The sequence below is a fragment of the Candoia aspera genome, chromosome 2 (genome assembly GCF_035149785.1).
Source record: "Candoia aspera isolate rCanAsp1 chromosome 2, rCanAsp1.hap2, whole genome shotgun sequence".
In the NCBI taxonomy this organism is placed as follows: domain Eukaryota; kingdom Metazoa; phylum Chordata; class Lepidosauria; order Squamata; family Boidae; genus Candoia; species Candoia aspera.
Window position 1 is genome coordinate 71,495,596 of NC_086154.1, and position 72,089 is coordinate 71,567,684.

Here is a 72,089-nt window from a genome sequence, read left to right on the forward strand (position 1 = left end):
TGCCCAGCCAAGCACTTTGTCAATTCCCTCCCAGTTGCAACAAAAGTTTCTGAAAGAACTGAAAACGGATACTTGGTTGCTAGCAAATAAAGACAGTGTTACTTTTGACAGAGGCTTCGCTTGGAAATCTGACCGCCTCTATGTTCCTGAAAGCCTCAGAAAAGATGTGTTACTACGTTCACACGATGACAAGCTCGCCGGTCACTTTGGGTTTGTAAAAACCTTGCACCTGGTTCGGAGGCAGTTTTGGTGGCCCACATTGCGTAAAGATGTCAAGGACTACATTGCCTCCTGCACTGTGTGTGCAATGTCTAAACGCAAGGTGGGCAAGCCCCAGGGGCTTCTACAGCCGGTGGCTACCCCTTCTTCCCCTTGGGAGGAAATCTCCATGGACTTCATTGTAGAACTGCCACCCAGCCAGCGCAAAACAGTCATTTGGGTGGTCAAAGATTATTTCTCTAAACAAGCTCACTTCATCCCTTGCGTGTCCATTCCGTCAGCACGGCAATTGGCCCGCCTGTTCCTGGTACACGTGTACAGGCTACACGGATGCCCCTCCCGCTTAATTTCGGACAGGGGCACACAATTTACCTCCCAATTTTGGCGGGCGTTCCTCAAGCTGTTAGGCACGAAGCAAGCCCTCTCCACGGCTTGGCATCCGCAAACGGACGGGGCCACTGAGGCTCTTAACTCTACTTTGGAGCAGTACCTTCGAGCTTTTGTAAATTATCAGCAGGACAATTGGGTAGACCTCCTACCGTTTGCTGAAGTGGCTTACAACAATGCAGTGCACCAAAGCACTGGCCAAACCCCGTTTCGGGTAGCACAGGGTAAAGACTTTGTACCTATCCCTGATCTACCACAACCTCCGGCAGGATCAACTACTCCAGATGATTGGACAACACAACTGGCTGACTCCTGGCCAATGATTCAACAGGCATTAGCTGATGCACAAGCGGATTATAAACTGTATGCTGATCGAAAGCGGGCCCCCCACCCTCCATTCCAAGTCGGGGACTCGGTTTACCTTTCCACTAAGTTTCTCAAGTCCTCACAACCTTCAAAGAAACTTGCGCCTAAATTTGTTGGTCCTTTCCCGATTATAGCTCAAATTAACCCTGTGACTTTTAAACTTGACTTGCCTCATAACCTCAAACGCTTACACCCTGTTTTTCATTGCAGTTTGCTCAAACCGACTACTCCTTCTGACCGCTGGCATCGCCAACCTCCACCTCCAACCCCCATCATGATTGATGGTCAGCAACACTTTGAAGTTAAAGAAATTTTGGATTCTAGACGCCTTCGCAATACTTTACAATATTTAGTTCGTTGGAAACATTTCCCTCATCCAGAGTGGGTGGCTGCACCAGATGTGGCTTCCCCTGTCCTGGTAGCCCGTTTTCACTCTGCTTATCCCACTAAGCCAGGTCCTTAGATGTATTTTTAGGGAGGCGGTATGTCATGTTCGCCGTTTCAATGTCTTTGATACATCGTAACGTTTCGCATGTCATTAATTGGATGCGTGTTTCATCTCTGTGGGGAGGATGGGAACCGTTATCTTTTCGCTTTGCTTTGGAATGTATTTGTCTTATCTACTGAGCTCAAGGTTACTTTCCCAGGCTAGCAACTCTGACGCTTGCTAGCACCTGTGCCGGGCGGGGCTGCTACGAGGGAGGCGGGATACGTTTGCACCAAGGGTTTAAGTTTGTATTTGGCGTGCTTTTGCTCATTCTCAGCTTTCTTTGTACTTGTCTTTAGTTCTCTAATAAATCAGATCTCATTTAGCAGCCTCTTGTGAGTCTGAGTATTTGGGCTAGGGCAATCATTACACCTAAGATATGAAGGTCATCCCAGCTGCCCAGCTAAAGCAAGAAGACATTTGGAAAAGGTATTTAAAGTAAGAAGGCACAAGGTAAAGGTATTTAAATGCCATGAGGTGTCCATCCCTACAAAAATTAGAATCAGGCAGTCAATGGTTTTCCCTGTAACACTCCATGGAAGTTAAAGTTGGACTTTGAAAAAGCAGGACAGAAAGAGTATTGTCACTTTTGAACTTTGGTGTTCGAGAAGACTCCTGAGAATACCATGAGTAGCCAAGAAAACAGATAAATGGATCCTAAAACAAATAACCCCAGAATTCTCACCTGAGACAAAAATAACTAGGTGTGAAGTATATTTTGGACATATTACATGAAGACCTAGCTCTCTGGAGAAGGCTCTAATGCTGGGAAAGGTGGAAAGAAAGAGAAGAGGACAACCAGCAGCGAGGTGGATGGACTCAATTACTCAAGCAATGGGCGCCCTGCTGAAAGACCTGAATGGCCTGTCTGGGGACAAATCATCCTGGAAAAGGCCTATCTATGTGGTCACTAAGAGTCAACACTGACTTTATAGCACATAATGAGTCCATCAAATTTTCCTGGTCAGATTTTAAAAGTAGTATATCTTATGCAATAAATGAGTAACTAAGGTTGGGAGTCAGAAATACTGTACTTACTTCACTAAAGCCAAACATCCTTCTGGAACCTGGAACATTTAATTATTTAACCCACAGTATTCCTTTCCTCTGCCATTATCTCTTAACGTATTCTGAAAGCCTGTCTTTATTGACTCTGTAATTTTCTTGATTCTCGTTTAGTGGATGGGTTTAAATAACCTTTTCTTTTGTCAGTTCTCTAAAAACTTGAATCTTTTGCCTTAGGCATTTGATATGGTGTGTGCTATCATAGTCGTACACTGCAAGATTATAAATTCATTATGTGGAGATTGTTCTCCTTTTCTTTTTATTTAAAAAGATCTGCTATTGCTAAATAAGAAACTTGCTCCTTAACTGAAAGGTAACAATACACTTCACAAGCAGCTTTTGCTGATGGAAATTATATCTCTACTGCTATAGATCAGGATAAAGTTGATACAGGGGAGAGATTGATAAAAAAGGGTTAATTATTTTGCCTCCATATTAACTGTCTTTGCACAATTCAAAAGGCCATTTTTAACATACATCTAGGTACAGCATCACCAATTTGTGATGTTGATGAACATTTGAAAGCAATCTCTGAGTTTACATTCCAAAAGCAGTATTTCAAAAGCAGAATTGAGTTCAAAGTTCAGAGATTGTTTAATCAAAGGGGTATTTTGAAATCACTGACCCCAAAGTATACAGCTGCTTCACAGGTTTGCCTTTTGTTGTATACAATATGCATTTCCCATTGCCATACGATTAATATGATTATTCATATGTAAATAAATTTAATGTAAGGAGAGTTTCCTTTCTGTAACATTTAAAAATACTACTCAGTGGTAACTTTTAAAGGAGCTCTGGCCTTCACACTGTATAACCTCAGTGAAGTTTACAAAAGCAAAAGTTCCTCTTTTGATTCACGCTTCTACTCTGCAAGATTGCTGTTGGCTGCTTGGAATTCTTTTATCAACCTTTAAAAACTCCATCAGTAGTTACAGGCTCTTGATTATCCTTGAGAGCCAGCATTCAAGCATAATCAAGAGCCTGTAACTACTGATGGGGTTTTTAAAGGTTGATAAAAGAATTCCAAGCAGCCAACAGCCATCTTGCAGAGTAGAAGGGTGAATCAAAAGAGGAACTTGCACATTAAGCTTAATTACGTTCAGAAATAAATTCAGTCTTCACACAGTAGTTAGATGAAGAAAAATAGAGATAGCTTACTTTTACTCAGTATATCTGGATACAGGTAGGTTCATAGCAGAAAGCACTTAATCATCACTGGTTCTTTGTAGACACTTTCTATAGAAATAGAAAGTCTGCGTGCAGGTGAGATGGTAGGGGAGGGCTGCATTCCTGCAGCAGCTCCTGCTTACATGTGTGCCAGAAGGGTAATGGAGATTGTTAATCCCCAAGCCCAAGAAGAAGGAGGAAGTGGAAATCATGTGACCCATGTGACATCCCACAAGCACAATAGAGATGTGTTTGCTAGAGAGACCCGCTTATGCTTATGAGACAATGCTGAGTTGACAACTATTAACACAATGGGGGAGGGGGGCTGGGAGAGAACCAGGGGCTTCAACTGAGGGCCTCAGTGAGGAGCAGTCAACCTTGTGGTAGCCAAGGGCCATATTCAGTAACATCACACATCTGGGATCGGGCTTTTCAGGAGAGTAGTTTTTCATTTATTAGAACATACTTATTTTAGGGATTACACTACTATGTTTGCGTGTTTCTACCACAAAATGGCAGGAAACTGTTGTGAGTTTTCAGCAATCATGATCAGAGGGGGCTTAAGGGAGGTGACATACAAGTGTGTATGATGAAGTTCTGTTCTCCTTGTTTCAAAATCCTTTTCCTGGAAGATATAAAACCTGCATCTGTGCTTTCTTCATTCCATACTGCTCCCAAGCCACTTTGTCCTTCCAAAATAGAATGGTTAGAACTACTGTTTTCTAGGGTATTTACTGCTTCAGATTAGGAAAGCAAAGTTGAATCAGACATTCACATCTCCCTGTAAAAAGAGAATCAAACCTATTCATTCACTCAAGCATACAAGAGGTCCTCACAAAGTGATGTCCATTGTAATTTTGGGATCCTCCAGCTTCGAATGCCATCCAGAGTTGGACTGCTTTCTAACAAAAGTGTGCAAAGATGTATGAGGTATAAAAATTTTATTTTAATATAGCACTTCCAGATCCAATGCTTTTTGTGGTTGACTGCTATTTTATGTCTTGGATGTGCATGTTGTCGTTTAGTGCTAGTGCCCACACTAAGCATAAACTAGAAATACAATGAAGAAATATAATTCATTTGGGACTGATATCCCTCTTTTCTGCTCATATATTTGTGCCATGAAGTCAATCTTGTTTCCTGGCAACTACATGGACAAGTCCCTGCAGTTTTCTTGGTGACATTTTTTAGAAGTGGTTTGCCATTGCCTCTTTCCTAGGGCTGAGAGAGTAAGTGATCCAAAGTCACCCAGCTGGCTTTGTGCCTAAGGTGGGACTAGAACTCATGGTCTCTCGGTTCATAGCCTGATGCCTTAACCACTAGACCAAACTGCCTCTTTTAGGACTTTCAAACTTTCTGCTCATAGGGCATTCCAAATGACTAATAGAAAAAGCCTTGTTGCATCCTTCGCTACCTTTCTTACTTCATTAATCCACCCCTCTTTCCTTTCTCAATGTTTCTTGCTTTGCTATTTCACGTCACCTTAAAGTTATGCTTAGTTTTTCCAAAGCACGTTGCTGCAGCAGTGATGGGAAAGGAAAAAGACCATCTGTAGCTCAAAGGGAATTCACCAACAGCTGTTGTGAAACAATGGCATTCTACAAAGACTAGGATGATGTTTCAAAAGCTCATGGGGCTACAGGAGAGAAGCAAGGATCCCAAACAAAAGGTTAACAGTGTACAATTCATACAGAGACCAATCTTGTAAGCCAGAGATTAAGTGACCTTGAGGCTTGGGGATCAAATTTCACTTATTGAAACCTGGCACAAAAGATGTACACTTGGAATTAGAACATCTGAGCCAAGAAATGTGTTAGGAAGTATCAGAAGTCCACAGATTTTCTTCATTTCAGCACTACATCCTACAAGAGAGTTGGAGGCAAATCACTCAGAGTTGTTCTGATAGATCCAGAACTTCTTTTTCCCCATGTCAGTTTCCAACAGTTTCGAAGGAGTATGTTTTCAGGATTATTTGATTAAATCACCATTCCAGTATTTCATGATTTCATAGTGGGACCTACCACCTTCTGCTCTATGAAGATATCTGCATTACGAAGTTAAATACATTTACTGCTATTGATAATGTTCACATGGCACACCAAAACCACATTTTAAGGTAGCATAGTATGTGAACACTGCCTACATAGCAGTTTCTAGTCCAGTGTATCATGTGAACCCAAACAATTCAGCTGAGCACACTATGACTAAATTAACAATGAATAACTATGCCACATGAACATAGCCATTCTTTTCCACAAGAACTTTCAGAATTGTCATTCTGTAAAGGTGTGATTAAGATTTGTAACTGGATTCTCAGCCTCTGAAATGCAACTATAGTTTACCAAACTAGTGGAAACTTTTGAACCTCTCAAATTGCTAAGTTACAGTCCCCTGCATTTCAGCCAGCATGGCCAGTGCCAACAGGGAGGGTTGCTAGGAGCTGGAGTTAGAAGGCCACAGATTTCCTAGTGCTTTACAGAAAAAAACAGGGATCTGCTTTTCTCTTTCTTGATGGTGCTTCAGTGTCCCACGTAGTCCTGTGTTTGGGAGAGGCACAAAATACCTGTGTGATTGGCCTTATCCATGTGACACTAGGCCTATCAACATTTCAGAAGCTGCAACAGGAAAGGATGACAAAATGGTTCCCATGCTATAGTTAAGCAGTTAGCCCTGCCTGTCCTCCACAACACAATATCTTTTGGATCTATTCCATCTCTCTGCTCCAACGTGCTCTTTCTTGGGAGTAAGCGGACACATAATGATTCAGAATACTGAACTCAATATTGTTGAGGGGATGTAGCTGCCGCTAACTCACATTCCCTTCTTCCCCCATAGTCTCTGGTAATATCTAGGGGGAAAATACCTGATGTAACAAAATATCTTTGTTCTCACAACCAGTGAGCCTTTTCCCCAATCAAGTCTCACAAAGTTATGTGCCAGCAGCACCCAATATGGGATGACTTGTTTAGTCAGGTGGCGGCTGTATTTTTAGTCCTCCCTGCTGGTGCAAATGGAGGGTAAAATTTGAAACATTCAGGGAGTGCCTAGAGAGCCCCCATTTTCACAGGATCTCTCTCTGTAGGTCTTCATCTTGATCACAGATGTCAAAACTACTAGTTAATTCTCAAGTAAATAGCTCGCAGGACATGGGAGAGCTGTTGACCTGATGGAATTAGTTTAAAAGAGGAATAAATCTAAACCTTCTGGGTTATTTAGGTGGCTGAAATATGCACAATGCTCTTAATAATATGACCACCCTACCCCATTGCCCAGTTAAGTGTATTGTGCAAATACAATGAGATTGGGAATGGTATTGTGTGCAGAAAACAGCAATGCAGGGATGTCTAATGATTTCTCTACAATGTCTAATGAAGTCTACTGCCTTTGAAATGTCTGTTTCAAAGTCAGCATGACAAATATGAGACATACACAATGTTTCTGTACAATTTCTTTTTTTAGGTCTGGTCTAAACAGCAGTGACAACATCAAGCAAGAAAGAGATTGTCACAGAATACCTACCCATCATGTGATTAGCACAATTCTGGACACAAAATGGACACATTCATATAATAGGCTTAATTCTGGTTACTGAGTTAAAGCACTTTGGAAGTGAGAACTATAAACTAACAGAATGGGCTGGATTTGCACACACTAAGCCAGAAAGAAAAGAAAAGAAAAAAGAGAAGAAAAGATTAACATTACCCAAGCTTAGTATGTTGTGAGAATGCATGTTAGTGTGCCACAAAATCTGACATTTGGAAACAAATGGGGAAAACTGATCATCAGTTGACAATGTTAGATGTTTGTTCAAGTTGTCCAGATTGGCCATGGTACCAGAATGTCTTCGGTGTTGATATCATTTTCATCATAATATAGCTATCATGATTAATTAATCAGCACAAAAAAGTTTCTGTTGTTGCACCCAAATTTTACATACACTGAGTGATCTTATTCTGGAAATTCACTTATAGGCTGTAAGAGTTGCATTATCTCTGTTTTCCTCTCTTTTTATATAAACTGAAATCCCAGTTAATTATAAGGAGCTGAAAAGCCAGAGCTATTTAAAAACACCAGCAAAGGGACCAGCAAGGCTTTTTCCATCACCGAATGGAAGAAGGGAAAGCAAAGCCAGAAGGTGCAAGGTGATTCAAGAGAGCATGGATTTTGAAGGGGGACTTGGTTAAGAGATGGACCTGCTTATGCTCCTGATATAAGAGCACTGCCACCACTTAAAATGCCTTGGAAATCTGTTCTTGCCACTTATACAGAGCTACCTTTGAAACTAGTCCTGTAGAAAGCAGCTAGTCTCAATATACCAAGAGGTCAATGGGGGCATGAACATCTGTTTCCAGTTGACAAGCAGATCTGATCATCTCCATTAATACGCAAGAACCTGCCTCTCAGTCATATCAAAAAGTATCTTCAGCTTTTATTGGCATCCAGTTCAGCTTAATTCTTGCCTGATAAATAGGCACATATCCCAAAGAAAGCCTGCTTCTTCATAGATTAGAGCAGTGATGAACCACCTTTGATTTCTAGGTGCTGCACCAAATATTTGGCAGGAGCCTGAGAACCACAGTGGGTAAGTTGCTTATGCAAAGGTCCAAGCCAGGATTTCTGTTCCATTTTTTCTGGTTTGGGGGTCAGGATCTGAGATTTTCCTTTAAAATAAACCCAGGTTAAATCTGTTTTAGAGTGTATCTATGGTTGCATGACTTTTCTTCCTTATAATGCAGAAAACCACTCCACCAATTGTCAGCCCTTGCGATCAGAAGGGACTCTCAGCCCTGCAGAAAAGGTGCTTGGGGCAGCTTGGGGCCCTAGGGATGAATGTAATACTAGATAGGCGATTTCTTTTAAATGATGTCTAAACAAGTAAAGTCCTAGTCTGCCTAAAAGAAACAAATAGGCAGTCATTGTTGTTCAGGGGTTAGGGTTAGGGTTAGGGCAGTCATTGTTTACAGGGGTGTGGTAGATCTAGAATTGGCTTGATTTTAGAGAAAACAGACTAATGCTGATGCCACTGTAGCTTTTCTGCATGCCTTGTGGGGAGGAAATAACTTCAGTTCAGGGATTCTTGCCTGAATGATCTTTCAGCATTCTAACCTCCCAAATCTGACACCCTCCAGATGTGCTGGGCTTCAGTTCTCATAATCCCCTGTCATCTTACTGAAAGGTTGAACTTCCTCCTCCTTGATTAGCTGAAGGAGAGGCAAAGGCCTCAAGCAAGGCCCCAAATTTAGCTGTTTCAGAAGAGCAAACTGACATATACCATACAGCTGACTTTGGTTGGGGTTTTTAACATTAGACTAAGTTCATAGCAGCACAATCCATTTTCCCTTTCTGAGCATAGGGGGAAAGAAGGAAGCTTAATCCTTTTCTTCCCAGCCTTCTGTTGGAAAATTCACCCTCCCGCCTCCACACTTATTTTTAAAACTCCATGTGACACCAAGAAAGTTAAAAACACACATGCAGAGTTAGTTTTCCAAAGGCTACATAATCTTGTTCAGACCATTGTGCTCTTATGCAGATGTTTAAAAGAAGAAAGGACAGCTGTATGTAAGTGTATTAAGTGAATCATATACCTTACCCCACAGAAAAAGCTGAATTTGAACATCTGGGTCAAGAAGTACTCAGTATAATAGCTCCTGGCAAGGAATCTATATTTTGCTCTCATGAACTAAATATCCAAAGCAGACAGTTAATGGCACCAGTGATGTTGTAACATTATCCAGTACAAAAATATTTTAGATCTCCTAACAAGAATTTTTTGAGAGCCAGTCTGGTGTAGTGGTTAAGGCATCAGGCTAGAAACCGGGAGACTGTGAGTTCTAGTCCTGTCTTAGGCACAAAGCCAGCTGGGTGATTTTGGGCCAGTCCCTCTCTCTCATCCCTAGGAAGGAGGCAATGGCAAACCACTTCCAAAAACCTTGCCAAGAAAACTGCAGGGACGAGTCTAGGAGTCAAAAACTGACTTGAAGACACAACCCCTGCCCCGTCAATTGGTGGACATTAGGAAAGTTCTGGCCAGCTATGAAAGTTTTGTTATGTTTTTCTGGGCCCAGAAGTAGGTCCAGGAGTAAAACCAGGAAAGTCTGTTGCTTCTTCTTGATTCCCCTTTGAGATGCTGTATGTCTAGCAAAACATTTGAACAATGGGACTGAGAATGGACTCTTCAGTTATCTATGAGAGCAGAGTAAATGTATACTATCCATGACATTAGCCTTGGCACAATTTTAATGAACAGCAGACAAGGTCACATTGAATCAGGTGGTTTCTTAGATGGTCACATTTCAATCCATTTAGCAGTTTAAAGGTTGAAACCAACATCTTCAACTATGCTTAAGGAAACAAGTAGCAAGCACTTCAGTTCTCTGAACATGAATTTACTAAGGCCCTGGTATTGCACACCAGTTAGCAGCTAGCTGCAACATTTTACACCAACTGAAACTTCCAGACATTGTTCTGAAGTAGCACCACACAGACCACATTGTACTAGTCTAACTATGTTATAACTACAGTCAGGTTACCTTGGTAATTGCAGCCAGATCCAGCTGACTGAAGAATTGTTGCAGCTAGGGCAGAGAGAGTTATACAAATGCAGTTTGCTAGTGCTGTCATCTTGAGAACCAGTTAACCGGGGGTCAAGGAGCACTCCCAGACACAGGCTTAGTGTAGTTTGTTTATCTACTCATTAGGGCTTAGCATTTTGTATATAAACATGGCCACTCTTGCTTAAAGAAACCCAAACTTAACACCATTCAGCCTTAGAGGTGGAAAGCTGAAGACTGCTTCTTTCTTTTTCTTCTGGTGTAGTAGGTTGATATGGAAAGAGCTGCTTCTTGAGATATTTTTGACATAAGTCATTTGAAAGACTCAAATGTGGGCAAGATCTAATCCTGTGAATTTTTGGTATGGCACTGACAACCCTTCTCTCAGTGCTTGCATTGCAAGGAAGTGTATTTGGGTCATTCAAATGTTCCCCTTGATCAACAAAAATGGCTCTTGGACAAACAGCTGTGAATGCAGTTGGAACCAGCTTTGTTGGCTGTCAGAAAGGGGAGAGTTACTTCAATTCCAGTAATTTATGGGACTGAACTCCCACTTCCATACCATTCCTGCTTCTATTCTCCAGTCCCTCAGAAGCATAATCATTTTCAGACTCAATGGTCTTAAAATGTTGAGAATAAGAAGCAAAGGAGCAAAATTGCCATTCCACAAAAAGAGGGAAATAAAGTAAATTGCCCTCAACCCCACCTACAGCTTTACTTCATGTTGTCTCTGTTTGTCTGGTCATATACCAAAACATCCCAGCAGTTCCTATGAAGCGGGGCTGGAGGGGCAAGGTAAAAAGGGACTGCCCAGAGTCCCCCTTTTGGGAGACATGGGTGGTAATAGAAATTTGAAAAATGAATGAATGAATAAGCAAGCAAGCAAGCAAGCAAGCACCAGGCCACCATTTCTCTTGAAAAATATGAAGCCCAGGTATTGGGAAGCATACTGAGGCAAGAGTTCCAATAAGTGGAGAAATAGACCTCCCACAAGCCACAGCATTACTTTTTCAAAAAAGGCTAATTTTAGTGTCATTTCAAATAAACCACAGATGAACCAGAAATAAGCTAGTTCAGCTTTTGACTACATCTGATTTAATGGATGAAAGAGGTCTGGAGCTGCTTTAAATTGGCAGTGTTCTTGTGTGAAAGTCCCTCTAGACATTTTTGCATGAGATTAAGTCGATGGTAGTGAGGACACCAAACTTGCAGTTCCTATGGTCTGTGTATGTATTTGCTACTATGGACTTGCAGTTCCTGTTGTCTATGTATTGTATATCGTAATTCAATTTTATAGATTTTTCATAAAGGTAACGGCACCTGTCAGCTTCATCTTTTACACCTTTCTGTAAAAATGGTGGTAAGGAAATTGCAAAGCATTGACTTTAGGAATAGTAAATGGGGAGGGGGAGAGAAGTAACTTTTGTAGTTCTCCTCCATCCCACCAGACTTAAAATGCTTTGGTATATAAATGCACAATGAGACAAGAGTTTGTGAAAAGAAATGTCAGCCTGGGAATTCAAAATAAAGAAATACTTTATTTGGACAAATCCAGTCTGGATGCCCTCAGTAAGCTACTTACATATTAAGTGAAATTTCTCCCAAGAACTAAAGTATCTTGCCGGAAGTTTTAAAAGCTGGACGTTTGACATGCCCTGGCTACAGTTCCAAAACTTTAGTGCCACAGATTGGCCTTTGTCCCTTATAAAAGTAGCTTGGCACCCTCTAAGATACCTACTGCTCAGCCTTGACACAAAGATGCTACACCTTCTTGAATCAAACACATTTTACAAACTTGGTCCAAAGGATCACAAAGTTTTGCTTGATCTTTAGTTATTAATCTATAAATCTACATACTCCTCCATTTCTGCATCCCATTTTTTTTTTACTTGTTTTCACCTTTCCATCATCTCAGGAGCAGCAAAAAGAAAAATCCCCCTCTTTGTATCTCTGAACAGTCTGAATGGCTTTTCTTTCTGCAGTGGGAGATGAAAGCCAAAAGCCTTCAGCCAACTTGGACAAATTGTTAAAGCAAAGAGAAACAGCCGGACAGATCTTCGTGGTACTTTTAGATTCTTCTACGGTTGAAAGTTCAACCCTCTGTCTTTTATATATAATTTTTTTCCTGACTAGATTTCCTGAGCAATTTATAGCCTTCCTCCAAAATTTCAAACAAAATATTTGCATACCTGCTATTAGTGTGTTTTTAGAAGTCCTCACAATCCAGTCTTTTCAGATGATACACTCTTCCTAATTTTTGTTTCTATATTTGGGGAGTCCAGAAAAGTTCCCTGCTCATGTTGGGCTGACTAACACCACCACAGATACAGAGTGTGATGGTCAGTTGACAGTGCAGAGGGAATAGAGAATGGCCTTGAAGGACAGAGGGAAGAGCCGCTACCACGGCAACTATCAGACAACCATGGCTTATGTCCATTCCAAGAGACTGATTTGAGAAAACATCTCAGAGGTCCTCTCCCTAATTCACACAAAGATAAAGTGACGAAGGAGGGAAGCACATCCAGACTTGGAAGATTATGTTACTATACTGTAGTGGTCTTCAGCAAAGGATCGTTACCTTGTCGTGGTGCTGGAGCTTGAGCACCTCAATGATACCATGAGCTAAACCATGAAGGGCCACCCAAGACGGGAAGGTCATGACAGAGAGGTCAGACTAAATGTGATCCCTGGGGAAGGTAATGGCAACCCACCCCAGTATTCTTGCCGTGAAAACTAAATGGATCAGTACAACCAGAGATATGTTGGTATACCATCGGAAGATGAGACCCCCAGGTCGGAAGATGGTCAAAATGCTACTGGGGAGGAACAGAGGATGAGTTCAACTAGCCCCAGACGTGATGACGCAGCTAGCTCAAAGCCGAAAGGACGGCTAGCGGCTGACGGTGCTGGTGGTGAACGGCGAATCCGATGTTCTAAGCATCAACACACCATTGGAACCTGGAATGTAAGATCTATGAGCCAGGGCAAATTGGATGTGGTTATGGGTGAGATGTCCAGATTAAAGATAGACATTTTGGGCGTCAGTGAACTGAAATGGACTGGAATGGGCCACTTCACATCAAATGACCACCAGATCTACTACTGTGGACAAGAGGACCACAGAAGAAATGGAGTAGCCTTCATAATTAATAGTAAAGTGGCTAAAGCAGTGCTTGGATACAATCCAAAAAACGATAGAATGATCTCAATGCGAATTCAGGGCAAGCCATCTAACATCACAGTGATCCAAATATACGCCCCAACCACAGATGCTGAAGAAGCTGAAGTAGAGCAGTTCTATGAGGATCTGCAGCACCTACTGGATGACACGCCTAAAAGAGATGTTAATTTCATCACGGGAGACTGGAATGCTAAGGTGGGCAGTCAATGACACCTGGAATTACAGGTAAGCATGGCCTGGGAGAACAAAATGAAGCAGGACACAGGCTGATAGAATTTTGCCAAGACAACTCAACTCACCCTCTTCCAGCAACCTAAGAGATGGCTTTATACATGGACTTCCCCAGATGGACAACACCGAAATCAGATTGACTACATCCTTTGCAGCCAAAGGTGGCGGACATCTATACAGTCGGTAAAAACAAGACCTGGAGCTGACTGTAGTTCCGATCACGAACTTCTTATTGCACAATTTAGGATCAGACTAAAGAGATTAGGGAAGACCCACAGATCAGCTAGATATGAGCTCACTAATATTCCTAAGGAATATGCAGTGGAGGTGAAGAATAGATTTAAGGGATTGGACTTAGTAGATAGGGTCCCGGAAGAACTCTGGACAGAAGTCCGCAACATTGTTCAGGAGGCGGCAACAAAATACATCCCAAAGAAAGAGAAAACTAAGAAGGCAAAATGGCTGTCTGCTGAGACACTAGAAGTAGCCCAAGAAAGAAGGAAAGCAAAAGGCAACAGTGATAGGGGGAGATATGCCCATTTAAATGCAAAATTCCACAGGTTAGCCAGAAGAGATAAGGAATTATTTTTAAACAAGCAATGCACGGAAGTGGAAGAAGACAATAAAATAGGAAGGACAAGAGACCTCTTCCAGAAAATTAGAAACATTGGAGGTAAATTTCAGGCAAAAATGGGTATGATCAAAAACAAAGATGGCAAGGACCTAACAGAAGTAGAAGAGATCAAGAAAAGGTGGCAAGAATATACAGAAGACCTGTATAGGAAGGATAACAATATCAGGGATAGCTTTGATGGTGTGGTCAGTGAGCTAGAGCCAGACACCCTGAAGAGTGAGGTTGAATGGGCCTTAAGAAGCATTTCTAATAACAAGGCAGCAGGAGATGATGGCATCCCAGCTGAACTGTTCAAAATCTTGCAAGATGATGCAGTCAAGGTAATGCATGCTATATGCCAGCAAATTTGGAAAACACAAGAATGGCCATCAGACTGGAAAAAATCAACTTATATCCCCATACCAAAAAAGGGAAACACTAAAGAATGTTCAAACTATCGAACAGTGGCACTCATTTCACATGCCAGTAAGGTAATGCTCAAGATCCTGCAAGGTAGACTTCAGCAATTCATGGAGCGAGAATTGCCAGATGTGCAAGTTGGGTTTAGAAAAGGCAGAGGAACTAGGGACCAAATTGCCAATATCCGCTGGATAATGGAAAAAGCCAGGGAGTTTCAGAAAAACATCTATTTCTGCTTTATTGACTATTCTAAAGCCTTTGACTGTGTGGACCATAACAAATTGTGGCAAGTTCTTAGTGGTATGGGGATACCAAGTCATCTTGTCTGCCTCCTGAAGAATCTGTATAACGACCAAGTAGCAACAGTAAGAACAGACCACAGAACAACGGACTGGTTTAAGATTGGGAAAGGAGTACGGCAGGGCTGTATACTCTCACCCACCCTATTCAACTTGTATGCAGAACACATCATGCGACAAGCTGGGCTTGAGGAATCCAAGGCTGGAGTTAAAATCTCTGGAAGAAACATTAACAATCTCAGATATGCAGATGATACCACTTTGATGGCTGAAAGTGAAGAGGAACTGAGGAGCCTTATGATGAAGGTGAAAGAAGAAAGTGCAAAAGCTGGCTTGCAGCTAAACCTCAAAAAAACCAAGATTATGGCAACCAGCTTGATTGATAACTGGCAAATAGAGGGAGAAAATGTAGAAGCAGTGGAAGACTTTGTATTTCTAGGTGCGAAGATTACTGCAGATGCTGACTGCAGTCAGGAAATCAGAAGACGCTTAATCCTTGGGAGAAGAGCAATGACAAATCTCGATAAAATAGTTAAGAGCAGAGACATCACACTGACAACAAAGGTCCGCATAGTTAAAGCAATGGTGTTCCCCGTAGTAACATATGGCTGCGAGAGCTGGACCATAAGGAAGGCTGAGAGAAGGAAGATCGATGCTTTGGAACTGTGGTGTTGGAGGAGAATTCTGAGAGTGCCTTGGACTGCAAGAAGATCAAACCAGTCCATCCTCCAGGAAATTAAGCCAGACTGCTCACTTGAGGGAATGATATTAAAGGCCAAACTGAAGTACTTTGGCCACATAATGAGAAGACAGGACACCCTGGAGAAGATGCTGATGCTAGGGAGAGTGAAGGGCAAAAGGAAGAGGGGCCGACCAAGGGCAAGGTGGATGGATGATATTCTAGAGGTGATGGACTCGTCCCTGGGGGAGCTGGGGGTGTTGACAACTGACAGGAAGCTCTGGCGTGGGCTGGTCCGTGAAGTCATGAAGAGTCGGAAGCGACTAAATGAATAAACAACAACAACTGTAGTGGTTCCTATAAAAGTAGTTTTAGACCTATATGGCATTGGTTTCTAAGTCTGGTGTACCTTATAGGGCTGACAGACAGTGCTTGTATGTGTTAGGGAGAAAAGGAATTTGGAAGGACAGTTCCCCTATAAGCTGTGGTGTCCTGATAAATATTCAACAACCTGCAATGCCAGCTCCATTGCCTTCGACATGCTGTGCCACTTGCCAACAAATGGTTGAGCGTGCACGAGGTGTCTGGGCTCAGCTCTGCTTTCAACCAGCTTACAGAATTCCTTAAAATGTACCAATTGGTACTCACAAGCCAGTGCAAGCTGACACAAGCATACACTGCCTATAAGATATAGAGAAACCATCAAAGGCCTTCTTTCATGAGAAAAGAAATACTGGGTACATAGACAGCCAGAAAAAGACTTAATAATTGTGAATTGATTGGTGGTCCCTGTAAGTAGCCATATGTCTGAATTACTGTATTGCTTTATTTTCTACACCTACATTTTGATCACTCTTCCTTCTGTCTAGAACAGCAGGACATGGAACAATTTCACCTTTTCCTCATATATTAACTCTGTAAGATAGGCCATGACATCCAGCGAACAGGCAGAAATTTAGAAACAGTGTTACCTTATCAATGTTAGAAGGTTGTGTATTTCAGATCACTGAAAATTATAGCAATTTGACCTTTCTTTAAAATGTAATTTCAGAAAAGTGCATCTAGACTTGTATCTCTGGTCTAAAAACCCTGCCGATTTAGATCTTCCCTCTTCAAACAGAGTGAGAGAGGATAGTTGAGACCTAACTCCTTTTAAAGAAATGTGGGCGATTTATGGATGGATTATATTTGTATTTTATACTTATTCTTATAGTATTAGTATATTATGTTCAAAAAGAAAAAGAACAATTTTTTCTATCTGGCTGTCTAATTATTTCAACATAGTGGCTCTCATACAGCTTGACGGTTTAAGCAAAAAGGGGTATATTTTGAATGTAACAAGAGCTACATGAAATATTGGCTTCACCAACAAGTTCTCTCTCATATAAGCCAAAACACCAGCCAAAAGTTTCTTCAGATTGTTTCATAGCACGAATAACCAACGGGGATTTTGGCAGAGACCTCCCCGTATGACATCCCACAGCTGCTTACTCTGAGTGGGACCTTCCCATCTTATCGATTTAAATTCTTAAGGAAAGGATTACAGTAAGAGATGAAATGTTCTGAATTCCTGGGAACAGCTGCTATAAGATACCTATTATTTTAAACACTATTCCTACTAGTAGTAGATTCACATGGGAGATCAGACTAGATGATCTCCAAGATTGCTTCCCAACTTTCATTGATTATGTGCCATCAAGTCATTGCCGGCTCTTAGCGACCATATAGAAAGATTTTCTCCATGACGGTCTGTCCCTAACTTGGTCTTTCAGGTCTTCCAACTGCATGCTCATTGCCACTGTAACTGATTCTGTGCACCTGACTGCTGGTCGTCCTCTTCTTCTCCTTCCTTCCACCTTTCTCAGCATTACAGCCTTCTCCAGAGAGCTGGGTCTTTGCATAATGTGCTCTAGGTCTTAAAACCTTTTGTTTTATTTATTTATTTATTTATTTATTTATTAAACTTATACACCACCCATCTCACTATAAAAGTGACTCTGGGCAGCTAATTAAATGTATATCTGTATTATTTTTAAAACTATTAGCAGCACCAGCTAGGTTTGTTCATTTAATGGCAAACCCTATGAGCTAGGGTTTTCTCTTCCCTCCCCTTTTAAATTTTTCTAAATGTATTACTTCTGTTACTTTGCAAAATACATCATAAATGCCCAGTTTTTCAATTACATAAGCAACACGGAGATCTGACATTTCTTTAAAAGGCAATAAAATGGACTACCCTGTAGAATGGCTCCAAGATTCATCATAACCACAACAGCCAACAGTAGGTCGGTCTGGTTGGCTTTGGGACTCAGAATGTTTGAAGCCATAATCTGTATCCTGTGGTTTTATTCTTATGGTCAGAAGGGTTTTTTTTTTCTCCCCCCAGAAAAGCATGATATTTGATTCCATAAACAGCCATGAGAAAACAGTTGCATGGGGGGGGGAGCTTACAATTGCAGCTTTTGGATAGATTTCTGTGGTAGACTATCCAGCTAAATGTGACTTATATAACAAGGTTAGGCAAGTAGGCAGCATATAGACAGGGAATTTGTGATCTGTGTCATATTGTTAGACTGCAAATCCCCTTATCATGCTGGTATGGTTTAATGAATATTGACCTTCAAGGATATATGCCTCCTAAGGATAACTACTGATCAGTACAGAACTCTCAATAGAAAGCCCAGGAATATTTCCACATATGTCACCAGAAAGTATCCTTGCTCTTTTTTCTTACGTTTTGTACAGTGTAAGAAGGTCATTAGTATAACCTCAACTTCTGAATATGGGAACTTGTTTCCAAGTAAACATACAAAGGATCAAAAGTGGATTCTCTTAGAAAGGTAAGGGGTTAAACAACTATATGTCTGTAGAAATATATTCATTTTTGAGAGAAAAGATCTCCAGTTTTGTTGCTGCCAAGTAGCACAGAATTTTGGATTTAAACTTGTCCTATTATCCTCAGCAGTTCAGAAGTAACATCTCCCTTGTGTTGAGCTCCACAGTTTAAGATTACAGGGATGATCCATGAAGTTTTCTTGATAATCACTCGTTCCAGGAATATATATGTTTTTAACTTTCCAGTCTAGCCTACAGCATTGTGACTTCCCAGTGGCTTCCCATCCAAGAACAAACTTCACTTAGGGGTTTTTGTTTGTTTTTCATTTTTTGTGATAGCTAAGAGAAGGTGGCAAGACTATAGCTTGGTTGCAAGAGAGTGGATTAATGTTTTTGTATTGTTAAAAATAATTGAATTTGGTGGCATTACACGGCAAATAATTATACACAGCCCACAAAGCACCAAGATGTTCTTAGCCTTTCTTTCTATTTTCTTTCATTTTTGGATAACCCAAGATCCTAAGAGAAAAGTGCCTGCCAGCTCCTTGACACATCAGCTGCGACTGGAGTGACCCGCCTTCTATTCCAAATGCAAGCTATCACTTGATCAGAAGCAGATGTATGAGGACTGAATCGTTCCCTTCTTTCCAGAAAAAGACTCCACATTTGAGAGTCATTTAAAAAGGGAAGGATGCGTTTGTAGAGAAATGGCGTTCCTTCACTTGATTTGATTCTTGACTGGACTCCTGCCCTTCATTCTGAAATTAGAAACTGTTTTTTTTTTAATTTCACAAGTGGAAGATGGTGAAAAGGAGAACCAGTCTTTCATCATTTGCACCAAACTGCAACACAAATCTTATCCAGCAATCCCTTTTATCTGCAGTGACTTCATAATGATTTCATCTGATCTCCAGACCATAGCTGAAGCAGCCATATGTTGCCCTTAGCTGTAACTGAGTTAAAGTGATGTTTTCTGCTTATCTTGACACAGCTTTTTCCATGGATAAAGCCTAATGCACTTCCCAACCATTCTGTTGATGGCAGTCAGATGACTCCTAGATGACAGGATCAGCCAGCACCTATTGGCCACTTTAGGCAGGTCACACATGTCCCTCTCCCTTCTAATCCCTGAACAATGTATTTCAGGACCATTCGGCTTTGAGCAGCAGGAGATTCCAGCTTTTTCAAATTGATATCCCCCTCTGTACCCTCCAGGTCTTCAAGCCAATTCTCAGAAGCTGATCAGCAGTGGAGGTGGTGGTAGGGAACTCTTGTTTGAGCTGCTTTCAAATACAGGTTTAGCAATATTCCAGAAGAAGCCTATTTCAGAAAGTAGCACTACTAGCACTAAACCCATATCCAAAAAGATCAACCAATATTAGCCACCTTTGAACACATGTGTGTAAAACACTTTTTTGCCAAACCAATGTGAGTTTCAACAGATGGCTAAACCAACCAGCCAAGCCATCTGACAAAACTCACCTCTTCATTAACTCACACAAAATAGAGTGTACTGATGTTTGGTGAGAATGAATGGAAACAAAGTCAGGAGAATCCACCAATCCTTGCTCTTAATTTACCCCGTGTACCCTAAATAAGGACATCATTATTTGCCAGCCTTATTTTTTGTAGCAGGATGGGATTGCCAGTGAGTGCAGCAGATTTTATGAAGGCATCATTTCTGCTGGCTCATGGACTGGTAGATAGGTCTTTAAGTTCACTCCCCACAGCTGCCAACATTTTGGGCGGTTCTTGTTCTTCCATCCTTAACAGCTCCTTAATCAGCAAAAATTGTATGGTGTTTATCATGGAATGCTACAAAAGCTTCATTTGCTAATTCCTACATCCCAAACAGTGTCAGAGCAGACACAACTTTTTTTTTTCCTGGTGAGTTGACAGAAACAAATTCTACCTCTTGGCTACTTCCAAGATGCATTGCCTTCCAAGTGTACTCAATAGCACCTATTTTCCATTCCTCAGAAAGAAGCTAGAGTGGTGAAATTTTTGAGCAAGAAGAGAAACAAACACAGTTACACTGCAAAATGCAGCCTTTTGCTTTGTAAATTTCCTTTGGAAAACTATTGGCTGAAAGGCCTAATGTAGCCTTCTGCAAAGCCTCAAAGGCTTTCCTCATTAGTTATTTGCAGCAGCACCAGAAAGAAGGGCCAAGCAATCTCACTCCAACCCTCTCCTCATGACTCTGCCATTGTCTCATCCTCAGTCCATGATTAATCATTTTATCCTATACACTATCAAGCAGAAGAAGAAAAAACAGAGTTATGAAAAGGCCCCAGGCTGCCTGCAGCTCCTTCTGTCACTGCAGCAGGGGGGTGAGTCGCGCTAAAGATTGCTAGTGAGGAAAGATTCTTAAACAGGCGCTGTATGTAAGAGTGCCGCTGGAAAGAGGCCAGCTGGATGTGGCCTTTCTTTCTGAGCTGATCTTTTGGCTTGCACAGCCCCATCTGCACCACCACACCCTTCCAGAACCATGCTGATGTCCTACATTTTGTACAGTGAGAGAGAGCTCATGCTCACACTGATATACATACTTCAAGTTTAGCCACCAATTTATTACTGAATTAAAGAATTTGGGTGAGCCTGAATAATGCATTCATTAAAGGACTTGATTAATACTGGGTGATAATTAACAGTGAGAAAATAAATGTCATGGCACTTCAGCGGTTACCCTTTCAAGAATTCCAATAAACTCCATTGCTGAATTATCTCTTTTCATTTTTCTTCCTTCTCTCCCACATACAGATGTATATTAATTTACTTATCAATCTGATAAAATAAATATTTTTATTTAAAGCACCAGGTGATCTTTTTTCATCATTTTCTTTTTCATCACAAAACGTTAAAGATCATGGTGAGGTCATACAGAGAGGTGAAAAAAGTTTAAGATGCCACTAAGGTGTTAGAAGTCTATGTTAGCAGGCAACATCCAAAACTCCAGGTTTTCATTCTCTGAAACGCAGGCCTCTTTTCATATTTCTGTCCTCCCTATCCCACACAGTTATGAAAAGCTTGCAGATGTGTCCTGTATGGGAGTCACTGCTGCTCTTCACTTGAGTCACAGAATATTTTTTCTTGTAAAAGCTTTTTCTTACAAAAAATATAATGGATTTATTTGCAAGAGTGGTGTCTCCCCAATAGGAAACCTGCAAAACTTGAAAACAGAACTGGCATTTTTAAGGACCAGAAGGAGTCATAATGATCAAACACTGATCTGCTGTTGTGCTTAATTCAGTGTTGTAACACAATCTGTCATAGAAGTCTTCAGACAGACTCTGTAAAATAAAGCACGTGTTACCCAATTCTGCCCTCTCTCTCACTTTTTTTTTTCTCTCTCTCTCTCACTCACACACTCACACTCACAGCCCAAACCCACCAGCTGGGAAAGACAAAGGGAGGACATCCTAGAAATAAATGTTTATATTAAGTCTTTCTGTCCTTTTGTGTGCCATGAGCTATCTTGCAGCAAGAGTATGCTCTATTTGAGGTTCTCTCTTGAGAGACTGTGATTCATTGCCAAATCATGCATTTCTGAATTCCTCTACTCCAGTCTCACAAGCTTCTGAAAATCTGATGAAAGATTTTCTCAGTTATGAGTTTACTTGTTTCTGACTACATCTAGAATTAGACAAACCTATTATATGTGCAACTGCATTGCTTGCATGTTAAACATGAAAAAATATCAAAAATAAGTACCCTTCTCTGTTGTTGCTTTGTGAATTCACAGGCTTTAGATATCGTTATGTTTATTTTCTCCAAAGATATTTATTAAAAGTACCTTTTCATTAATTGTACTGATTATCAATACATACTACAACTCCATCTATTGGAGATTATCTGACATCTCTATATACTTTTTGATGGAACCTACTGCTTTGCGGCCACATCCAAAATTCTGACTGTTTTTGTATCTGGGGAATATCAACAAAGTTAAATATTTTATGATACTTTATATTCTATAAATGAATATGTACTATTTTGCACCTAAGGCTCATCTGCACTTGGCAATGAAATTCATTTCAGGTGCTTTGGGTGGCGGGAAACAGATTAACTGTGAGCATGTGTTGAGTTCACTCATCATCACTAGTGATAGATTATGAATAAAGAAATCCAAGTCAACAACCAGGCAAGCTTAGAGGTCCTGCACATACTATTTAAGGAGTTGATTCTGTGCACTTACACATATTCAACATATTTAGAGAAGTCAAAAGCAAGTTATTGCATGATACCAGTTACAACCATGCAATTCAAGTAGGTACACTGCAATACATACATACATACATATTCCTGTCTATTTAGAATCAAGTAATCAAGGTAATGCTCAAGCTGAAATGAAACTAAAACTTAACTTTATGCCTTGTAAGCCATATGCAAAGAGAGTGGAAGGTGCTGCTGGAATCTTTTGTCACTGATCTGCCTTCAACTGCCACGTATGTTAAGAAGTTCCCATTATAATTATCTTGCTGGCTCTGTTATTTGGGGCTGTTTAAGGAATGAAGCGGTTTTTAAAAAAAAAAAAAAAACCTTGAGGCCAGCATACCTAAGTTTAAACAGCTGCCACGTTGCAAGTATACTAAGAGGTGGTTCTACTTTCTAAATGTTTCCAGATGTTTTTTGTCTTAGCAGGACAAGTCTCAGCAGCAGCTGCCTCATTTCAATGCCTCTTAGCCCAAAAAGGCAAAGCTAATCCACTGTAGAAAACATTCAGCATTGTTGGGCAAAGCAATGTAAATCTAAGACTGGAAATGGTATGTACAGAAGCACCCGTAATCTTCACTGGTTATTTTGCTTTGCTTTTTTATTGTCTTTATTTCCATGCCTTAGACAACAGTTTGGCATGCAGAAACATAGCAGATAAAAGATTTATTTTTCATAATATTTTTGCCTACTTCTCAGGATAAGCTTAAGCTTCTACATGTTGTCTACTGCTGAAAGACACAGTTTAAACATGAAAAAAAACCCCAGCATCTGTATTAAATTTCTTGATTCATCAGATTTCCTCACACTCTTAAAACTTTGAGAACTAGGTTGAACCCAGGTTAGTGCTGCTATGGGAGGCCTCTTTAGGTTTGATTCTCCAAAGCATCCCCAGTGTGCAAATGTTGCACCTGTTTGCAGTTTTTTTAAAGCAGCCTGTTTTAAAATGTTGTAGACCCATGTGACATTTGCATACCCCTCTGCCCCACAGCACCTTGGGGAACCTAATCTTAAGTGCTGCACAGCCCTATCAGACATGGAGACCTATTTCAGGGCTCATTAGCAACCCAAGGCACAAACAGTGCACATCAATATCCCAAAACAGAAGGTATCTTCTGCCATCATTTTCTTTCCCCTGGAAATGGCTTTCCCTATCTTTAGGTGTACGCAGAAAACAAGGGAAGTTTTGTGAATCTTTTCTATTTACTTTTCCTTAGACAGATCTGTTCCCAATATGTATATGTTTTACATTGCTTGAAGTCTATTCTCACCAATGCTAGGACCCAGAGTATATCAAAGCAATCTTCATGCTTGCTTTGTATATCCTAGGTCATGCCCACACAACCTGTCACCTATGACACCAAAGACAGCCCACAGTTATGACTAGTTTTTTTTTTTTAATGTATTATTCAAATTTCTATTACTGCCTGTCTCCCCCCAAAAAAGGGCCTCCCAAGTGCTCACTGATAGGTTGTTGCTTCATAAAAACACCAGAGGACCAGAATAAGCAGGCTACGTTCAGCTTCTTGGATTACAAACTTTTTTTCCTATGCTAAAGTAAGCACAGGGAACCTGATCTAGTTTGTTTGTTTGTTTGTTTATTATCCCTCCTTTATTTTATTTTTTTATAAATAACTCAAGGCGGGAGTCTTGAGTCTAGGAAAAAATACATAGCACACCAAAAAACAACTAACGGGGGCTCAAAACCTACTATATCTGAAGGCCTAAGAAAACATCCTGGTTTTCAAGGACTTTTAGAATATTGTCAGCATGGGAGCCATATGGATTTCTGGGGAGATACTATTCCAGGGGGCAGGCACCGCAACAGAGATGATGTGTTCCCTAGGTTCTGAGAGACGACATTGCTTAATCAAAGGGATCAGGAGTGCACCCACTCTGCCCAATGTTACTGGACAGCCAGAAAGTATAGGAGGTAGATGGTTCCCAAATAATCAGGCCCCAAGCCATTAAGATCTTTATAGCTAGTAACCAGCACCTTGAATTGCACCCAGAAGCCAACTGCAGTGGTGGTGACAAAGCAGTGGTGACACATGAGCATACTGCAGCATACCCATTCCTTCCCACCCCACTGTATTCTGGGCCAGCTATTGCTTCTAAGTGGTCTTCAAGGACAACCACATGTACAGCACATTGTGTGGTGATTGCCTATTCAAAATCACTATCAGACTCACACAAGGCTTTCATGGATATCTGATTTAATAATGAATAGTATGCAGGATCACAAGCAAAGCTGAGAATAGTAAAAGAGCAGTCCCTCCCCACAAAGTCAGCACAATTCCATGCCCTGCAGGTGCCCCTAACGGTTCCTGCCAGTCTGCGGGAAACGTCCTTGACAAGGCGAGATAACCCAAACATGCATTCTTCATTCTTCACTCCTCGCATCGCAGCCTGGTCCAAGGAGCAGGAGCAGCCCCCTCCCGTACAGCAACTCGTGTCAGCACCATGGCATGGGAACCCGTTACGATGTTTTCCAGGAACATTGGAACAGGGAGCATGACACATTGTAATAATCCATTCATGAGGTGACTAAGGCATGAGGATCATCTGAAAGGCTTCCTGACAGCTAAGCATCAAACCCTAGGGCTCCCCACAAAGGAGGGACCAAGAGCATCAACATTGACTGGAACCAAACATAGAGGAAGAACAACAACCTGGTGCCCTTTACCCCTAAAACTCACAGCTGGTCCAGAAGAATACCATGATTGATAGTATCAAAAGCTTCTGAGAGATCAAGGAGCGCTAGGATGGACACAGCACCACCATCCCAGCTCTGCCAAAGATTAGGAAGTGTGACCAATATCTCTGTACTGTACCCCACCCCTCAACTGAAACAGGTCCAGATTTTTTTTTCCTGATATGGTTGCCCTTAACTATACAAGAAAAGATGACAAATCAGAACTGGAATTGGTATTCCATGGCCATAAAACTTTCCATTAGTCTGACAGTACTGTAGTAATTGCTACCTAAGTTTATACTGTAATGCTGCATCAGCTGCTGTAATCAGATCAGATCAATTACAGTGAACAAGCTATTATAATACCAAAAATTCTGTCTACGATAATTCCTTGTTTCTTAGCTTTTGATCCTGTCCACGTAATATAGAAGACTCCCTGGGGAAAAGCAAGCTACAATATGGCTGCCATAGTAGGCAAAGTCCCACTGAAATCTCCTGGTATTTCTAAAAGTAGAAATTCCCAGAACAGATAGCTTGTTATTTACAAAAGCTTCACTGGTATTCAAGATGAAAGAGTGCAGATATCCCAGTATGTTCAAAGATCCAAATTGCATTTTACTAATATAAAATTAAATCTACAACACTTGAACTCTAGCTCATGTTAGAACACATGAGTTGCTTGCCACATTCTGGCTGCTACTGAAAATATAATTCGTGTACCTAAGAGTGCTCCAATAAATGAGCTTAAACTGTATTTTCTATTGCTCCTGTTGTAGCTATTAGTCTTATTGTCTATATACACTTCAGGGAGATTCACACAAAGGTTCATATTTCAAGGATGGAAGAAACTGAATAACCCAAAGAGCTGCCGCCACAAATCATAGCCCTGGTCAAGTGCCTTTTCTTTCTCTGTACTTTGTATTCTGGTACCACAGCCTGAGCCTCTCATAGGTGGTTACTGGACAGGAACTCCAAAATATGCAGCAAAATGATATTAAGTTGCAGGGCAACCTGAACGTTAGGGATGCCCTGGACTCCCTGTGTGATTACTATGGAGGCAAGCTTCCCCATTCAGTTTGCCACCCTCTGCTGCATACTTAGGTCAAAAGACCTAAGTAACTTGGCAACACAGGGGATTTTATTGTCTGCTTGTTATCAGAAATACCTGGGATCATAGTAAGGCCTGCACTAGGAGAAGGAAGAAATGGTCTTTTCCACCCAAGGCTTGGGGGAGAAAATAGAAACTAAAAACAGTAATCTGTTAAAGTAGCATTTATGAACACATATCCGGGGATGTGAGAAGGAACAATTTTGGTACTGGAAAAGAACTTTCAGGAACAGATGGAAGTTCTTTTGTCTGTTGGTGCAAAACCCACACCACCAACTTGTGTAGCACAATCATATCAATAAATTGAATTTGTGACAATGTCATACTTTGATTTTCTGACCAAATAAACTATGCATTTTGTTACTCCAAAAGTAAAAGAAAACAGATGTCTACAAATACAAATGCAGGTTGCTTGTTTGATCTAGCAACTGCTTATAACAACCATTAAGATAACAACTCCTCTGAGTAACTTCTTACTCTGTTGTGACAATCACAGAGTCTTGTACTACCTTAAAGACACATTTATTATTGTACAAGTTAGTTTCATAATAAATGCTATATCTTCAACAAGATTTTATCTCTATATATCTAAAACTAGGGATCTTCTAGCTCTGCCATGCCTCAGTATACAAATCTGTAATCCCTAGATTGCAAGCTTTTCATTTTTAGAGCACCAGCAATTGTATACCCATCTCCCAAAGGTGCCAATGTTTTGGGGAAACCTAGTGGTCTCATTGGAGTCCTCAACAAGGCAGTAGTTGCCATAAAGACAGCAACAGACTCTTCCTTATGCTCTATTTAACTGTGGAGACTCTGACACTGTTTGATTGCTCTGGCCTATAATTTAGCTGTTGGCTGCAGCCTCAGAATATATTTTGAGAGGAGGAGGGGGTGGGGAGGGAAGAGAAGGTGAAAGCCAGCCCACTTGTAGCTGGAGAGAAAGAAACAAATTTGGAAAATAGAGGAGGAGGAGGAGGAGGAGGAGGAGGAGGAGGAGGAGGAGGAGGGCCCAGCCCAGGCACCCTCCAAACAGTTTCCTGTTGCCATCTTCCAAGACACTTAGATTCCTTCAGACCCTTGAGAGAGGCTGAAGTTTTCTCAGCTGCCCTGTCCTTGAGGTATGGCATCAAAACCTATTTTTTCCATTCTCGGCTTTCATTTATTCTTCATTTTCCTTCCTTCTTCTGTTATTAAGCAAAGGAGTCATAATCAGGCCAAAATCTAATATCTGTATTTGAAGAATAGCCTAACAAAAAATAGAAAAATAGTAGCATTGCTGTGTAAGAACATTTAGTGTTTTGTTGACATTTTGTACTGTTGAGAATTGTGCATGCTGTGCCTAACTTCTGTTATGCTGCTAATTGTTTTTAATAACTGAATTAGTTTAATATAACATCCATGTTTGGCAACAATTATCAATGCTCTTTTCTACTCACTGAATAAATACGGAAGATACTAAAGTTATTTTCCGGCCAGTTGCTACTCTGTATCTAGGATTTCACAATGTATTGCCTCCCAATTAATTAGGACTGGCACACGGAATACATTCCCAGTCACTGGGCGCTAAGGAATGAACTTGGCAAGTAAACCTTGTTTGGGACATTTGCTTGGGCTGTATTTGCTTTTTGAATAAGGGGGCAGGAAACATAATTTTCTTCTTCCATCTCCATCCTTGTTTCTTATTTTGGTTAAGACAAAGTAATATTGCAAAGCAGAATTTATTTCAATCTGGGGTCCTATGAGCATATGCAAAAGGAAAAGGGCAACTTCATTGCCTTTACAAGCAGCAGTTCATTCCCCTGCCTTTACAGGACTACAGTTGGGAGAAGCGTTAAATTGCTCTCCCTTTCCTTCCCAGGAGCGTCCTTTATTCCCTGCTTCCTTCCCTGCCCACCCCACAAAAAGCTTTTTTGGCAATTCAGTTAAGTCAAATTTAGTTATTCTGAAATTTAAGTGCCATCAGAAACCTTCTCTTGGAACATAAAGAAAAGGTGTTCCGTTGTTTAGAGCACACTATTCCCTTCCAGAGGAAAAACATAAAAACAACAAATGCAACAGATTAAAAAAAATATTCTAAAAGTGCGGTAAGTTGGACAAAACAGTTGTGCGAGACAAAAGAGTTGTGTGAATGCGGGTGCAGAGGGATTAAAAGAAATGCATGCAGAATACCATGAAACTGTTTAGACAAAGCAATTGTGTGCCACATAGGCAAAGGCAGGAGATGGTGGGGAGGGGGAAGAGATATCAACTTTTCACATTTTTGCCAAGCCCCACCTACTGGGGGAAAAAAATCCCTTCTCTTCTCTGGTATGACTCCTCCACAATGGAATGTCGGCTCCCATGGAAACCCTTTCAGGGTCTTCTGGTTCAAGAGATGTCCTGGCCTTTGTGACCAGAGATGTGAAAGGCGCATGCAGCTGGAGAGCTTTCATCAAAGTTTTGATCTGAAATATTTCTAGTTTGCTATAGAGCATCCAAAAGACAAAACTACGGGAGAGTGTCTTGATTTTTTCCATAGATGTTTTGCTATTATTGCTAGATAGTAATCATGGTCTTATAGTATGTGGGACCCTTCAAGTTAATTAAAAGAAATTACTCCATGCATTGTTCAAACCAACTTTTACTTTGTACCAAGGATCATCAACGCTCAGACCCTGAATCTGCATCCCATACTTAATATTTCACACTTAGATTGTTTTTGAAATGGTATATCAAAAGAAGAGTAGCTACACAAACACAAAATGTAATAACTGGAATGATTATCTGTTTGTAGATAAAGAAAGGGCACAAGCGCCATGCCTTTAATTTAGATGTCATTGTGTGGGTAGTAATTTAGTCATTCACCTAACAGTAAGAAAGCTGCTGATAACTTTTTTCCAGTTGTGTGCGTAACAGGGGTTTTTACAGGTAATGACAATCTAAGCTATCATCCAGTCCAAACGTGTGGCCACTTTCCTATTAACTTTTTATTTGACAATGTTGGGCGTTGACAGTATGTCTGTTGAACAGCTGGTTCTGTTTTCATGGTACTATGGAATCCATAAAATAACATGATGAAAATTATTTCCAACACTACAGTCAAACCAAGTCCCATCTTCTAAGACTGGATGTTTTAGGCTTACTTCTTACCCTCTAATGGTGAATCTGGCTGGGCTGTACCATTCAATTTGTAGGAGGGAAATTTTAGACACCACTGTGGTGCCAGATTATCCTTCTCTATAGGATCTAGGACATATCCCCAGAGGCCTTTGTGATGATGCACAGATGGCTGCTGGACCAATCTCTTACTTCCTAGTGGGAGGGGCACTAGGAGAATAACTCCCTTCTGTTTTTTTTGCCCAGCAAAGAAGGGGCCAAAAGGAATGCAAGAAACTTGGGCTGTGGCTTCTTCCTTGATGTCAGACAGCAGGGAAGACTCAATACGAGCTGGCCATCCCAAAAGTCAGAATCCCTGTCGTAGCATTGACCAAGCAACTTTTTTTTTTTTGCTCAGTGGCCATCACAATGAAACGTAGGTCACAGTAACATTAACTAAGGGCAACAGCTACACTGTGATAGTTTTGGCCAGAAGTAGCCATGCTATATTTGGGCACACCACTTGCAGAGGAAGTAGGAGCCAGTGGAAAAATGTATCTTAACCAAGCCTTATGACAGTGGTGTGCAACTTTTACTATGACAAAGACTGAATTTGTGCTTTGAGTAGTGTCCTGGGGTCAAATAAAAAGTATTCTCTGGTCAGTTATTTAAAAAATTCTCCCTTCCGTCACATTAAAAATTACAGTTGGATAAGAAGTTGCATGAGGCCTCTGGGAGCCACATTCAAGACTTCTGGGGGCTCAGCCTGTGCAATTGTGTCTTCTATGCTCCATATGCCTATATATTGCAGAATTCTCTTGAAATTCACTGAAGGCATTTCTGAAATCAGCAGAAATTCCTGGCACCAGTGGACAACTTGTATCCTTCCAGATCTTGGACTGAAGTACTCATGGTTAGAACTCATGGAACTGGGGTTTAATATCAAGCTACTTTGTACCCATCAAACATATTTTCTCAAAAACAAGTCCATCTGAGGTCAGCATAGAGCTGGCATCAGCAGCTGCATTATGGGCAGCTGCTAGGATTCCCCTTTTAAATTTTTGCCTGGTCTATCAATCAGCAGCTTATGCAGGGTACCTTCAAGCATGGGAACTGAAACTTACTCCCAGGTAAGGCCCACTGGGCTATAACCTAGAATTATCAATTAGCTTTCTTGGAATTGTCATACTGAGGGTTTGCTCATATTCATGGACCAGTTTGTTGTTAAAGATGGAATGCTAGACCAAGATTGACAAGACTGAGGTTCAAACCCCACTCACTTCAGCTTAACCTACCTCAAGTTGTAAAGAATAAATTGGGACATCAGAAGGCACAATATACGCTACTATGAGCTCCTGGAGAGAAAGAGGGGTATGAATTATTTTTATAAAGATGCCAGCTAATAGGATTCTGCATAGCCCTTTTTAATTCAATCCATCTGAACATTTTAAAGAAATCCTGGTCCAAATATGCCAGGAAGAGATCCAAAGTACATGAGAACAGGGTCCATGGAATAACAGCAACAACATCTTTAGAAGGGAATTTTAGAAGAGGATTGCTCCAAGGGACTTACCTTATTTAACTGAAAACAGGAGAGATCAAGTAAAAGGTGGGAAACAGATAAGCATTTTTTTTTTCAGTTAAACTTTGGCTTTGACATTTGGGTAGGTTTGTCAGCAGTTTCACATGAAATTTGATTGCATAGCAGCTTCCCAGTTCTGGTGTGAATAGCAGATGAGAGCATCTCCTTTTTATATAATTAACAATGCAGCCCACATTTATTCACAAGGGCCTGAGTTAATTCAACAATATTTATTCTTGGGTATATGTGGAAATGCAGCCCAACCCTAGAGCTATAATTATGTATTTGCTTGCTACTAACACACACAGCTAAAGGCAAAAACCCTTGGAGTGTCACTGTGAATTTTTAAAAAATGTCCAAATCAATATAGCTTCAACTTAGGTTCCTTTTAGATTTCTTCAAAGCTGTATGAAAGAACTAGTAAATAATATCTGCCACCCATCATTAAAGAGCAAGTTCATCTTCTCAGTATTTTTAAACCAGAATGTATCAATGTTTTGCAGAATCATGTTGGCTTCAAAATCAGTTGTGCCCCCTACCTCAACCTTAAAATTTGCCTTCTTCAATTAAAATTGGTCCACAGCAAGTATTAACTATACATTCAAAGGCTGAATTGCCTTAAATTTTATGAATGTTAATTAAATAAGGCTTGGCTAAGGCTTCTGCCATATAATTCTGCTGGAATTTCTAGGCAATGATCATAACGAACTATTTAAGGCTGGTGATTTTAGGCATTTCCCCTGCCTCTGTGAAACTCATAAAATGGAAATATACAAGATGAAATTTGAGCTAGAGACTTTGTGAGTCCTGTAACACAGTTAGGAGATGAACAAATGCAAAATTTGTTCAAGATGCGTAATAAAAAAAATCAATTTTATATGTGAAACAAATCTGCTAAAATCTAAATTGGTCGATTTCAATTTTGAGTAATTTTTAAACTTAAAATCATATTACATACCTGCTGTAATTATATAGTTGATGGCATTTGAAATCCATTGCATTAGTTACTTATCCTGGAAAACAGACAAAATCCTTGGCAATTCTTATTTTATGTTTAACTTCAGTTGTATGATAATGCAATAATTAATCTTTCCCCATCTTGGTGAAAATCCTAGGCTTCTAATTGCATGAAACAAATAAGTTCTTCCATCATTTGTATTGCTCAATTATGGAATATAAGAAAAACTCAGCTGGATCAGACCAACTCCGTTCTGCTCCACCAGGGTCTTCTAACAGTGGCCAAGCAGGAGCCAATGGGACATGACTACCAGTAGCAGCTTCCCTTTAATAGCATATAGACACACACCATTGGGCTAAGGATAGGTTTTATTTTAACACAGTGTATGAATCTACTACTAGTTCCTAAACCATGGTTTATGGATTAGTATAATGTGTCTGTGATCCTAGGCAACTATGCCTTATTCAACAAACTATAGTTAACCAAAGTACAGTATGTAAATCCAGAGACTACCTTTGATCCTTGAGGTAATAATACAATACCTTAGTTACCTTGTGTGTGGACTACTGCAATGCATTCTAAATGCAGCTGCCCTTGAAAACCACTCAGAAGTTGCCATCTAGAATATGGTGGCATGGACAGTTACATGGGCATGCTTCAGTTTGCCCATATAACATCTGCTGTGCAAGCTGCACTGATTACCACTAAGCTTCCAGGTGCAATTCAAGGTGCTGGTTGTTACCTGTAAAGCACTTCTTCGAACAGGGCCTGATTATCTGAAGGATTAACTCTCACCCATGGTTTATACCCATCCAATAAGATCTGACAAAGTAAGCATGCTCCAAGCCCCACCTTTAAAGCAGTGCAAGTTGATGGGACCCAGGAGGCATGCCTGCTCTGTTGTGGCACCTACCTTCTGGAATAGCATCCTCTAGAACAGTGTTTCCCAACCTTGGCAACTTTAAGATGTGTGGACTTCAACCCCCAGAATTCCCCAGCCAGTGCTGGCTGGGGAAATCTGGGAGTTGAAGTCCACACATCTTAAAGTTGCCAAGATTGGGAAACACTGCTCCAGAAGTCTGAGTAGTCCTAACCCTGTTGTCTTTTAATCAGGCCTTGAAGACCTGGCTTTTTCCCCAGACTCTGGGTCAGGTGGGATAAGTGTCCTCTGAGTGTGATAGTGCTATTGTGTTAGTTTATATTGCTTCCGTGGTTATTGCCAATTTTTATGAGTTTTATTGCACTGGATTTTGTTTTTAGCTTGTATGCCATTCAAGAGTCATGGTGAGTTAGGCAGCCTTTTAAATCTGATTTATAACTATAACAATAAATAATCACAATTAGTAAGTAGTGATAGCATTTCAAATACAGCACATATTTCACATGGTGGTCAGAACAGAATCCATCACCACAGCTGGCTAGATTCGCAGAATAGCTAAGAAAAATATCAATCAAACCACATTACAGTTTAGCATAATGCCTGAGCAAAGTCATTGTAAATTATTTATTTTTATCAGTTTATGGAGCAGTTTTCCAATTAAATAATCAAAGTTTATTTCTACAGTTTTCCAATTAGCAAACACTATTTAATCTATTTCACAGAGACATGTGTGTCATCAACACAGCTTGGGTAATTTCCACATGTTGAAGCCATGCATGCAAAAGATACCAGTAAATTATTCTCTTACCTTACTCCCTTACTTAAAAGATTGAATCATTAATACTAAACTAATTTGTAATATGAACATCCTGTTATTAATCATTCATTATTCAAAGATATCATATAAATATTATTCTCATCATGCTCTAGATCAGGGTTTCTCAGCCAGGGTTCTGCGGAACCTTAGGGTTCCATGAGAGGTCACCAGGCGTTCCCTGGGAGATCATGATTTATTTAAAAAATTATTTCAAATTTGGGCAACCTCACATTAAAAAAGTTTTACGTTTTATTTATGGTTTAAGAACACTGTCAATGCATATATACAGGCCTATACATGAAACAAATATAATAATTCGGTAACTTCTGGCCTATATTTGAGCCTGAATGTGCAGGGGTTCCTGAGGCCTGAAAAATTTTTCAAGGGTTCCTCCAGGGTCAAAAAGTTGGGAAAGGCTGAATTAGTATGAATTAGCATGGATTAGCATGCTAATTCATCCAGTACTGTTATTTACCTATTCCCCAGGTAAATACCAGCAAAGCTTAGGAGATACAACTGGCAGGTCCTGGGTAAACATTTCTATCGTGCCAACTGTGAAAGACTGAAGTGAAGACTATGAAAAATGGAGGGTGGCTTGGGGTTCTTAGCTATGACACCACACTTGCTCCTTAAGCAATCCTCTGAAGACACTCATTTTCAGTCAGGGCAAAACCAGATCCACCTGCAGCTACAAAAATCTAGATGACCATACAGTCACAGAAAGGGTACGTGGTTTAACTAAAGCTATCCTTACAATCTATGGCAGCGCACAATGGGGAATCCGACTGTTCACACAACTTTTTCTGTATACTGAGGCTTGGTTTGGAAGTTGCTATGCCAACCTTAAAACTAGGAATTAATCCAAAAAGGGGAAAGGGGAGAGATTATATTTTAAGGGGTGGGGCAAATGATATATCTGAGAGAAGAAATGGAGAAAAGTAATACATGAGCAAGTGAGGTGGTAGAGGAATGGATTTTAGTCACTGAAAGGCTGGAATATGAAAATTACTCTTCCCTAGGGAAAAAGAGAGAAGGGAAGCCACTTAGTACAAAAGAAGCAAATAATGCTAAGCTTAGTGAGAAAACAGAATGAGGCCTCTGTTAAGTGGAGCACAGTTATTATGGAAAGAAATGCATGAGATACGCAGCTAATAAAAGACAGGTTTTCTTGCATCAAATCTATCTACGCTGCCTTAAGCAGCCACAGGAAAAAAAGCAACCTTTTAAGATAGTATCATCATTACTATGAAATAAACTTGTACTCTGCTTACAATGGGCAGAAACTGCAGCTGACATTTGCTGTGGACTCCTTATTCTTCCCAGCCTAGTACTTTGAGTAGCATCAGTTGGTCACCCATTTTAATTTCCCACAGTGCTCCTGATCTAAAGCTGCTCTGAGGAACTGTGGGAAATTGAAACGGTGGGTTTCACATCAGGGTTGCTCTTGGAGCTGGATTATGTCCTCCCACAGCATACCCTGAGTGCATTTTGCTTCAAAACACCCCTCCCCATTTGCAACCCCACTAACACAACGGCACTCGGCACTGAAGAGCAGCGTTCATGGATACCCGTATGAGGACGGTGAAACAAGCCCTCACAGCAGGAGAATTGCGCTATTGTATTCCACAAGTTCACGGCAAAGCACCAGCTTTGCCAAAATACCTATGCAATTTCTCTCAAAAATAAGTTGGTTAGTGAGGCTTTCCTTTATATTTTGTTTTTAAAATAAACTTGTTTCCTGACTCTGGCAACAGATGTTTGCGTAGGACTTATTTGCTCAAAGAGCCTTTCTACCTCCAATCACAACAGTAGCAGGACTGAGCGTTGGCTGGTGTGTTGTCCCAGGGTCTCCAAAATCCCGGGGCAAGGCCACACTTTGAAACCTGACATTCTCTGGCACTGGGGGACCTGGCTGAGATCTTAGCCCAGCATTGACAACTGTGGCTTGAGGGGTGTTGTTTTCTGAACGCCCATCCCCTTGGCACCCCATTCATAGTTCTCCTGCCTTGGTTGTAAATGGAGCTAGCAAGCAAGGCAAATATGCAAAGCTTCCTGAAGCACAAAAAAAGCCCTTGTAAATCTGGGATGAGGGAAACAGCCAGATTTAGCTGTACTTTTCCACCCAAAATGCCCATGGAAAGGGAAGAGCTAGTGACCTCGGCTTCAGGTCTTGGCAGTAATGGAAGATGCTTTCAGTAGTCTCCAGAGCAAATAAAGGAGAGAGGAAGGGACTCCATGTACCGAACAGGAGTAAAATAGGTAGGAGTAAGGAGGAATGAATGCATTAAACTGGAGCCAAGTAAAAGGGAAATAGACACTTTGCTTTAGCTACTCGCTGCCCCTGCCTACAAAAAGTCTGGACCTATGATGTGTTAGCCACACTGTCAGTTATTGAGACAGCCACACTGCATGGTTTCCATTTGGGCCTGCTTATAAGCCATGCCTTCTGGTTATTACTGTGCTCTAAATGTGGGCACAAAATTGTGAAACGAATCAATACTGAGACGGGTTGTGCAGCAAACTTTTATTAGTAATACCCTGCTATAGATAACAGAAACAAAGATAACTGTCTAAGAGATTTCTAAAGGCATTTAAAAGTATCATGATACATTGTCTGGCCCAGAATGCCCGGTGGTGGGCTTGTCCCATAAGTGTCTTGTAAGAGTGATCATCATCATCATCATCATCAAAGCAGTTTCAACATACAAGGTTCATCTGTAAATTCACAGTGTACCCATTTAAACTCTTGCTTATATGGTAGACACAACAGACATTCCTTCCTTCCAGCTTATCTCATTGTACACTGCAATAGATATAGATTTTAAAAAAAATAGATTTTGCTAATTGGATTTGGAGCAAATAGCACCATTTCGAGGTACTGAATCTCTGTGCCAGCAATTTCCAGAGAATTATCAAGGTTCAAGGCATGGAGGCTCTCCACACTTGATATTAGTGGCCTATAGATGAAAGCAGCACGGCAGTTGGATGCCAGATTATAGATAAGCAAAGAACTTAATTTCTCAAGATTTCCTTTGATGGTTTCCTGAAGACTTCTTGGCAAAAACTTGGATGAACAGGGGTGGGTAAGCTTGAATACTATTATCGCAAAAGAGTAATGAAATAGGTTTCCACCAACAGCTATGTGGGGCTTTGGATTTTACATAATGCCAAGTATAGGAAGCGCACATACTACTGTTTTCCTTGTTTCTGCATTTGTTTTTTTTCTAAAATGGAACTTCAAGTGATTAGATATGCAGACTTCTGGGAAAAAAGTATGCTTGTCAGTACTGTACTACCAGAAGAAGAAAACCTATCCAAGACCCTTTTCCTTCTCTGTATTAAAATGCTACTACTGTTAAATGAAAGGGCTCAATTTAGGATTGCTGGGTGCCAGCCACAGGACAATGCTTGTGCCTTTAAAATGTGTAGAGGGACAGAATCACTGCAGCTATGCTTTTCCACCTTATTTTCCATTGCCTGCATATGAAGTCCAAGGTAGCCTTTGTAGGTCAATGAACAAGAAGCATGACTAAGTATGCAAATGCAATTTTATTCCACTGCATTTTTTTTCTGCTAGCAAGTGTGGTTCAGATTTCCATCTGAATTAGTAATTATCTGCCATCTTTCCTAAGATGGTTGAAATTCAATTAGGAATGAAAGGTTCTGGAAGGTCCATGGTTAGGTAATAGTGAAGCATTTCTGTCTTTTCTTTTATGTGGATTGTTTTGTCACTATCACGCATTTTTAAAGATCATGTAAACCAGGGATTGGCAATATGGTGTCAATAAAGCCTCAATGCCATTGGTAGAGCCCCAAAACTAAATAAAATGTGATGTAATTAAAGAAAAAAGACCCCTAGCTCATGCAATTGCTAAATGTCCCAAGCTATTGATGTCTGACATCAAAATTGTATGGAATTTGACAATTTCCTGGGATTTTAGCTATTATAAAGATACATTTTTATTTTCATTTTTCTGGCCACTTTAAGCACCACTGAAATACATTTATGGATCACCATTCCAGATCGCCTGTGATATGATATGCTTATTCACAGTTCTCCTATTTTAAATTTTTGGAATCCAGTGACATATCACACCATGAGCCAACCACAAAGACTGGTTTTGACAATATGCTGGGTTGGCTAGTTAGTGTCCTGTAAACCACCTTAGATGATGACTATAATGAGAGATCATGGGCAACAACGGGGGGACCTGAAATCATGTGTATGATAATTCCATTTGAATTAGTAATTATCTGCCACCTTTCCTCAGATGGTTGAAATTCAATTAGAAACGGACGGTTCTGGAAGATCCATGGTTGAGTGATAGTGAAGCATTTCTGTCTTTTCTTTTATGTGGACTAATTTCCATCATTTGTGCAACTATATGATGGATATGACATTGTGGCGTCCACTTGATGCCTACTGTATGTTGCCTTGAGGTCTCTGGAAGAAGTGAATACACACATAAAAAATGAAAGATTCTGTCATTCAAAAATTAATAACTGAAATGTAAGGGAAACAATGCATGATACATACTTCCCTCCAACTTGCAAGAAAAACTATAGTTCTTTTTTCTCTGTGTACTCAGGTTTCAAAGAAAGATGAGGGCCTGGATTTTCTTTTTCCTCTGCCTGGCAGGCAAGGCTCTGGCAGTCCCAGTGAGTATCATCCTTAGCTCTAAAAACCTATTTTCTGAATGTTATAGATGTTGAAGTGTCAAACTCTCCATACAGTACAGCTGAAAGTAAGCACACCAAACCACCTCACTGCCCTGAACCCTCAGAAATAGTACAGCATTGAAGTTCACTCTCAAACTATGGCCTTCCTACCCAACCACCAAAGCTTTCAACTTCTGTTGATTAACTTTTAACCAGTTGTATCTCATCCAGTCTGCAGTCTAGTCCAGGCAGGACCAATCAAGGAGCTTAACATACCCGAGGAAGGAAAGGGAAAGTGGACCTGGGTGTCAACTATAGAAAGGTGGCACCCAGCCCCTGACTACTAATGGCTTCATATACCACTGTTTTTCAAACTTGGTAACTTTAAGATGTGTGGACTTCAATTCCCAGAATTCCCCAGCCAGCACTTAAAGTTGTCAAGTTTGAAAAACACTGATATAGATGTTAAATAATTTCGGGGAACAGAATACAGAATGGAATCTTGCCATACCCCACAACACAAAGGCCAGGAGACAGAGCAGTATTCCCCCAAAACTACCCTCTGAAACTGGCCTTCGGAGTAGGAAAAGATGTACCACGAGACTGTGCTCCAAGCTGCAACTCTTTAAGATGGTCCTATTCCTTGCAGATCATCGCAGAGAGAGTATCAGGCATAAGGCAGCCCTCACTTAAACTAACCAATTACAGGTACTTCAGACTGTGACTGAAGCAATACAAATAATAATGGAAGCTGGAACTGCACTATACTTCAGAGCCTGGAATCAGCCTTGCTTCAGTTCCTAATAATGGACACGTCCAGATTATCAGTTTTTTCTGCCCCTCTGCGTAAAAAGACACTAAGTTGTGCTATTTTCACTGTTAAGAGGATCTATTCCCTCTCTTGTCCTTTCCCTCTACTCTTCTTGAACACAGTAACCCCGATGAAGTGAGCAGAGGTGAAACTGACCAGAGTTAATCAGGAAGAAACCAGCTGGAATTACCTCTTTTTTAAAATTGGACTTCAGCAAAGGATGAGCCAGTATGCAAAGCACCAGATTGCTTGGGCAGTTGTTTTGTTGCTGTTTTGGATAGAGCAAGTGCTCTGAAATTCCCTGGTCTCAGGATACACTGAGATTTCATGTGATACCAAACCCTTGCTCACAGTATCACTGGACCACCAGAAGGACCCCTTTGTTCCAAAATTAGGACCATACCTTCATCAAGTAATCTCCAGCTGCTCTGCTTTAAAGGTGGGAAAACACAGATAATGCCTATAGATACAGTGGCAGAATCCCCACCTAGCTATCTAACAGAGGCACTATCTTTTAACAGCTCTCAAGAAAATCAACATATGCTCCATCAGCTAGACATTAGTATTTATTTCATTCCTTATTCAATCAGAGGTAGGGATTCTCTGTTGCTGCTTAACCTACTGCTCCTAAGATTGATCCCAGCTGGCTAAACTGGCTGGAGCTGCCTGGAGTTACACTTAACCAAAGTTTAGACAGCCACAGGTTTTTATCCCAAGATACATTTAAAATGCATGACAAAGCATATAAGTTTTTAGCAAGTACACAATGGGCAGTCATGGCAATAATAGTAATATATTGATTCTCTCTTAAGTAAATTTATTAGATTAAGGAGCCACCAACATATAAACATACATACCCATCATGCTGTTCACTTCCAGAGTAAAAAAGGGAATAAGAAATAATCAGTGAAAGACATTGAAGGCATGATGTAGGAAAAGGAAATATAGCTAAATCTAATTTATACTACCACCACACCACTACACCACTTCATACATTTTTGTCCTTGCAAACCATTCTTGCTTCCACCAAATCCATATGCTAATTAACTGTTGCCTTTTCTTTAAATTCCTCGCCTTTTTCTTTTTGATGATTTCATCAGCTTTCATCATCATCCAATCACGACTTTCTTGGTCTTCACTTTCCTCTGATCTCATTCACTCGTTGTTCCCCTCTGTTTTTCATTTGAGTCATTCGTTCATTCATTCAGGTCACTCATTTCATCCACATTAATTCAGCACCTATTCATTCTTGACCCTCTGTCTTCTTCTTTTACCATACCTACTACTTAAGTAGCCCATTCCCTCTTCATTCAATTTATTTTCTTGTTTCTCCTGACATACCCAATTCTATGTAAAGAGTAGGCAGAACAAACTCTTACGCACATGTTCACTTCTTTCTGCAGGTATTCCTCGGGTCAATCCACATGTTCCCTTTCTATCAGCATTTGCACACATCTACAATTTCTTCATCCATTCTCCCATCTTTTGTAACCGTTCTACCACAAATCATCTACTTGCTCCTTCCAGTTATGAGGCACAGATGCGGTTACATACCCATTTACCAGATGGCATAGCCATTCCATAAGCAAACCACTTCAAAGTCATATTTTAACATTGCTCAACTTACACTTGCAGCCTTACCATTTAATGAAGCAGTAAAAAAAAAAACCTATTAACTGCAATATTATAACCAGCATAAAAACATTAAAGATAAGAAATCTCCAGGGAAATAAATGAGTGCCTTGTTTGACACCAAGAGAATGTGCAGGATATTTGTATTGTTTATATGGATGGAGTGTGGCCAAGGAGAATTAAGTGCCTTCAATTTCTGCTCTGCCATGCAGAGAGGAACTAGTTAAGGAAATACTGTCTTTCAAAATAAGGAGCTAAGGTGCTCCAAGAAGTATTTGAAAGGCTCCTTGGTCCTCACTATGGCAAAGGGAAAGAAAACAAAAATGCTTATAATGTCTGCCTGGTGAGGGGTGGTGGCAACAAGGAGGTTTGTTTGTTTGTTTATTAAATTTAGCCACCGCCCATCTCCCCCCAAAGGGGGGACTCTGGGCAGTTTACGACAAAGATAAAAGCATTAAAATACCATAAATATAATATAAATATAATATTAAGCATAAATACAATATGAAATCCAGATGATGATAATAGTTGGAATATCATTCACATGTCTCTAAAAGGGCCATTTTAGGGCGCTAACCATCTCCAGGTATATGCAAGCATGAGAGATATCCCAGCAGGAGGAGCAGAGATTTTGGCATGAACTTGAGAAACTCCCTGATGAAAAAGAGCAGCTCCAAGTAGAAGTGGTTGTTCTTTACTTCCTTATTTTTTTCCTCTCTCTCACAGCAGGATGCTTTGCCGGAGGAGATGGAAGTAGTAGAGGATCCTGCAACACAGGTACGGAGCAATGTGATGCTGATGCCGGCTCCGGCTTTTGGGGAGCTCTTCTTTCATGCAAACATCCCCAGGAGAGGGGATGGCCATAACTGTAACTGATCGCATTCCATCTGTTCATTCAGGAACCAGTTGGGATCAACCCAGTCCAGGTGGAGGTTGGAGAGTTCGACGAGACCATTGTGGATGTTGAGGAGATTGTGGCTGAAAGTAAGTGGCTGCATAACTAGTACTAGATCCCTGAGATGTACCTATATAAAGTGTTTTATGTGTATGCAAAATCTGTGCATCTGTAACATCACATACATTTTATACAAGTGAGATATCAAGAGAACTGAAATTGGCATCTGTCACCATGACATGTGCAGTAAGCCCATCCTTAGAGGACAAAAGTTCAAACCAGTGCAAGAAAGAAACATAAATAAGACATATATTGGCATTTCCAAAAAAAGAAGCCATGGTCTGGAAAGGAATACACTTTGGGGTCTTCCTTTGTATCAGGAGCCCCATTTCAGATTGTACAGTGGTGATACATTCAGTGCATATTAGGCATTACTAAGTGGGAATCCTTGGACAAAGAAAGAATCCTCCTCCTCCTGAGCAATTCACTACAGATTGCTGATCTCCTCCTCCCATTAGCAACAGGAAACCAGCAATCCAGTCTGCCTTAGCAAATTAATTAGGTGATAAACTACCAGATCCCTTGGTTTCCCAGCAGTCCATTTCCTGCGGGGGAGTTGATGATACTAGCTAGGGGGAAGAGCAAGTGATGTTATTAATGGATTAAATGAGAAATGCTTGAAATCATTAAACCAGAGGTTCTCAAACTTTGTGGAACCACAACTGCCCATTGTGAGCTTGTGCAGGCAAAGGGAGGAGCAAAAGTAGGAGTGGGTTTTCACAATGTTCCTGCTTTGACTGTGCGTGCCTGATCAGGTGTTGTTTTTTTTAAAAAGTGCAACCCCCTTCAAACCTGCATTAGATACTTTTTGAAAATAGATGGAGACAACAAAGTTCCACTCTCACAGAAGAATTTGCCACCATTCATGACAACCAAATATTGAGGAAGTTCTGGTAGTTTCTATGTTGCTCCAGTCAGTGACACATGCAAACAACTGAACTGGACCTTGCAACTTACTGTATAAACATTCTTAGTAGGCTATCCTACATCTGATGAGCCAAGCAAAGCCTGAGTGTGATGGTTATGGTTTTGTCCTTACCGGTCTTTCACTTTTTGTGAAGCAGCACTGGCCCTCTTTTGACTCTAAAATGGCTTCTCTGATCTTCCTTAGACCCCTGCCAAAATCATCACTGCAAACATGGCAAAGTCTGTGAATTAGATGAAAGCAACTCTCCAATGTGTGTATGCCAAGATCCTTCCAGCTGCCCATCCAGCACTGCAGTGTTTGAGAAGGTAAGCAAAGGCTTTAGATACAACACAAGGTGAGTAAATATACACCAGTACCACTAAGAGACAAAAGGAAGTTGCTCATTTATAGTTTAAGTGGGGCTGAATGGGTATTACATATTCAGCATTGTAATGACTTGCACATCAGGTTCCCCAATGAAAGCTGATATAACCACTCTATAGGCTACTACCAATTCTGCCTTTATTGAAGAAGCATTGGCAGGGTGGTCCTTTGACTTTAGAGGATAAAGGGTTTGTCTGGGATCACACAGGGTAAGATTATTAATAGATGCCAGTTTGGTTCCCTTGGTTTAGATGATTGTATTCATCTAAAATGGGCAGTATACAATTCTGTCCATTTCTGAACCTCTGCAGTTTTTTATCATCACTCCATCTTTATAGACTGCAGAAGGCAGATGAGAATGGGAGGCACTGCTTAGCAATGGTTCTCTTTCTGTTGGATAAAGAGCAGAAGGCAACACTGGGGGACTTCAACTCTGCCACTTGGAATTTGTTTTGTGTTTTCTGCAAACATCCATCTTAAATCTCATACTCTTAATATTTATATGCAGCTGTTTGGAAAGATCATTCATCATTTGGAAAAGTGCAGTGACATCAGTGAACTTTCCATTTTCATTGAATTCAGGAATGTGAGCTTAGTCCTTGAAAAAGTCCTATTTGCATTAAGACTCTGTGAAATCTGACAAGTTGAAGTTTAATCTGAACATACTGTAACAGTTAATTGAATTGGCCTAAGTTTGTAGACTTGTTGATTTGTTGCCACAGAGTAGGAGAAAGACCATTAGATCCATGCTCCATTTGGACACTTTTTCTAACACAATAACCTTTTCCACAAAGGTATGTGGTACTGACAACAAGACATATGACACCTCCTGCCACTTCTTTGCCACCAAATGTACTTTGGAGGGTACCAAGAAAGGACACAAGCTTCACCTGGATTACATTGGACCTTGCAAAAGTGAGTTATCATCCTTAAGAGCAGAGCAGTCCAATTAGAAAGTAACTCATCAAGAATGCCCTTTGACTATGTTTTCAGAATCTAGGGACTTGACATCCATAGTCTAAGGAATCTGCTAAAATTAAATGTTTATGCAAAGTTATACTGGCATGGAAATACATGGAGGCCATATATAATTAACATGGAATACAGGGTGACTTAGATAATGGGTATCCTGCAGGTTTTCTGTGCCAGTTGGAAAATGATAAATCATCCAGTGTTGAAGTCTAACTTTAATCTATTCTTTGATTGTGACAGCTTGTTTCCTTAGCTCCTTTATTCAGCAATAGTTCCTAAAGGTTAAGTCTTATCCCTCCCACCATTCATTCATTTTTATAAAGGTCATTGTGCATATTTCCAGAAAGATTTTTCTTTTCCTCTTTGTTCAAGCGGCAGATTCCATTAGTCAGCCTAAAGGCATGGTATTCAACTTCTCCCCAATCTCAACCATTTTAATTCATTGTCAGGTTATATAGACTTGGGCTACCTTGAGACAGGCGGGATCTAGCACTACCCAATCACTGCTTTTCCACTGTATAGTACAAGGAGAAATGCAATGCATTGTCCATATTACTGTCTATCTGTACATTTGGTACACAGCAATTAGTATGATATAGCCTATGCCTATGTGTCTATGTCTGCCTGGACTCTTATGACACTACCATTCATTACTGTTTTCCTGGTCTTACTTAGCCTTGGCACAGGTGTCTGTAGCTATTTTCACAACTAAAATTTAGGGCAAACAGAGCAGAGTTCCATCTGGTCAGAACAGAGGATGTATGATCAAGGTGGTTTCACTATGCTGTTCGTTGGTAGGATATTTTTACTTTTGGCACCAGATGGATTTTGTTTCAAATCAAGAAGCAGCCTCTGTAGCCAACACAAAGAAGTCAGCCACATCACCAGTCTTTCTATTTGCTAATCATTCCCAATATACTTTAAAGCTAACTTGCAATGTCTCCATGCTGTTCTTAACATCTGCAGACATGTAATGCTTTCAGCTAGTGTGGCCTGTAGGCTTGTGAGTCTGGAGTTCATAGAAAGCACTTCAGCCAATGGTTGCTCAGTCTCAACCAGCCACTAGCTGAGCACAGACAATGCCAACTCATCAGGGCTTACTCATTCTGTTTCAAACTGATCACCAAGTGTACTGCCCCCAGAGCTTCCAATACCCCATGAATTAACACTTGCCTTTACAAGTGATGCAAGTAAGCTTCTAGCAGTCCCCTTCCCCACACATATACATACAATTCATACTTTTGTTCATACCTATTTAGGTGCGATTGTTTGATGCTTTGTGAACCATTTGTTTTGAAAGTTCTGATAGGGGATGGCTCTAAGGGAAAGTCATTTTTTTGGAAACACACACACACACACACAAACAGCCACAAAGGTTATCAGCAATGCAGAGGGAATCTTGTAAAAGCAGCATTCTAGCAAGTTTGCTAACCTAACAAATTCTGAGTCTTGCATGCCCATAAAATCACATTTGAGGGTTTTTCCCCTAGGTGGGATGAAAGAAACAATAACTAGGATCTGGGTGGCCATGGCAGATAGGCTCTCCAAAGTGAAAGCCAACCTAGGAGGGGGATGGTTTCACTGGACATGAATTTCCTCCTCTGAAGCAAACAGTTTTTCTTGGGGAGGAAAGGAATGGTGGCTTTGAAAATCTGTATCCCATCAAATGAATAGAATTCCAGGGATCTTCCAGATTTAAGTGGACTTTAATGCTACTTTTCTTATTGGAGTATTAGATTCCACCTCCTACTCACTATTATTTCTCGCTTCTTATTTAAAGGGGATGGGGGGGTCATAAAGCTTTTTTTTTTAAGTGAAAACCGGGTCAATCAATATAATGTAAGTGGCTAAATTCAACCCTGAAATATCTTTCAAAAGCTCTGGCTGGCTCAGAATACTGAGAGTAACGTCTGGAGAAAACTGAGAGGATGGTTTCTCTGTAAAAGGCCAGACTGAACACTTGCAATGTGGAAGTTATGGTGCATCATTAACAGATATGGAGAAAACTATTGACCAGAGTGGACATTAAGTGCCCAGCTAATGTCAGACTTGCAACTGTGTTGGGGAAGAGGAGGGAAGCAGTGAGTTGGAAGGGTGGTAGAGGGTGGAGGACGTGTTGCAGCAGGAGAGAAAAAGGAGTGTGCTGCACAGCACATCACAAATGACATTGACTGTGGAGGATGATGATGTACAGTAATTGGAGGCGTGAGGCAGCAGCATCTCCATTCTACCACCGAAACTGCAGCTAGTCTTTAATAACCTTCCTGCCATATATTAGGTAGGATCAATGTGTCCACTGCTAAATTCAATAGCTGTTTGGTTATTTTAAAAAAAACTGTGACTGGACTGGACCAACGGGGTTCTGGTTGCATTTTAGTCATTCCTGCCTGCCTTGATACTGAGCTGAATGAATTTCCTCTGCGTATGCGTGACTGGCTGAAGAATGTACTGGTCACCCTGTACGAGCGGGATGAGAACAACAACCTGCTGAGTGAGAAGCAGAAACTCAAGGTGAGCAAGAGCAACGCATAAGCAGAGCCCCAGAGTTTATGATGCCTTCCTTACAAAGGGGCACAGTCAAAATCCCATTGTGTTTTGCTGAATAGGTGAAGAAGATCCATGAGAATGAGAAGCGTCTTGAAGCTGGTGACCACACAGTGGAACTCCTTGCCCGTGACTTTGAGAAAAACTACAACATGTACATCTTCCCTGTGCACTGGCAATTTGGACAGCTAGACCAGCATCCTGTTGATGGGTACATACTGCTGTTCCTAGCTTATGAGAAACTTTGGCGTAGAATTAGGTCATGACCAAAATTAGCCATTGGTTACCGGTGGTTAGTCTTTAGCAAGCCGGGGTTAAAACAGTCGCCTGGGATACGGAAATCAAGTCTCCCATTTATTTTAGAGGTAACAGGTAAAATTAAATAATCAGTGAGCTATAGCACTATTCAAAAAAATCAGACACTGCTCTCAAATAATGACAAGTTGTACATTATAACTGAGGAGTGCCTTTATTTCCAGGGTGACTAAACAGGACATTCTTTCAAATCCTGGGATGTATTTCATTTTAAAAATGTTTAAAGATCTTATCTCAGACATAGAGTAAAGCTAGCACTCTGATGCCAGACTACAAAGGATACAGTGCAGACTAGCACTGGGATTAGCTGGGATTATCCTATGCATAAAATGCCTATCATCATAAGGAGCTTCTTTGTAAAGATGTTTTATGGAGGAAGAGGGAATGGGCAACTCTCTGCCCCATTGAATAGGAAACTGCACATGACACTCTGGAAGGCTTAATGATATATTATCTAAGTGAGATGAGAAGGTTTCCTAATAGCTGCATTCCAGCTGCTTTGGTAATATATTAAACGAGAAAAGTGCAAGATAATCGGGTACATAGACAGTTCTTATTTGATTTATATTCCACCTTTTGTACAAGAGTTCAAGGCAGCATATATATTGCTCCTTCTCCTATTCTTCCCAACCACCCTGTGCAGTTGGTTGCACTGGGACAGAATGACAGTTACAAATGGACAACCTGGGTGTCCGTAGTGCCTAAGCACCTTAAGCACAATGCCACACTGATTCTACTTTTCTGTATTTGTGCCCACTTTCTCTCATGCCACTCATTATTCAGGATTATTCAAGCCACCCCCCCCAACTCTGAATTATTTTCAGTTTTACAGTGGTCCTTTCTGAAATGTGGCTGCAAAACTGCCCATTTTGAGTGAGAAATAAAATGGAAAGAGACTAGCTAAGCATCCAATAAGCTTAATGGCACATAGCGAACTTTAAAATCTCCTACGGAAGAAAAGTGGGGGACATGAGTTGAAAATCTCAGCCTTGTTCCCTTTGATGGCAACAATTGACAGGAATTTCAGAGATATTCCTGGGATATTCCTTAAGATAAGCCCCTCCATCTTATCCATGGTCTTACCCTTAGTAAAGGTAAAGGTTTCCCTTGACGTAAAGTCCAGTCGAATCCGACTCTAGGGGGCGGTGCTCATCTCCGTTTCTAAGCCTTGGAGTCGGCGTTGTCATAGACACTTCCGGGTCATGTGGCCAGCATGACTCACGGAACGCCGTTACCTTCCCGCCAAAGCGGTACCAATTAATCTACTCACATTTGCATGTTTTCGAACTGCTAGGTGAGCAGGAGCTGGGACGAGCAACGGGAGCTCACCCCGCCGCGCGGTTTCGAACCGCCGACCTTCTGATCGGCAGCTCAGCGGTTTAACCCGCAGCGCCACCGCGTCCCTATGGTCTTACCCTTACTCTTCTTCTATTTTCCCCAACCTCCCAAGCACAGAAGTGTGTTCTCCATCATGTGGTCACAATTCATGCTCAAAACATTTTGGAACTAGCTCCCCAGCAAAAAAGAAGACGATAAGGTTGTGGAAGCGTAAAGCAGAATGGTGCAGTCATTGTCTCTCATTTTTCTGCAGATGCCTTTCCTGCTCCAGGTTATTTGGACAGTAATTGTATGCAATGAGAATGATGTGGGGATTCATCCAACCATAGTGAATGCCTTGTCTATGAGGTTTCTGGGAGTTGTGTAATTGTCTCCACTTTGATATTCCTTTCAGATACCTGTCCCATACTGAACTGGCCCCACTCAGAGCTCCCCTGATCCCCATGGAGCACTGCACCACTCGCTTCTTTGACACCTGCGATCTAGACAATGACAAATACATTGCTCTGGAGGAATGGGCCAGCTGCTTTGGCATTAAGGAGAGTAAGTACTACAAATCTGTGCTAACCCCAGCCGAAACAGGGATAGAGAGGCGGCCTCAGTTCCAAACATCTCTAGAAGAATATTTGCCCAGAAAAAAATGCTGATCTGCAATGCAATTTTTAGCAGACTTGCTCAGCGGTAAATCTGTCAGCCTTATGGAACTAATTCTAGATACATGTCTATAGAATAGCAACCTGAGAAACTTTGTAAATGGGCACAAGTGATGATACACTTGTTGAGCACTGAATTTAGTGATCATCAGTTAGCTGAATTCGCTAATTGGAATTAGCTGAGGCTCTTAAAGACCATTTCACTTCATTTGTATCCCAGTTTTCCTTCAAGAAATTCAGAATGGTTAATATATAATTGGCTTATACAGGTAGTCCTTGTTTAATGACTGACTCATTTAGCGACTGTTCCGTTATGACGGTGATGAAAATTGCTACCAGTCCTTGCATTTACAACCTTTGCAGGTCTGTTAAGCAAAGGAAAGCTGAAGTAAGATCATAAGCAGAGTTGTGGTTTCACTTAGCAACCGTTTTGCTTAATGACTGAGTTGCCAACCCCAGTTCCAGTTGCTAAACGAGGACTATCTATAACTCTATCAGGCAGCTTCCTTAGACAAGCATGCTTAGCTTTAATAGTAAAATTGTGTCATATATGCCTTTAGAAATTCTAAAGGCTGAACTTCGTTTCATAAATCATTCCTCTGCAAGTCAGCATTCTAACTAGCCAAGCATTCTTCGTCCCTCAATAGGGCTCTAAAGACTTCTGTCTAAAACATCAGCCTATTAGCCAAAGGCTTATAGTGGTATTCTCCAACCTGATATCCTCCAGACACCTTGTTGCAACTCTGAACATGCTGGGCAGGAATTCTGGGAGCAGTACCCATTGCATCTTGTTGGTACCAGACTAGAAAAGGCTGTTCTTTCAATAACAGCAAATCTAAATCCTAGGAAAGGTTAATGAATCACATAAGTGTTATATAAGATAGCAATGCTCTTCTTACCTGATGTCTTCCTTTCTTTCTTTTTACAGAGGACATTGACAAGGATCTTGTCATCTAATTTTAGCAGCTTCTTCACCTGTTATCCACAAGTCGTGTTCTTCCATTTTTAACAGTTCGAAGAGTGTTTTTTCTTTGTTTTATCGGGGACAAGGTGCTAATATAGATCTAAGCATATACATTAATGGTGCTAAAAAAAAAAGACAGAAAGTTGATAGTAGCTTAATCTATACCACTAGATCACTTTGCTCACTCATTGTGCATTTCTGTTGACCTTTTAATTTGACGACATCAGTACAGTACTAAAAAAATCCCTTCTGTTCCAATTTTCTACCCCTTGCACTATTTAATTCTCTAGTTGACAGATTCAAGACTGTTAATCCCCTAATTTCAAAGAAAGGCAAGAAAGGAAGGTGAACCAAAAAATGTGCAGAGAGACTGGGCTTTACAAAGTCAAGTGTTGCAAATGTTTTATGAAAGTTTAAGAAACCTGGATTTTATTTGGTAGTGCAGTGGAATGGCAGGGGATGGGATGGGAGAGGCCTGACAATTCAGAAAGATGAATTTATAAATTTGACAGTTCTTGAATGTAACAGTAATTGGGCACAAACTCAAAAATAACATAGAGAACTGAAATGTATGGAAAGTTTAAGATCTTGTAACCCTCTCATCCCCCCACCCTTTTAAAAATAAAAAGTTAAAAATGCTACTGCTTCACAGCTACTCAGTGACTGTATTGCTTTTTGCTGTGTTTCTATGTCTTAAAAGTTAAATTTGGTGCTCATCAAAATTTGGTTGTGGCTGTTTTTACTGGGTGTTTTGATTTATTTGTAACTCAAACACATTCTGACAGAACAAAGCACATTACTCTGAATATTATATCCCTTAAATATCTGAATATTATATCCTTTACATATCCCTATTCATATTTTTCAGCCAAAAATTCCAATTCTGTCCTTGGTCCTGTCCTTTAGAAATGCTTCTAAAACCCCGGATTATGTGATGTAGTGTAAAAAGTATTCAAATGTTTCTTGAGTCTGTTTACTAGTTCATTTAATTGGGGGAGAGCCCCTTTATAATAAAACATCTTCAGTAGCAAAACAGAGTTAAATCACATAAATGTAAACGTTCGTTTAGGTCTTAATAATCTTATTATACAAGATTTTACAACGCTGCTGAAGTATGAGCAATCTAATGCTCTTTTCAAAGGACCTTCTCTTAGTTTTGAACATTAGGTAGATAGAGTGATTGGGTTTACACATAGTATCAGGTCATTCTTTAACCATGTTTATTAAATAAACATTTGATTTATAAACCACAATGTCTGAGTTCACACAGGACCACAAGCCAAAAGTGAACAAATCACATTATGGCTTGGTATGATGTGTTAACCCAGCCATTTACTGGATAGACTTACATCCATAATGGAGTGTGACACAGGAATATGGAATAATTGACAATGATCATTTTATTCCACTGAATAAAATTTGTTTTGCTAAGATTCAAATACTCAAGGGACATCTTTATATTAATTTTCATACTGCAAGCATCCTAGAAATTATAGTTCTGTGAGAGGCAGGTTTTTTTTACCTTGGCTCAGGATGATTATTTGGGTGAAAAATAGGTATAAAATAAATTCAGTTTAATGCCTTTGGAAATGTCCACCTATTATCTATTTAATCAATTAATTTACCACATTGAAAAAGAAGTCTTGTAAGTCAGTCAAACATATCTACCAATACAAAGAAGTACTGTATCTTCTTTACGTATTCATATCCTATTCTTTGTTTTGCAAGAGATGATTGATAGAAACACACTGCAATACAGGAATAAAAGCTAGGAAAGACTGGTCAAAATATTTGATTAATCTTGTTGTGAAAAGATTTATTAAGGTTTGAATGAAAAGACAGAGTTTGTTCATTTATATGAAGTTGCACCTAGAAGTTATTAGGGGAAAGAAAGGGCTGCAGGGTTTTAGATTGGTTTGAATTATTCAGAGTAATGTGAAGCACAATGACAGCTGCCACAGAAATGTAGGTATACACAGTCTTCAGCAGGAAATATAAAAAGGCTCAGCCAGCACCTTAAAATTTGACCTCCCCCATCTTGGAACCCTCTTGACATCAGCAAGAAATTCCAGCACATCTAGAGGACATTAGGCTGAGAGGCTAGGTAAAGAATATGACTGGGTGATGATAGAGCAGGTCACAGAGATCTTCATCACAGCTACAGTACTTCTGCTCAATGATAAGAGAGGAGAGGACAGCTCCTGCTTCTTTCCTTGGAGATGGTACAAAATCCTGTTTCAGATCACGAGTGCCCGAAGAATAAAATTTGCTCCGTGCGGAAAGAGGTTGCCATTCCCAGGTTCTTCAACCTGTTTTTCATGCAGCATCAATGGGAAAAGAACTCAGCATTATTTAAAACAAAAAAACACACATACACAGAATGGAATAATTTTGGTCACTTGCAGACACTAGAATATTTGCTCAGGATTCCCATGAACATGGTACACTTTTATGGCAGCATTGGTTAGTCAAAGTTATAAAGCTCAGAGCTCATTTCCAGCAGCATCTTCTCCAGTTTTCCTGAAGACCAGCATTCTGCATACCTGAGCTTTCCTAGGCTTAGGATAGTGTTCATTCATCAAAATTGCCAGTGCTTAACGCTGCGTTCAGAGTAGTTGCACTCTGTCCACCCAGTACGGGTTGTCTATTTGAAATAATATTTATGCCCTTCAGAGCTTGTTCATCTTTTCTCAATCTGCAAAACCCCCTGGCCTTTGGGGGGAAAGTGTGCAAAGCATTCAAAAACAGTGTCATGCACAGCTGCTTCATTTAACTAAGACAGAAGCTGCTTTCAAAACAACCACAGGAGCCTTGCAAAAGAGAGACGCTTCGTTTGTACTTCCCCACTCTGCAAAGCATCTCTTTTGAATGCTTTGTACAACTCTAGCAGGAAAATGCAATCTCCACAGGTATGGATAGTCCCAGCATTATGCTAGCTTTTGAAACATTTGGATGAGCACAGTGACATTTCATTAAGACATCTTTCTTTCTTCTTGTTGTTTCTACTGTTTTCCTTGTCTGCTCATTTGGGAAGCATCAGTCCAGCCAGGCAAGTAAAGTACTGAAATGTTTTATTTTCTTTTGATTGTCTTACCCCTCCTCTTCCTCTCCCACTACGAAGTATAGAGACTTGTTTTCTGACCCTGGTGCCAACATTCCTGGCTGCTGCTTTTGCAACGGCTGTGATTTCACACCCCCAGCCTGCAGCAGAAGGAAGCTACAGCAGCAGCAAAGGCAGAGAACATTCCACTCCATTTCTCCTTGAGATCCAAGAAGCTCCCTTCTGCCATTTTTAACACCTACAAAAATGGGGCAGGGGGAGAGCTCACTCAGGAATGTATTGATTGCCTCCCCAGTCACCAGGCTTCCATGTTACCAGTTACTGTATATCTACGTTGTCAGAGTACTCCAGCTCTCCCCAGTTTGGCTCAGAGACATCTCTCATTCATGTTACATATATTTAGCACAAGAAACTAAGAACAAATATGACTTTTTATTTGAGCCAAATATAGTTACTTATCCCTAGCGACTTATATGATCCAAAGGAATGTATGATTATACCTTTGAACTTTGATCCCCCTTTGGTGGGGGAGCCTGAAACATAGTTTATAACCCAAAGGACTAGTCCAACAATTGCTGGCCGTATCTGAATTTGTCTGCTTGAATTTAACTGATCAATTTCCAATGTTCAAGGCCTATCATGATTTAGAGTACGCTTTCTGTTTCTCATGAACATTCAGCTTTAGAAAGAATCTCGTGGAACACCAAAATTTGCTTCCATCTTCTTGAACATTAAAATAATGTTTTGGCCCAAGTGAGGGCATGGATATGGCCATCTTGACAGTGACATAGAAATGGCTTACTATTGTCTTCCAGCACATTTTCTTCTACTTCCCAGTCTTGCCTACAATCTTGGATTTCCTTGTGCTCTCCATCCAGTTAAAAACCAGCTCCAATCTTGCTTAGCTCAGTGAACTCAGTCAAGGTCATCTTGATGTTGCTACAAGCTTGGTCAAATTGAACAGTTACTTCACTTGCATTCTGTTTTTCATCCCTAGTTATGAGCACTTTGGGATTGGAATGCTTCCAGACCACTTTTTTTTTTTCTAAGCAACGTCTGCTTCTCCAGTCTCTGCTGCCTCTGAAATTGCAAACAAACTGCAAACAAGCATTTATATCAGCCTGACACAGCACTCCTCCTATATATCTAATATCCTTCCACAAAGCAGGTATGATATAGTGAGCAGGCAATGTCTGTATCCCTCAGTCCTCAGATTACCTTTCACACTGTACTAGAGGATTCTGGCACAGAAGGTTGCAGGTGAAGGAGGAAGTGATTAAGTCACCTGGATCCAATCCAATAAATATGAAAGTTTATGATAGCAAGAAAATGTTATCACTGTAATCTGGCACTGCTGAGTTTATCTTAACATATAGCAATAATGTTCCTGTCATGGTGCATATTTGCAGAACAAGGATTGTTACTTCATAGGTTCAGAAAGCAGTTTTGGCAGGCATATCTGTTACTGTATAATCGCATCTGTAAATATATCAGCCACAAAACTGTTGGCTCACGGGGGTAGAAATATGCAAGGAGCTGGCAGAAGCCTTGCCGGGGGCAATACAGCTTTCATATTTAAGAGATATCTACAACTTCCATTAATAATCAGTTTATTCTTCTGAGGTTCTACACATCTAAGGAATTTACCTCCTGATAAAATTGTTGTTTTTTAGGGATTAACTCAATTAAAATTCACCAGCAAGCATGAGAGCTGCATTCTCTGTTCAGCTTTTATGAACAACCCAATCCCTTTGGTTTTGAGATGTGCTTTGTCTGTAATGCCCAGACTCCCAACTCGCATGGCTGCTGGGAACTGCAACCCCCAACATATTTTAACTGCTGGGCTGCTTGGGTAAGGCTGATATAGACAGCATATGAGGCAACCAGAGCACACATTGTTTAAGTCACATACCCACGTGCATGCTCACTAAATGATATAGAAAGCCAAATAAAGTCCATACATGTTTCTCCTACTCAACTGGAATGAAAAATTGTGACTTGTGATTATATGGTTGCTAATGCTAGTAAGAAACCCTTCTGTTCTCCAGAACTACAGCAGGGCATAGGAGATCTGCCCATCCTGACTACCATTTTTAGAAGGCTGATAAGCCTGATTTTATATGGGTGGTGGTGATCCTCCCCAATATATTGAGCAGTATTATTTGCACAAGAGTTCAGATAACAAAGATTTGTAATTACAGAATCATCTCTTTTTTTAGCTTGTAAAATATTTTGAATCTACTGAAATAAAATATAAAGTCATGAAAGAGTAAGACATTTTCAGACAACCAGCCTTTCCATCACTTAATTCTATATAGCTGGGATTAATCTGAACTATTTTGACTAATAGCAAGTCTGCATGGCTTGCAGAAAACTCATCCCTAATAAGCATTTGCCCTTCCAGGCCTGGTGCTGAGCACAGAGAACTGCTGGCCAGTCACTGCTCAGTTATTTCCCACTCACTGTGCCTCTCCTGCCCCTCCACCTCACCTCTACAAGTTTTGTCCCCCAGTGTTTCATACTTTCAAAACCCAGTGAATTGCTAGTGCTGCTGATCAGCAAGACAGCAAAGCACTGTTGCCTTCCATGTTTCTTATTTTGGCATGGCAACTACCAGGGCTGTCAGATCTGGGCTGCAAAAATCCAGATTACCACTGGACAGCAGCTAAGAGAATTTTCTGTATCTCTTTGCTGCCCTTTAATGGTCAACTGGGTTTTTGCAGCCCTGCTCTGATGCAGCTCCCACTGTGCAGGCAGGCTGAGATCCTGGGTTGGGAGGAGTGATGTTCCAGGTGTCCTCTCCGATGACAGCAAAGACTCTCCATTGGAACTCAAGGTAGTGAAATACTGTGGCATTTGATAAAGAAAACGGACATCTTTGTTGGCAGTTAGATCACAGCAACAGAACTCTACCAGGAAATATCAGAATGGTAAGTCATAAGATCATGTGATCAGCAGGGGACTTATACCAGTCCCTTACTGGATCTGCACTCATGTCAGAAAGAGCCTATAGTTTGTTAGAAAAGGTGATAAAAGGCAACTTTCTCTTGACCACTGAGCACTGAGCTGCAGTTATGATTGAAGAGAGGCTGGAGTGGGCTAGAAAGTGAGATTTAAAGAAATGTAATGTTAGAGGAAGAGAGCCAGTTTGGTGTAGGGGTTAAGGCGCCATGTTAGAGACCAGGAAACGGTGAGTTCTAGCCTCTCCTTAATTGCAAAGCCAGCTGCGCTCTCTCAGCCCTAGGCAAGAGCAAACCACTTCCAAGAAAACTGCAGGGACTAGTTCAGGCAGTCACCAGGAGTCAACAACTGGCTCGAAGGCGCGCACACACACTCCTTCGAGAAAGCAAAACCATCAGATTCAATCATCTGGGCAGAGAAGTTTGTTGCTTAGCCTGCAAAAGTCTGAATTGCTCTATATTCTGCCATGTTCAGATCATACAGTAAGATTTTTTTTCTGACAAGCTTATCTTTAACAGTGTTAATAACTACCGACTGAATTTAGAGATGCAGACAGAGATCTTTGTATGGCTCATGCGTGATCAAAAACTGCTGGAAGGTCAAGTGGAGACTTAATGTTTCTAAATCTAGAATAATGCAGAACTTCTGGATTTGTCCCTCCCTTTTATCAGCCCATTTCAGAGAAAGAGGCAGAACACTTGCCTCAATTTGCACGCACGCGTATCCTTCCTGCTGCTCAGAAACCTTTTCAGATGCTTCCCTCCTTCTGGATGCACCATTTCCAAACACTGCAACAGCACAGACTTCTTGTGGTCTAAAAAACCTGCCTCGACTCTGTAGGAGGACTAAAAAGAGGCCCAAGAAACAAAACCAGGTGGATATGCTTCCCTCTTCTGCCCCACCCAATAGAGCTGTGGCTGGCATTTGCAGTTAAATCGTATTTGGAAGTAGGAGCAGTGGGACCAGCTCACCAGTCGGTCCTTCACAGCCTGGAGCTCCCTATCTAAGCAGCAGTCCAACCGCGGCCAGCATTCCGTCCAACGGAGCAGCCTGCATCTCTCGCGCCAAGTGAATAAGAGCCTAGCAAACAAACACTTTCCCTTGTTACACTTCCGGCCCAGTTTCGACTCAAAAATAAGCTTTCCAAGTCCTCGCGCCCTCCCGTTTTCCTCTCCCGGAGTCCGCCTGCCTCTGACCAAGGAAGAAGGCAGCTGCGGCTCCGGCGAAAGCCCTAGAGCGCCCCCTGGTGGCCCGTTTCTTCAATGCCCTCTCCCAGAAATTCACCCGAATACAACAATTACTAATACTGACATTGTTGGGCTATGGACAATTGCCTTGCGCAAAGCCGTGGTTTCTTTCAACAAGGTGAATTGAACAAGCAGCATATTAAGCCATGGACCGCTATTTACAATGCCCAGCAGCTAGATTTATGCTAAAGCCAAACCTGTAGCACTGTGTGTGTGAACTGAATGCCTGTCAAGGAGGGCAGAGAGAAGAGAAATTTTCCAGCCAGATGTTGGTTGACTTTGGGGATGGAAAGTTACCCTCAGTTTGAAATAACCTTCCAAGTGCGCTACAGGGAAAACAGGACTCTCCAGAAGATACATTGTATTTCAAGGAGGTTGACAGAATCAGAAGACCAATGTTTCAGTATATCTGGTTAATTTAATTTGTAAGTTCATTTTTAATTAATAGTAATTTTCTTTTTGTAAACCAGCTGATACATGTTTAATAGGGATGCCTTAGGTCCAAAGAATTCTGATATTTATTTGAGCACCTATTCAGTATTAACTGGGTTTTATCTCTGAGCTTGTTAAAGCCAAGAAGAATTGTGCCAGGAAGGGAGAGGTGTCATCAGCCTTTCTGTCAGACAGTATTAAATTAAGTGTTTGCATCTAAAAGAGTTGGATCTCTTCAAAGGCAGTAAACTACATTTTGGGAGCAGCCCTGTTGGGTTACCAGCATCTCTGTAGGGCTGGAGGTGGTGTCCCTGGGCTGCATGTGGGGACAAGACATCTGGACTTCCTCTTAAAGTGAATCCTGGCTTTTTTTTTTTTTCTTTTAAGGTAAATCATGCTTGTGGTTGATCATTTTCCTGTGTAAATAAGCCATGTGGAGTTGTCCAGCATGTGATAATTCTGTCCAGGTTCTAAATCTGTTTGTATAACTTTAGGGCCCTTTCACCTGCCAGATTGTACTGTGAAGGCTCTGCAGAACATGGACCCTACTCTGTCTGAAAGATCAAGAACATCAATGGAGTCTAGAAAGTATCTCAGTGATGGTGATACAGTGAAATTTAATATTGAGGGAATAGAGCTGTCTCCATTTGTGGCTGCTTGGAAATATACTTGTGTTCTCTGACTTTATTGTATTTTTATTCCTCTTACACAGTATCAGCTTATTGTTGGCAGCTTTATCATTTGATACCAAATACTACTGTTTCTTTCATTGTAAGACACAGTTTATTTATAAGAGGGCAGCTTTGAATGTATAGAGTATACATTCAAATACGTACATGTATACATGTATACATACATTATAAAGCATACATATAAAGCATGTATGCTTTATAATCACAGCCATGCTCCAGGTGGCCATTTCTCATCTAGGACTGAGAAATTTAAATTTCCAGATCAGATGATGTATCCTTCCTTTCTTTCTAGGCTAATTTATATCTAGGGTAAAGACTGAGCTTCCTTACGTTCAAGATGAAAGAACTGAGACAGGTGTAGCTTTCCACCATACTGCTGGAAAGAGGCAAGACATGACACATCTGTCGAGATTTTCTCTATTTTTGCAATCATTATATGGCACATTGTCTTTATTATAATTCCACAATATGCAAAACTCTGTGTTCTAGCCATGGAACATTCAGGGGTTCCCCAGAACATTCTGTTTTTCTGTCAGAATGTGCCAATCCAGCCCTTCCAAGCGTGATTTGCTGTTTTCCAGAAGGAAGTCTTTTGGAACCACATCCAGAATGTCCCCAGTCTGTAAGTGAATGAATAGGAAAGGCTTAGGTTATCCTTAGCTGTACCAGTCTTAACACAGAACTTTCCCTCTTGTTCCTACACTGTCCAGGGACAAACATTTGAAGTATCAAGTCTGTTAGGCTTTGTTACCCCCATTACCTTGAAAGGACATTGGCTGGTTTCTGTGATGGGGAATAGAGGCAACAGAGGCAGGAATGGAACTGGCAATGGGAATGAGCAATTTTCAGGCTGCTATAGTTTTTCACTGACTCAGGGATGGGATGGGCTCTTCTGCTCTGCAGGGGAGAAACACCTTGTATCGAGCTACCCATACATTGCCATCCATTTTCTGAATTGAGAAGAGCAATTATTATCAAATGCCTTCTTCCCAACCCTTCTTTACATTGGATATTTGGGGATTCAGTGAATATTTTTTGCATCCTGCATTTACCTGATCTGCTTATACAACTCTCAATACATTGGATGGCCTTATGTTAAGCCAGATTATTGCTGTACAGTATTTAGCTCAGCACTATAATTTGTCAATGACTTCCTTAAATCTAGCCTGTTGTCCTTCCCATTCTCTGCTACCCTATCCTTTTAACTCTCTCTATATATTAATATACAGTATATTAATATATTAATATACAGCATATTAATATATTAATATACAGTATATTAATATATTAATATACAGTACTGTTCTCAAATTGTGGTATGTGTACTACAGTGCCAAAATAATCTAGGTGGGGCACAGATAAGTAATTGACACTTTAATAAAGTCTGTAAAATTTACTGTAAATGATAGATGGTTTTGGACCAGGGTGCCCTATCACTCATGTTCTACTCACTCAGTGTTTGGACTACTGTGATTCACTTTTCACTGGGCTGCTTGTGAAGATTGGTCAAAAGCTACAGGTAGTACAAAATGCAGCTGCCCACCTGTGCAACACTTCTGTTACAAGAGCTACATCCAATTGCCAGTTTGCTTCAAGGTAGCATCAAAGGCATTGGTTATGACCTTTAAAGCCCTATTTGGCATATTTCTGAAACTGTCTGCTCCAGGTTGAATCAGCCTGACTGCTATGGACCAGTCAAGAGGTTATGGTGTGGTTCCTTAGCATCCAGGAATTAGGAAGAGTTGGGCTTGGAAACAGACCTTCTCTGCCATAACCCTCTTCCTTTGGAGCAGTCTACCCCCTGAAATTAGAACATTTTCCTCCCTGGTTGTTTCATCTTCCCAGTGGTGCTGGAATTCCTGAGAGTCTTGGTTTTCTGAGAGCTCAACCTCCATGCCCTGGGAGATGGATCTAATGTACCTTATGAATCCTTGACTTCTATACCAGCTGTGGGCTTGTCACAAGTCATTTTGACTCTGACACATGTTGGAAGGTACATGCTTGATCTGGTCTTTACTTGAGAGCAGATAAAAAGTTATCTGAACATGGAAGATATCAACCTCAGTCCTTTGCCATGGTCAGATTACTTTCTCATGAAGCTGTGAATCTGACACCCTAGGCTGAATAGTTCAGCCCAGGCTTTTAATGGATCCAGAAAGTTTCACATGGGGCTCTTAGGGATTTCACCAATCCCAGTCAACTCCTTGGTTTACTGAGGGCCTGAGGGAAATGAAGCAATTGAAAGGACTCCTATGAGTGATGGTTTCAAAAAATCAAAGCATTGATGAAAGCACACAGTCAAGCCTACACAGTAGCAATAAGAGCAGCGAGATGGCAATTCTTCTTGGCATTTATTGCATCTGCAGATTCTTGCCCAATGGCTTTTTTCATGGTTACCTGGACCCTACTGGGGAAGGTTGTGCAGGTCAAAGCTCCTGCAGACATCCTGGATGGAAATGGGGGTTTCTTAATGGACAAAGTCACTCATATCTGCTATAGACTGATACCTTTGGTGGTGAACAAGGTGGTGTCTTTTAATTTAATCTGGGATTCTTTCAAGCTCAGGAAGTGGATGGGATTCTCTGTAGTGTGAACTCTGCCACTTGTGGGCTTGATCCATGTCTCTCCAGACCCCTTTGGTGGCCAGATAGGGTGTGAACAACTGGATCTGGGAAATTATTAATGGGTTTTTTGAGAGAGTAGATAATGCTGCCTGCTTTGAAAGAAGTGTTGTGCACCCTCTTTTGAAGAATCTGTCACTGGGCCAAATGTTTCCTCAGCTGCACGCATGTGTGGCCATGCAGTGGCCATCACATGCCTGCACACAAGACTCAATCTCCTGCTCAGTAAGACAACACACTGATGAGATTGTTTTACAAGGGCGAAAGCAAAGGAAGGAGAGAGGGAGGGGAGAGGTTTCTCGCCTGGGAGCTAGACCCAAGCTCAGGTTCCTTCTGCTGGGCTCCCGGCTGAAAGAGCAACAGGGCAGCAGGAAAGAAAAGTGAAGCAAAGGGGAAAGCCAAGGAGAGGGACAGGGGGGAGGTTTCACACCCAGGAACTAGGTCTAAGCCAACATTAATAGTTAGGATTTTTAAAAGTTTTAAGTTTGACCCTACCAAGGCATCAAAGCATATGGTACAAGTATTGGTACAAGACAATCACAGCGATATTAAGAAATGTAAAGCCACAGGAAGTTTTACACGATCATGCTAAAAGAAGTAGTTGGAGCTGAGACTAAGGACTCTACAAGCCTGCAGCATGTACAGCTAAGTAAAAACAGTTTCCTCCACTGAGGATAAAGGTGCAGTATACTTGCCATGTGCAGAAGCCAAAGTTAATTGTGATTTTGCTGATGGGAAGATGTGGAATTCATGGACGCTTGACTACCTAAGCAGACATCTCAATCAAACAGTCCACATGGAGGGAGTATGCAAGTTATGAAGATTTCAGCAAGGCAGTGGAATAAATGACTCCGTAATGGAATCAAATACTAACAGGAAGTCTAGATTAGAGTTTAGGGAGTAGCAACTGTAGAGAGCATTGCGTGCATCCTGCTGGCTGGCAAACCACGGCAGTAGCATTGTTGTGCTTATCTTCATTGAACCTTCCTTGAACTTCCATAGTGGATAAGGTTGTAGCAAAAACTTTCCTCACAAGGCAACACGAGCTGTAACCTGAGCTGTGCCAGGAGGCTATCAGGGGGGTTGCATGAGGTATGCATTGCTATTTAGACCAATCAGCCTTCTGCTATGTGAATTACTGTTTTAGTGTACTTGCTTAGCTGGGGGAAAATAAAAGAGAGCTTACGGCTTGAATCAGAGCTCTCATCCCGAGGAATTTGTGTCTGTGCATTCTTCCTATATTCTTCATGAGAGACCACCACAAGCAACAAAGACAGGTCAAGCAAGAGGACTATTGATTGACAGTGTACTGCTTATGGTTCCCTGAATTCTTTGGTGGTCTCTGTTCACAATATCCATGATCACATGCAACATACATTATTCTTCCAGAAAGCTGGTGCAGCAAAATGTATGCATTTGAATTTGTTGAGTGCAGCAATGGTTTGCAAAACGTAACGAATTATATCCGCAATACCTGCTGTCACGCATTAATTGTGGATGAAAGTAGTGACATTTCAGTTAGTAAAATGTCGGTTTTATATATATCAAGTTTCTTTCCTTGAAAACCAAAAGAGTTACAAAACAATGGAGTGACACAGCTATCAGCAATTTTCACAGCAATTAAACAATTCTGTATTGATAACAAACTGAATCTGCAAAGGACGGTAACAGTCACCTCAGATGGTGCTGCGGTCATATTGGGAAAACACAGAGGCATGTCAAGGCCAGCCTCACTTCACAATAAGACACAGACTCACTTAATGGGTATTAAGGATTTCTGGTTTATTGGAATGATAGCTGACAGAACGAAAAACGGGAACGGGGTAGGTAGTGTGGGGGCGCCCCTTTTATACCCTCCTGTATTGCCCCGGGCTTCCCCACCCCTCAATGCCCCGATCCCTCTTGATGGGACCCTTGATGGCTGCTTGGGCGTTTTCCCGGTGTCCTCTTTGTCTCCCTGCGACGGTTGTGTCCTCCGGGGCACCATGTGCTTCTTATCTTCACTCCTCTGACGTCTCTCCATTCAGTTGCTTATGGGTCCATGGGTGTGGGTGCCTTTGGGTGCTTGTGTTAATCCCTGGTTTGATTATCTCCTTCCCCTTTTCCTTAATGATCATGATCCACGTTGTGAGGCTCTTTGTGCCTTGCAACGAGGTCATGACAGGCATCTGTATTTGCGCACACAAAGATGGAAGAATAATGAAATGCCCACAGTAGAAGATATAAAATTGACGGAACTTGTGGAAATGGCAAAGCTGACCAGTTTGGTCAGGGAAAAATGATAAAGACTTTTTTGAAAGACTGGAAACCTTACATGGACTTTTTGTTGAAAGAAGAAAAGACTGAATTCATGATGTATGGATCTGGGGATTAAAAAGGGCTAAAGAGGAAGGGGAAAGAGTAAGATGGCAACTACTTAACAGAAAAGCAGAAGTCATAATTCTGTATTTTTTATTTTTTATTTGTACTTCTTTTCTCTTTTTTTCTTCCTCTTTCTCCTCTTTTTCTTGTTTTTCCTTTTTAAAAAAATATACTTTTATTGTATTCAAAAATTCTAATACAAAAAAAAAAAAAATTAAAGGGAAAACACAGAGGAATCCCAGCACTACCGAAGAACTAAATTCTATAGCTCACAGCATAGCTCTTCAGGAAGATCTAGGCATCAGTGATGCACAGAAAAATAAGAGTTTTTTAAAACCTGAAAGTTTGAGTCAACTGATCTGTTTTATGAATCAAAGGTGGCCACAAGATGTCAGTAAGAAGCTAAGAATACAGGCATACTGCTGCTCCAGGGGCTTGCTCAGTGTGTGAATTCTGCAGTTTCACAGGACTAAGTACTGCTTACATAGGTGTTGAAAAAGGCATCTTGAGAACTTTCTGCTAGGAAAGACATCCCAGTTTGTTCCCTGCGTTATTATTAATAATGACAATTGTAACAGCAGCAGCAGCAGCAGCAGCAGCAAAAGCTCAAGAAGGTCAAACTGATTGTACCCTTGCACATTTTCAACTTTGAGCCAGCATTCTTGCAATATCCAGGACAATTGTTTTTATTTTGTTACTGAAAAGCTGCTTTAATTAAGAGGCTATTACGGTAAAGCACACTCCCTGCAGGCAGAAGGTCCCACAATGGTGTCTCCAGGTAGGCCTGGGGAAAGTTCCTGGCTAAAATCCTAGAAAGTTCCTGCTTGTCTCTGGTTCAACTGATGGACCTAGACTCAGACCCAGCAGAATGTAGCTGTTTCAGTTCCCATTAACCTTACTGGCAATATTTTGCAGAAAGATCATTATGCTTACCACATGGAAGGAGGATGGGGGTAAATTTCCTGATTTTCAGCTTTATCATTAGCTATACATTTTTACTGCAATATCTTTATGGATTATAAATAATCAAAAGAAAACAATCTGGGCACAATCAGAAAGTTATGGGGATTATTTATTTATTTATAAGGTTTATACTGTATGGCCACCCATCTTGTAAAATACAACTTGGGCTGCTCACAACAATAATAAAGCAAAAAACAGTAAAAACTAAGAAAACATCTATCTATCTATCTATCTATCTATCTATCTATCTATCTATCTATCTATCTATCTATCTATCTATCTACATGCCTAGCACATCATCTCCAATCCATCAAACTGTATAATCCCTCTATCCCAGTGTCTGGAGGGGAAAGCCAGTCCTTTATTATCAGCATAGAAGCCCAAATAAGTAAACAAATAAATGGTGCAAAAGAATAGAAAGAGGCACCAGGTAGGGGGTGAGCTGGAAAACAAGCCTGATAACTACTAAGGACTTCCTTTCGCTATTTTGGCCAGCTTTCACCAACCTTGCACATGGCCAAGCTGACTGGTTGCTCACTGGAAGTTATAGTCCCAACACATTTGTGGGACATCAGGCTGGGATAGGTTGACCTAGGCCAATGTTTTCCAATCATGGACTTCAACTTCCTAAATTTTCCGCAAAGCCATACAGACTAGAGTATTCTGGTTTTTGAAGTCTACACAATGCCAAGATTGGTCTAGGTGATCTTGGATGTTGCCCAAGAGATAGGAAAGTAAGTCTTCCATAATAATTCCATGTTCTCACCCAAGGTTGGGCAACCTACAATCCCAGGGCCACCTGTGACCCTTGAGACCTTTTGTGTCCCCTTTGATCATGATTGCTGAAGACTGACTGCAATGTTCCAATCATTTGTTTGTTTTATTTTTGTGTTGTTTCCTGTCATTCTAAGGTGGGAAACACATAAAACTTGTAGCATAAGCTCTGAAACAGGTACATCACAATTAAAAAAACACATTTGCTAAATCCCTGCCAACACCATCCATAATGTGGCTCCACCTACTTTGTGATTCTCAGATCTTCAAAAATATTAACTAATCCCTGGTCATTGAAGATTTCCCATAGCTGCTGTAGCCTTTATCCTGTCACTGCTGTTCTTCACTGACTGTATACAGAAAGACTGCCATTCCACAGTGCTGTGGACATTGTGCTATTTGTCTGCAATGCCCACCCTTACAAGCGGTCACTACAGTCCCAGTGGATTAATCCGATGCAGCACAGGGTGGGCCCATCCCTTTAAAAATGTCATCTTTGAGAATCCTGTGGTTAGGCTTTCTTTGTTGCTACCCTCCTTCTCTGGAACAGAATTCACCTGATAACAGATGGACTCTGACTGTGTTTAGTTTTTTGCAAAGCCATTGAGACCTAAATGTTTAAGCAGGTCTTTTTTGTGGGCTGAGAAATTTATCTTAGTCTCTTCTGTATGAAGATTGTGTTATGGTTGTTCCTTGATGCTTGGGATATTACTTATTGCATTGTATATTTTATTACAGTGCTATTTTTATGCTGTCATGTTTTGTTTTAATCCTATTACTATTGGGAGGCTTGTAAGCCACCCAGAATCAGACATGATTGGAGCAGCCTATTGGCCAAGTCAGAAACTAGTTACAGATCACCTTGAAGTGGCTTCTTATAAAGGGTGGGCAGGTGGGGATTAGAATGTACTGAACATATTCCAAACAGGTTGAAATCTGTGCACCACAATAATGGAAAGCCCCATACATCTGAGACTCAGAGGGGCAATTAGTTTGTGCCAGGCATAGCTATCTGTTAATATACATCTCCATGTACTTTTTGTAAGGAGTACAAAAGAGCCTTTTCTCTTTGCATAGGACAAGCTAGAACCGTGGCTGGTTTTCCCTGAATTTCGCCTCTGGCTGCACCTTAAACATGTGTGGGCATAATCCAAAAGAGTCTGCAGAACAGAAGCAACCAAGCTCCATGCTGAAAGAGAGGTCAAATTGCCTTCCGTGGTAGCAAAATTACAGCATTTATCTTGGAGTTGGACATTTACTTCCAAGTAAACAGGCGATTCCTCTATGGGGTGGAGAGTCTGCTTAAGTTCACATCTGGAGCCACTAGAAAGAGTGTGTAAAGTGTGGGGGAGAGCTGGTTCTTCTGGAAATGGACACCAGATTTAAAATTACTGTAAGCCAGAGAAGAGGAGGAGGAAGAAGGACAGAGGAGGGGAGAGAATAACTGGAATTATCCTGATCCAGGCTAAAGAATTCCACAAGTATATGAATATCTCAGCAACTGTTTGCTAACCATCTGCAAACCCCACATGTCATGCAGGGCTACAGCAGCATTTTAAATGTTTGTTCTTTTTTTTCTTTCCTCCAGAATGTTACAGCAAAACACTTCTTTTCACTCCTTGTTTATCCACATCATAAATATATGCATAACTCACAAATTTTCATTCTTCCTTGTTTGCTAACAAGTTCCCTCTTGTTTGTTCTTTTCTTAAGCCAGCTAAAAATGTTCTGTTCACACACTCACTCACTTACTTGTGAAAATTTGATTACATGTTTCTCTCCAATACATTCCACACTCTCTCTGCAGACTTAGGCTACAATGGATTATTGAGCAATCCCTGTATAGAAGCCTCCCTGTCTGCAAAAAATTCTGCCATTATTATTAGTAGTGATAGTATTCCTTTCAGGTACACTGTGCTAGCAGCAGCAGGATTCCAATTAGAAAATGCAATAATGGAAAGGAAATGGAGATGGGATAAATTGGACTAAAATATTTATCCTTTTAGTTACATATACTGGATGTATTTTGGCTTATTTACAATAGGGCATGAGACTATTATATTCAGCAGTCTGGAGTCATACCAACGTTACGGTACTGTATCTAGCACCTAGTATGTAGCTCTTTCCTTGCTGGTCATTGCCTGACCAGTCCAATAGAATTGTAGGATGGGCGCTTGTGCCGAGCTCTGGACCTTCTGAAAATCTAGTCTGTATGATTTTGAAAAATGAAAAACCTGTTTCTATGAAAGCCAATGGCATGGAGAATTATATAGGGTATAACAACATTCTGCAGTTTGAGAACACTAGGATAACACTTTGCAGAGGCATCCGCAGGATTCCCACAGAATTTTTCTCAAAACGATGGCGCAGGCTCACAATACAAGCTCCACCCCTTTTGTATGTGCATCCAGTGTCTCGATGCATGTACAAAGGGGGTGGAGTTTGCATCACATCAGCATGATTCTGCTTTCATCACTGACCCTCCTATAATCCTCCCTGCAGATGCTTTTGTCCCTTGGCTACTCTGGAACACGTGTTGAAGAAGAGATCCACAATGATTGTGATTAAAGTCCAGTGCTCCCCGCACTGGGGGCACATGACACCAGTCCTGGCTCAGTTGCACCTGCTTCTTGGTGCCTTCTGAGCCAAATTCCAAGTGCTTGTTTTAACATGCAAATCCCTCTATAGCTTAGATCCTGCCTACCTAAAGTATTCATTTCCCAATGTTGTCATCCGCTCATCCTCTGTGAATATATTACCAGTTCTTCCTAGAAAGGAGGCCTAACTAGAAATAACTAGGCTCTGGGCTTTCTCAGTGGTGACACCATTTCTCAGTATCACTTCCCTCCAACCAAGAGTATGGACGTTGCCCTCCCTGGCTGATTTTAAGAGAAACCTAAAAACATTCTTGTATAAGAAAGCATTCTCTTCCAAATTTTGTACTTTTATGACTCGGCATGTTGGCTGATCTAGATTTTATTTATTACTTCATTCTTTTACAGAATCTGTTACTGATGTAATTGCTGTTATTTGGTTATATTTATTGTTATACTTTTTGAGGACTGTCTTTAAAAGTGATATGTGTATGCATAAAGTTTCACTCACACTTTCTGTTACATGGTTGGGAACGTAACAAGTAGGCATGAATCTGACTGCACCTGGTCTATGTGTTTAGAGAGTGCAGTTTGAAATAGTAGACCTAAATAATCAGCCTAAACTCTCACTTTTCTGGGCCAAAACAGTGTTTGAGGCATGGCATGGCATGGAATGTTGACCACACTGTTTAAATACAGATAAAATTTTAGTTGAAATGATTCCCAGTAGTTGAAAAGCTACTACTTTTCTTTAGCAGATGTATACTTCCAGAGATTACCTTGCATTAAAAAAAGAAAGAGAATAAAGGCAGTGATATATACAGTATATATGTAATTAATTTCTTCAGATACAACTACCATGCTATGATATACCAGTATGTTATATCATATCATAAAACAATTTTTTATGAACAGTGCTTTAAGTTTTCCCTTCAGCCTTCTTAAAGTAGTATTTTCTCCAGTTTGTACACAATCTGCCAGTTCATTTGTAGTAGTAAGATAACAGATCGTGCAAGTAGACATCTCACACAACGTTAGAAAGGATCTTAGGATATCCTACAGATCTGTAGTGATGAGAAAAGATAGTCTGTATAAAAACAATATTCAAAAAAGTGTGTTTTCTGAACAGCAAGTCTCAGTTTTCAAGGGGCTTATTAACATAACCCTAACCCTCTAGGACTATCATTCTAGCGAACTGAGAAACAAAATATGTGAAATGACTTGGCCATCATTCATTCCAAAGTTAGATAATATTTACCTGAAAATAAAGCAGTTCACTCTAGCAACAGAAAGCACTGAAGATCCCAATAGTTGTTTTCCCCTTAAAATTTTTGACATTTTCATATTTGATATTCTTCCTGCAGCCTTCAAAGACAGTAAGTGCATGCTCAATTATGTGAAAAATGGATGAGTGAACTTACAATTGACAGTTAAGAAATAAGGTGGTAGTCCTGGTTTGAGGTGGGGAGGTCCAGATGAATAATTTGCTGAAGGTGTATAAAGGAGATTAATTCTAGGGAGGAAGACCATGATAAACTTAAATAAGCTCATGAAAGATAAGGATATTTCTATCATGATAAAGTTCAAAATAATAAAGGGATGGTCTTTACAGCTGTGAAGGCTGATCAATATGACAGAACAAGAGAAAAAGTATAGGTGTGGTCAAATTATGCACTTGGTAATAGTTACTAAGACTAATAACATGGAATGTAGGAGAACCCAATGAGTTACTCTTGGACCAAATAAAGACTGAAGTGTTCCCTTGAACAGATGTTCTGCAGATAGAAATGTACTTACTTTGGGCATGTGATGTGGGCAGATGATGGATTAGAAAAGAAGAAAATATTGTGATTGGTAGGGTTAAGAGAAATAGAATGGGAAAGACATTGAATAAGTGGATGGTGTCATGGCCAGGCTCAGGACTCAGATTCTGTATCTAAATCTGACCATGAAGAAGCTGCTGCAGCTGAGCCTGTGGAATGTCAGCCTCAGGAGAGACAAAGCTAGGAATCACATGAGGCTGATCAAACACAGGCACCACCTGAGCACCTGGAGAAGTCAGATTTTGATGGTGTTAGGCTTCCCAGCCCCTGCACCCAGCGAGTAGAACAAAGACCAGAGCAACAGCTTTCTATAAGTCTCCTCGTCAAGCAAGGGAGTAAATCTCCTTATTAGTGACAGCTGGCTACAGCCTGATTTAAAACACAGCTCTGACATGCTCCTTTTGCTGGAAACAACATCTGATCTCTGGTTCTCGTGTGACTTCCTGTTCATGTAAGAAATCTTGAATCTCTGACCTTTGGACTGGCTGACAACCTTGACCTGGCTCTCAGAATCTTGGACTGAATCTGGACTAATTCTTCTGTGTGCTCTTGTTAACAGCAAATCATTCAGGCAAGTGACTGTCATAGAGACTGTTCTGGTTTGCATTCTTTTGTTATTTCTTCAGCCTTCAAGTAAAATTGCTAATCTCCATAGCAACCAGTTTGGAGTGTGTGTGATTGAAACCTGAAGCAGGACAGATGGATGGATCAGAGCAGACTTTCTCAACTTTTTGACCCTGGAGGACCCCATGAAATATTTTTCAGGCCTTGGGGAACCCTGGCACATTCAGGCTCAAATATAGGCCACAAGTTACACAATTATTATATTTGTTTTATGTGTAGGCCTCTATATATGCATTAGCAGTGTTCTTAAACTGAAAACAAAGAATTAAACCTACCTCTTGAATGTGAAGTTGCCCTAATTTGAAATAATTTTTTAAATAAATTGTGATCTCCCATGGAACCCCTAGTGAGTTCTCATGGAACCCTAGGGTTCCAAAGAGCCCTGGTTGAGAAACCCTGGATCAGAGATTACTGTACTGGAATTGGTGAATGTTTGTCCATGCAGTCAACAGGACTCAATGGCACCTAATAAACTATTTGATTGTGACTGTACATATCTGAACAACCTGAGACTTTCTTCCATCACTGCATATATTGCCTATATGTTTGTTCTTATTCAGATACATGAAATTAATATATGTCTGTATTGTGAGTTGACTCCCACCCCTGCTCCACATCCCCATCTAGAATGTAGTTTTGTTTTGGGGAGGAATTTACTTTGATCTTGCTGTATGCCAGGTTAAGAATTAAAAATAGGATTTCAGTTTTCATCCAGGTAGATTAATTTTGATCCCCATTTGCTGGTCTCAGCTTTTATTTAAAACACTGAAATCAGACATGCCGCTTTCACTTTGTTACTTGAAGGAGAGCAAGAATAAAACATTGGCTGTCTTTCTAGTAGGCCAAATCCTCTCTAGCTTCTACTGATATCAGTATGGCTTCCCATCAAGATGCTTGATGGGAAAGTCAATGTCAAAATAACAAGAATTATGTATTTCATGCAATTCTTACAACTCAGAGCATCTATCATAGGGAATCAACAAGGGACAGAAACTCTGATGTTTTATGAGGGACTGATTTTGAGTCTTCAAGAAGCCTTAAAGGAAGAAACAGTTCTTGTTGAATTAACTACAATTAAAGGCTTGATCAGGACCGTGTTAAAGCAGAGAAAGCCCTGGCTGACATGTACTATGCCTATAGGTCTAATTCTATACAAACCTTTCCTCAGACTGTTCTAGAAACTCAAACAAAAAATACCCAGTACAAACAGCTGTTTGCAAAGAAAGAGAAGCAGGCCAAAAAAAGGAGAGCCATAACCATTTATTAGGTGTAGCAAAATCAAACAATCCCTAGTGCTTCAGGAGACTAGCGTCTGCTCTTCAGTATACAAAACTAACTTGTTGGGAGTCTCATATTCCACTAGAACATGGATGCAGTTCTTCCACAAGCTATTTCCTGGGGAATCCAGGTCAAATGTCCTTGCCAAGAGATTTCGGAAGAATTCCATCCTGCTCCATATCCCAGTCTCTCAGGTTTACAGACTGATTGGACAGGAAGGTACTTTTGTTGTTTATTCGTTTAGTCGCTTCCGACTCTTCGTGACTTCATGGACCAGCCCACGCCAGAGCTTCCTGTCGGTCGTCAACATCCCCAGCTCCCCCAGGGACGAGTCCGTCACCTCTAGAATATCATCCATCCATCTTGCCCTTGGTCGGCTCCTCTTCCTTTTGCCCTCCACTCTCCCTAGCATCAGCATCTTCTCCAGGTGTCCTGTCTTCTCATTATGTGGCCAAAGTATTTCAGTTTGGCCTTTAATATCATTCCCTCAAGTGAGCAGTCTGGCTTTATTTCCTGGAGGATGGACTGGTTTGATCTTCTTGCAGTCCAAGGCACTCTCAGAATTTTCCTCCAACACCACAGTTCAAAAGCATCGATCTTCCTTCTCTCAGCCTTCCTTATGGTCCAGCTCTCGCAGCCATATGTTACTACAGGGAACACCATTGCTTTAACTATGAGGGCCTTTGTTGTCAGTGTG

At 40.8% G+C, this 72,089-nt stretch overlaps 1 protein-coding gene across 1 annotated transcript; it reads left to right on the forward strand.

The window, feature by feature from the left end:
- The first annotated feature begins 27,494 nt into the window (after positions 1–27,494).
- Positions 27,495–50,599, forward strand: SPARC (secreted protein acidic and cysteine rich). Its single transcript, XM_063292174.1, has 10 exons — positions 27,495–27,633; positions 38,417–38,486; positions 41,656–41,706; positions 41,829–41,913; positions 42,996–43,117; positions 43,970–44,090; positions 46,525–46,658; positions 46,754–46,902; positions 48,739–48,887; positions 49,926–50,599. The coding sequence occupies exons 2-10, from the start codon at positions 38,430–38,432 to the stop codon at positions 49,952–49,954; spliced, it is 897 nt and encodes a 298-aa protein (XP_063148244.1). The 5' UTR covers positions 27,495–27,633; positions 38,417–38,429; the 3' UTR covers positions 49,955–50,599.
- The last annotated feature ends 21,490 nt before the right edge of the window (positions 50,600–72,089 follow it).

Excerpts from the sequence above, each read along its gene's own strand:
- SPARC (XM_063292174.1), top strand. The coding sequence starts at position 38,430 with ATGAGGGCCTGGATTTTCTTTTTCCTCTGCCTGGCAGGCAAGGCTCTG. Across the intron at positions 43,118-43,969 it reads GCACTGCAGTGTTTGAGAAG|GTATGTGGTACTGACAACAA; the intron begins GTAAGCAAAGGC and ends TTTTCCACAAAG. Across the intron at positions 46,659-46,753 it reads GTGAGAAGCAGAAACTCAAG|GTGAAGAAGATCCATGAGAA; the intron begins GTGAGCAAGAGC and ends TTTGCTGAATAG.